Genomic DNA, 72,089 nt, shown 5'->3' with positions numbered 1-72,089 from the left:
ATATATAATATGTCCTTGTAGCTTTGATGTCCTCGTAGATTTGTCTTCAAAACTAATCATACATTTGTACTGCTTTGTATTAACATCAAAATTACATCAATACTAATCATAGATAGTGCACATTCAAACATTAAAATATTACATTATAATGTCACACTTTGCTAAACAAAAAGTTCTTCCCTTATATCAAAATATTTTATCATGTCAGCCTTGTTGTTTAATACTTTGCTAAATCTCTTGAATTATGTTTTTCCACATGCGGGTTAACATTTAGGATGTTGTCCCAACATTTTTAAGTCATTATTTTGGTAGACCAAAGTAATCCCTTAACCAATATGCCTTTACTCTACCTTTACCTCTGTTCAATCCTATACTTGATAAACTAGCTATAACTATGTATGTACACATCCTGTAATGCCCCGCCAAGGGATCCAAAGAATTAACCTAGAATTTCACTAAGTTTAGAAACAAAATTTTTTTTTATGCAAGTAAACACCACATATAACTTATGGACAATAACGGAAGCAATAGCATTATCCATCTAAAATTAAACATAACATAAATAACAGATTACATTCTTTAAGATCCCTTAACGTTGAATTACATACATGAATCCATCTAGTACAACATCCACATGAAATAATAATGTTAAGCCCAATGTTTATACATTACATTTCAAATACTTAATCATCCACTGTACATGTCACAGGGTATGACAAGCTCAAAAGAATATACATACATAGAATAAGGTACATCATCCTATTCTAATCCATGATACATCAAAGTAGAGATAATCACATGATACAACATCATAGAAAACATATACATCCATCATAAAGATCAAACATGATAAACTAAGTGCACGGTTCCTCCCAACCATCAATAGCATCATTAGACCATCGTGGATCGTAGCCATCCCTCCATGCGTAACATTCCAAATCACCGAAGAGATCATCGGTATTACATAGTAGGAATGTCACTCCTAATAAATACAACATCATATATAGAAGTAATCTAACATGCAAATAAAAACATAAGATAAAATCATCTAACATATGCCAATCATCAATGAAAAAGGATACATATCCACCATCATGAAGGACGCATCAGCCACGATGTCTCAATGAATCTCGAAATGATAAGAGTGGAAAATACACTACCACCCGACCGCGTGGTACCTAAGTGGTCCACTCCCACTGTGCTAAGGAGATAATCTCAAGTCCCAAACAGGCTATCAAAATCACATAGAACATATCTCCATAAGTCCAAGAATCCTAAAAGTATACTAACTCAAAGGTTCCAAACACAAAATCTGACATCTAATCCCAGAGGCACACAATGACATGTAGGAACCTACTATGCAAGCGGGAAAGTGTCATCGCAATTATCACGTACAAGTTACCCTGGTAGTTAGCTAACCTCCACGAGTCCATACTCATTTCATGCGGCCACTAGTATCCTCTCATACTAACGAGGCATACTACGGAATGCAAGGTTGCAACCATGTGTCTCGCTACTCCCGTCCTAGCCTGTACAAGCACTCAAGGCATGGGTGAGAACAAAACACTTATCTTTTTAGGTTCATTCAGTTAGTATTAGGTGTGAATGTTATCACTTATTAATCCAACTTACAATGAGTTACCCTGGCAGCCTCTTAGGGCCCTGGCCCCCATTGCAAGCCACTTCCCGTCACTACATGCAGATATCCTACCCTAATGCTCATGGACTCAAAAATCTCAAAATTACAAAAGATAATCCATAAAATCATCAAATATGCATAAAAGCATCAAATCTCCATGAGCTAACATCCATAGAAAATCATGAACACAACAGCTCTCTATTGGCAACTGAAGTATCACTGATAATCAAATATCCAATGGTTCTCAATAACCAAAATATATATATCTCAATCATACTGATCGAAGACTCCAAAAATGGTTGAGTCAAACATGTCACATCATGACATCATCAAAATAAATCCACATTACAGTCCCATCATGGCGACTAGAAAAATAACCAAGGATAACTGATCGATGACCAAAAATAATGGTTAAGTCAAGTGTCTCATACATAAGAATCTCAACTATAACAATCAGTAATCACAACCAATACATAGAGCATTCCATCACATAACCATGGTTGGGTTTATAAAGATCGAGATTAAAACATCATCATGTCACCACAATCACATAACCCCCAAGCCTCTGGTAGATGTCCTATACTGGTCAACACTAGTCAACCCAAAACCCAAAACAATAGCATAAAGAATACACAATGTACATAGACACATGTTTTGGTTTTACAACTTGAATGTAGAGATCTCAGTTTAAGTTTCTAAGTTTGAAGAATGAATCGAGGAACACATAAATTGTATGCAGTACTTGCGGTCGCAGGCATTGCGTCGACAACAGGTACGTAGTACCCCTGTCGCTGCAAACCTGCGACGGTAGGTCTCTGCCTTCCGCTGGCACGAGGAACGAAATGTGCCCACGACATATAATATGTAATATACTTTGTTCCATGCGATATGAATCGCGATGCGAATTAATAAAATTTCCACTGCGATTTTATTAATCGCTCAATTCGGTGCATTATATATATATTCAAATTTTATAATAGATCTATAGTAAATGTATACATATGCATATATATATGTATATGTATGCAGATCTGAATGTATAACCATGCATGTTTTTCACAAAGATTATATCTACAATTAAGAATAAGATATTTGCATTGTAGAATGCATATAAAGTTCTCCAATTAAATTAATCTACCCACATTGAGAATGCATATAAATATGAAACTTCTCAGAAGACATATGGAAGACACGAAGAAGACAGGGAATGCATGATGCAAAAATAGCTTAAGTAAAATCACAAGAATCTACCTAGATTTTGATGCTAAATCGCTCTTCCTCAGAAAATCCACAGAGCAAGCTTCTCCCTTCTTCAGAATTCTTGAGTCCTCCAATGCCCCAATTGCTCTCCAAAACGCTCTCCCTAAGCTTCTATGAATGCCTGAATATAAAGAGCTTTCAAGAAACATCTAGAATGCTTCTAGAAACAGCTGGAAGGTGTCACCAACTAAGCATGGGTCTTTTCCAACCTTCAAGATGAGCCTTAGGGTTGTAGAAACCATGTGCTTAATTGATGCACTAACCCCCGTGTTGTTGACACATGAGAAATAGAGAAGTGCGCTAACTCCCATGCAAGCTTATAACTCCAATTCCCTTTTTATATAATTTCTATTTAAATTTTTATAACTTTCATTTTAACTTTATAACTTTTATTATTATTATTTATTTATTACTTTATTATTATTTTATTGTTATTATTAATTTTAATTTCTAATTTTCTTTTATTTAATTAATTTTTCCTCAATAATTCACATTTAATTAATTACAATCAAAATATCAAATAACATGATATTTTATATTAATTTTCTCAAATAATTAATTTATTAATTAAATCTATTTATTAAGACTTAATTAATAGAAAATTCACCATAGACCTCCAAGATAAAATATGAAAACCCATCATAGAGCAAATCATTCAAAATCAGTCTAAAGGGTTAAAAATCACGAATTATATCATCCGACACATTCGATGGGTAAAATATCCAGATACTTGTCCTACCTCACTAGGACAATTGGCTTAAAGGTTTGGGATTTGGACTTGAGAATTTATCTCCCTTCTCTTATCATTGAGATAATATAATAGGGTACGCTCATCTTGGCAATTCAGGGAAGTCGATACCCAGTACCTGCAACCTGCAGAAAAACCATGCATGTACATACAATATATATAATGCTAAGCTAAACAGACAATGGCAGGAAGTGGTGCATCGTGTAGATCCCGACTAAGCAGGTGACTACGACTCCCTTCCTTAACCACATCAGAAATGCCATACAATAAGAAAACACGCACACCATACACATGCAAGTATGGGGTAAGTATCCATAATAAAACACATAAGATAATAAACCATCCATCTAATCATCAATAATAACTGAAAACAGTATAATAATCATCATGTATGCATGAAATGTAAAATCTAAATGATCTCATCATATAACCACTGAATCCATAACATAATGTCTGATAGTGTCAAAACAATACCACTAATCCATCAACATAAAACTAGTCTATCATAGTCTGAAGATAATAGCAATGTCCAGAAAAGATGTGAACGAGGGTAGGCACTACACATCCAAACCTTAAGAGTTGTTACCCATGTGTTCTGCAATATTTGTACTATCTTCACCTAAGAGTGCACACGCTTAAGTTCCTCTAGTGAATTGTGTCAAACAAAATAAGATGACTATGCATTGTTTTGTTGATTTGTACTTAAACAATTTTCTAAGTCTTAGTACACAAAACTTCATATTATCTTTTTTCCCTCTCAATACAAGCTATATGTTTTTGTAAATGACAACCCTAACAGACCTCCTTAGCCAAATTCCTAACAATCTCCTCTTTTGGCATTGATGGAAACATGTGGGAAATTTGGCTAAGTGTCAAAATCTTCAAAAATTTTGGCCTTGTGAAGATTTCAAAATTTTGGATTGTCTTTAAAATTTATGTCGTCCTATATATTATACTCCTCCATTGATAATACTTATAACTCCTATAAGATAGAGTATACATCCTTTTAAAATATATCGATATTTATTGGGAAAAATCTATGAAAATTACAATTTGAAACCCTTATTCGAAGATTTGAATTTAGAAAACAAAACCCAACTAGGGTTTGAAAATGAAAACTAGAATTGAAATGCAGAAATTTGATTGCTAAAAATTATTTTCCCCATCATGTTGTTATCAAGAATTTACAAAAAAGATACATATAAAAAAAATTTAAATACTTACTACAATAAATGATATTTACTGTGGTAAATATTTAAAATTTTAATTGGTTTGTATTCGCTGTTCGTTGTTTTTTCCTCAAAAAACAACAAACAACAAATACAACCCAATTTAAAAAAAATTAAAAATTAAAAATTAAAAATTTGAGGTTGAGGCCATGACCCCCCCACCACCCTACTTTGGTCACAACTTGGCTGCAAAGGCTACCGTGGGAAACTGAAGCTACTATGACAGTTGAGGCTGCCTAAGTAGCCAAGGGTTGCCGCAATGACTTCTGAAGGGTTGCACGCAGGCAACCAACCCTTTAAGGGCTTTTCAATTTATGTTTTGTTTTTATAAAGCTTTTTTTTAATACTTTTTTTTTAAAAACAATAATAATAAAAGGATTATTAATATTAAATTGTATGTTTTTTTATCGGTAAAACGGCCAAGACCATTATGATATATATATATATATATATATATATATATATATATATATATATATATATATATATATATATATATATATATATATATATATATATATATATATATATATATATATATATAAATTAAAATAGTTACAATAGCGTTCCTCCATTCAAATGGGCACTGGTAGAAAAGAACAGGGAAAGAAAACCTCCAGTCTAGCCCGGGACCTTAGTCCTATATTATTACATATACAATGGGGCATACCCCAGTCAGAATAACCTGATTATATTTCACATTTGATAATTATTTTACATTGAAAATACTGTAAAGTGCTTTGAGAAACCAACAACTCCTTTAGTGAAATTTTGGTAATCTAGATGGAGTGATCACAAACTTGCATCCATGTTTTAATAGCCTTGCCATTGAAGTGGTTAGTAGTAATGCTAATATCATCTTCAAGCATTTCTATCAAATAATTTCAAAAAAGGAGGCCCCTAACAAACAATAGGACTTTTGTTAGGGTATGAAATCTCTAAATAGAACTCACATATCAATAAGGATCCAAGGATGGAAAGCAAAAGAATAAAAAAAAAACTGAGGCCAAATAGGTCCAGAGATCGAACCTCAACCCAAATAAAATAACACATAAACTGAAGAAGGAAAACTACGAAAGAGGACAAACAAGAACCAGACCAAGGAAACTCGAAAAGGGACAAGACCACCAAATCTTGAAAGATCAAAGCAGAAAGGAAAAGAAACCACAAAGGAAAAAAGAAAGACATTGGAGACACACTAAACAAACAAAACCACCAAAAACCAAGAGCACACGAAAAAACACCAACATGGGAAAAGGGGAAAAGCAAGAAAAAGCCAGACCACGAACATATAAAGGCTAACAGGACTCAGAACAACCAGATGCAGCTACCCGACCACCTCAAGGGAAAACCTACTGAAGAGAATGAAACTACACCTAGCTCGAGGCAAAGCAAGAAGAGAACCTACATTAAGGCTAGCAAAACACAGGGATCAAAAGGGGAGAAGGAAAGCTAGAGGATAGAGGACAATCAAAACCAAGGAGAAGAAACCAAAGAAGCAAGAAGAGAGAATTCCCGGGGAGGGGATAAAGCGGATAGCTGGGAGGATCAAAACATGACTAAAAGTTCACTCCAAAGCCTTGCTACCATGAGGAACACAACCACACTGTGAGAGATCAGGCTAGAATTGAATGAGAACCAAGCTAAAGTGTCATACAGCAGCATAACGGAAGATCCTGAAAAGACAATATTCCTAACCCAGAATCTATCAGCTATTAAGAAGAAGAGAGAAGACCAAAGGACCAGACCAAGAATCCTTACTTAACAAAGAGCTATTATCGATAGGATGAGTTCAATTGGATAGCCCTCTCCTTAAATATAAAAACTTAATCTAATGAAGGAATCCATGCAATCTGAAAATTATGAGAAAAGAACCTTCTGAATTATATCTGTTAAGCTAAGGAAATTCTAACATCTAACACCATAATAGCACAGAAGAGAGTAAATATAAACTAACGAGCTAAAGACTACATAAATTATCAGCAAAAAAGAATACTTTCATACCAAATTATGGACCATGTATTAATTAATAAGAAATTATCTAAACAAAATGTAAACAGAGACCAATTAAGAGAACATATCTGTGGCAGGAAAACTAACTATTTAATCAAAGAGGGAAATCGTGATCAGAGGGTATGCCAAAGTCTTATCAACACAATTTCAAAGCAAGAAATTGATAAGCAACCCATATACAGAAAATGACCTAAATTAAGAGGCGTAAGTTAACCTGATCATGTCTCAAGCATAATAATTCAAACTACCCACATTTAGAGAATGCAAAGAACGGATTCTTAAATTAAACCAGGATCTCCACAGCCCTAAAATAAGATTATCCTAAATAGTAGCCATATATTATATAGAAACCGAGAGTTCTTATATACAAAGCTAAGAGAGTGAAGTTTTGGTATACCATCTATACATATGTATCATACTAAGATATTTAACTAGAGAGTCAAAAACATACTAACAAAATGGCTTTCTTTGTATAATAATCTTACTTATATGAACCTAATCTTAAGAGAAAATCATATTTCAACCGGACCTCTGCCTTCCTTCCACTGGACCGTGATTACATCCTCGATGTCGCTAAACTATTCCACTTGGTAGTTCAGCGAAATCTCAAGCTCAACTTTCCTTCTGCTCGTTCTTTCGGCATTTGGTTTGCTGAAGTCTAAATTGTTTAGATTCTCAAATGTCACCTCGAGTTGGATGTAGCCATTGAAGAGATGGAGATAATTAATTAGCCAATCCACATTATCTTTAGGAATGTTGTCCCTCCATCGAAGAAGAAAATTCAGACTAGCCTCCATTTTTGTCCACTCGCGATAAAATGTAAAGTTCTCTCTTATGAGCAGAGATTGGCGACGGGGAGCTGTGTCAAGGTCCGGATGGCCAAGTGGAAGATTCATATATTTCTTGGGAAAAGGAATTCAAAAATTATTGTCTATACTATATACTGCTTGTTCAAGCCCCTTTCTCCAAGAAGGGACGAATAGGTCGCGACAATGCCTAACTATGTTATCAGCTTGAGCTTTGGCTCTTACCAAACAGCCGATGAACGATCTAATGATATCGCTATTTGTTCTCCAGGTGAATTCATAATCAAAAATCCCTTCACCCAAGGCTTTGTTGATGGCAAATCGTGTCATGTCATCCACTGGTTGTAGAATTTGATTCCATCTTTCTAGTTTCACTGCTCCACAAAAAGCCATTGTGTGCTTCTTTGAAGTATGGAAGAGAGCTATATTGGATTCCATACTTAACAATGTTAGAGAGGAGCCGTGTCTGATTGATAACACTTGTGAGATGCGAAGGGAAAATTATGGAAGGCAAAAGTTAAAATACAAGGGCAAATGTGAAGAAAAAGAAATGCAATGATAAATAAATGTTAAGCCAGAGCTCGTGATCGGTCATGATGTGGAGGATATTTACACGATTCTCTTGACGATCACACATACGAAGCTGGCACCAAGATGATGTGAATGGTATCGCAACCATCCATCTCGACTAATGATTATTAATGCTAAGCCAAGGAATCAAATAAATAAAATAGATTAAAATGGAAAAAGTAAATATAGATAGAAGTACTCAATCTGCCAGGACAATGTTTAGAGGAGGATTTCAGAGATAGTTAAAAAGGGTCAAATAAAATAAAATGGGCTCAACAAAAAGACTACCTAAAATATGGATAAAATGGAAAAATAGAATGCTAAGGAGCCGGGGATAAACTGTCATTAATAAGCAAGGAGTTATTTCCATCTACTCCTAAGTTAGCAAGATGATCTGCAAGTTGATTACCTTCCCTATAGATATGACCAATCCTAAAGTCAACAAGCTTGTCTATAAGGGACAGAGCCACTTCTAGTTGAGAATTAAGTGCCCAATTGGGAGTAGACCATTTCCTAATAGCATTCACAATAATCTGAGAATCGCCTTCGATAAAAACTTTGGGTAACTTAAGCTGAAGACATAACTGGATTCCTTGGAGGAGGGCCTCAAGTTCAGCTATATTATTGGATGTTGGCAGAATCGACTGAGCTTTTTTGGCTAACCATAGCCCGTTCTCATTATGAATAATACATCCTATCCCGGCTGTGCCCGGATTTCCCCGAGATGCCCCATCAAAATTAAGTTTAACCCATCCAGGGCGAGGTGGCTCCCACTTACAATTCTTCCTGGCCTCTTTATTAGCCTTAGAGTAATACAGAGGGGGATTAGTCAGATTAAGCTAGGTTTTCTTCATGAGGGCATCCCAATTGGAGAATGATCCTTCTTCTAGGTTCACTTTTCTTAAGTATGCGTTAATAATTTCTACTATGCAAGCTTCTATTTTGGATATGAGAATCTCAGGTTTGAGTTCCAGATTGCGGAAGATGCGCCGATTCCTTTCGTTCCAGATTTCCCAAATCAAGATGGAAGGCGAAATGTTCCAAAGTTTACTATAGACACCTATGCCACTAAGAGAAGGTCATCCCTGAATCAAATCAGTAAATGATATAGGAAGGGGGGCTGACCACCCCAACATCTGCTTGAGCCATTCCCAACATTTTTGGGAATAGGGGCAAAGATATAGAAGATGATCCACATTCTCTGAACTTTGGAGGCAGAGAGCACATCTTGAAGGGCAATGAATACCTACAACATTTAATCTGTCCATGGTAAGGATCCTATTTTGGATTGCAAGCTAAAGAAAGAATCTGGCTTTCAGAAGGCAGGAGGAATCCCAACAAAGCTTAAGTGGGATGTCCACGGATACAGGTTTATAAGCTTCTAGAATGGCCTTGTATCCGTCTTTGACATTGTATTGCCCATTATTGGATGATGCCCATATAAGGGAGTCTCTTTTATTAGGCTGTATAGGTATCCTGCCTTCCACACACTTCTCAAAATGATAGATTGATTCTTCATCAAAATCTAGGCCTCTGAGAGATTTCCAATTCCACGATGGAAAGCCTTCAGAGTCCACTAGGCAACAATAGTTTCTCACTTTGTTGCCCCAAAGCTTAGTTAGCCTATTCTTAAGATTCAGTGGAATATTGTAGGAGGAGAGTGGAGGTTTACCTCCCCAAGAATCTTCCCAAAATAATGCTTCTTCCCCAGATCCAACATCCCAAGTTAGGCATTTATTGATCAAATGGTGACACTTTAACATGAAGTTCCAACATTCAAATCCTTTAGGAGGGGAGCTAATTCTAAAAATTGAGAGCGAGTCCTTAGCGATAAGATATTTATTATAAAGGAACTTAGCCCATTTACGGTTGTGTTCATGGTACAGCCTCCAAATGAGTTTTGCCCCCAAGGCTTCATTTTGCCACTGTAGGTTTTTGATCCCTAAACCCCTGAGGGTCTTGGGTTTGCAAATATTTTCCCATTTGATAAGAGCTAATTTATCATCATTGTCCTGATCATTCCAAAGAAAGTTCCTCATCTTGGAATTAAGTTTTTTAAGATTTTGATTTGAGAAAGGGAGGCAAGACATTGGGTAGGTCGGGATGGCTGAAAGCTCTGCCCAAATTTTAGTGCATTTTCCAGCTTTGGTGAGCCATCTATCTTTCCAAGAGCATAACTTTGAATCCAGTTTTACGAGAGTGTTATCCCAAACTTTTCTTGATTTTGAACCTTTTTCTAAAGTTATACCCAGATATTTACATGGGAAGGTTCCTTTCTTGAAACCCATAATCCTACAAATATGAGCTTCCATATCTGGAGAGGTATTTAAGAAAAATAATTCTGATTTTAGAGCATTGACCTTTTGTCCTGAGGCTTCCATTTATAAATCCAAGATACCTTTAAGGGAGCTATCTTCAGAGATCTTACTCTTGCCTGGGAGAATGGTGTCATCAACGAATTGCTGATGAGTAATATTAGGCATTTTTTTGTGACAGTGATACCCGATATTCTCTACTTATTATAAGCATCTATCACCGCTCTCCCAAAAGCTTCTTCCATAATGATGAAGAGAGAGGGGGAAAGAGGATCCCCTTGCCGGATGCCTCTCGAAATATCAAAAAAGCCTTCAGGTGTACCATTGATTAGGATCAAGATCTTAGGTGTCGATATGAATTTGAATATTAAGTTAACCCATTGACAAGAGAATCCAAATGCTTCTAACATCTTACATAGGAATCTCCAATCCACCATATCATAGGCTTTTTGGATATCCATTTTCATGAGCATACATGCTTCCTTATTGTAGCTTGTAGAGTGAATCGTCTCTTGAATGGTGATGATGCCATCAAGGATGGATCTGCCTGGCATGAAACCAGTTTGTTCCTCAGAGATAATCTTGGGGAGAATCTCTTTAAGCCTGTTCGCTATAATTTTAGAGAAGATTTTATAGACAGTATTGCACAAGGCTATTGGTCTGAAATCGCTTGGAGATTCAGGGCCACATTTCTTTGGAATCAGAGTAATGAAGGAATGATTGATTTTAGCAAGGATGGAGCCACCATTTCTAGAGGCTTCAATAGCTTTCCAGAGATCTTGGCCTATAATATCCCAACACTTTTGGAAGAAAAAGGCCTGAAACCCATCTAGGCCTCGTGATTTATCCAGTTTCATGTCAAAAACCACTCTCTTGACTTCTTCTAAAGTAATGGGTCTATTAAGGTTTTTATTGTCATCTTGGGTAACAATTTTAGGAATAACTTTTAAAAGGCTAGATTGCGCAGTATAATTTGAGCAGTGCTGATTATTTAGTAGATCTTGAAAGAAATCAACAAAGGTATCTGCAATTTCTAAAGGATTTTTAGAAAAGCTTCTCGACTTATTTTTAATGCGTGTGATTCTGCTCTTGGCTCTATTATATAAGGTGGAATTGTGAAAAAAATTTGTGTTTCGATCACCCTCAGCCAACCATTTTTCTCTTGATTTTTGTCTCCAAAAGGTTTCTTCTTTGGATAAGATTGACTCTTGCTTTGCTAACAATTCCTTTTCGAGGAGATAGTTGCTATTATCCATGCCCTTTCTGATGACCTCTGCATTTAAATTTTTGAGTTGATTTTCTATATCCAGATTTTCTTTAAAAATGTTATTAAATTGTTCTCTATTCCATTTAAGGATGCGCTCTTTTAGCATCTTTAATTTCTAGATAAAGATAAACATTTTTGATCCTACGCAGTTGTCTTGGTCCCACCATAATTTGACATTATGGAGGAAGTTTGGGTCTAGAAACCACATATTCTCGCATTTGAAGGGGTTTCTAGAAGGCTTGAGAATCTCAGTAAATTCAAGTCTAACAGGGAAGTGGTCTGATCCAGCAATGGGAAGAATTGAAGATTGAAAATTTAAGTTGTTAATGTCTAATTCACCTTTGAATAGAAATCTATCAAGCTTCTCTGCGATATAGGCAAAATCCTTCCTCCTATTGTTCCATGTATAGGTCCCATTACTGGTGGGGACGTCAATTAGATTGTGCAAAGTACACCATTCTTTAAAGTCTCTAGATGCTTGTGAAAGCGCTTGTGAACCTCCTATCTTTTCCTTAACATCTAGTATTGTATTAAAGTCACCCCCTAATATACAGAGTTTGTTATCTAGACTATCCAAGAGTTTACCAATCTCATTCCAAACTAGAAGTTTATTTATGTTGTTAACGGGACCATACACATTAATAATTGTAAAGTTTAAATTAGATTTTAAACTTTGTACTTTGCCACTGATCTAATTTCTATGTTTGATATGAATATCAATATTGACCTTCCTAGGATCCCAGAGGATGCCCAAACCTCCTGATGCCCCTACTGATTCTTCAAACATAGAACACCAGACTCTAAGCATTTTGCTAAATTTATCTATTTTTATTGAATTTAATTTAGATTCCTGAATGAGAATAATATCATAATTAAAGGATTTGAGGTTATGCTTAAGTAACCTCTTTTTGCTAGGGGCATTGAAGCCCCTAGCATTCCATGTGGTGAGTTTCATACCTGAGCGGGAAGGCACTTCCCCTTCCCATTGTGAAACAGTTGATCTATCTTCTGCTGATCCTTGTTGAGACTCTCTGATTCTCTGAGTTCCTTTAGTGACTTTCTCCCTCTTTTTCCTTTTGTTTTACCACAACAAGGAGACTTCAGCCCAATTTGTGTCATATGAATCTTGAGATGTCCAATGTTCATCTTTGTTGCCTGTACTGAATCAATCTTTCTAGCTAGCTGTTGTTCCTGTTGCTCTGTGTTAATATCTTCAACGATCTGGTTATCTCTTTTAGATTGTTTGGAAAATGCAGAGGCTAATTCTTTCCTTTGAAAGTTCAATATATCTCTTCTGAGATTTTCACCTGAATAATTTTCACCTCCCAACTTGAGGACCCTCCGAATGAGTTCCTCCTTCTATGCTACTGAAGACTTATCTAGATTTTCTGGACTGAAAACTTGGACCAGCTCCTCAGTAAGTTGATCGATCAATATAGCATCCTCCTTTTCCATATCTTCTTTATATAAAGAGTCTGAGCTACATTCCTCATTCAAAAATTCTTGAAACTCCAATATTGGTAGATCTTCTACTTGGATCTCTCCCTTATGTATCTGTTGATCCGAGCTGTTAGAAGTAAATGGTGAGTTGATGCTAGCGCGGGGAGTCTGCCAGAATTTACTAAGTGTTTCTGGTGGATTCACCATGTTGTCTGAAGCCAAGGGCCGAGCTGATAGAGAGGTGTTTGTGTCCTTTCGTGACTCTATATTGTTGCTAATTCTACCTGAGTTAACCATCAACATATTTACTCTTTCCTTTATAAGCCTTGCTTCATTATCCTCTAAGTGGTCTGTTTGATACAGAGTAGAGACTTCTTCCTTATGAGGATCATAATTTTCTGAACTATTTGATTCTATTCTTGCCCTCTCTTTGTCCCTTGTATTTGGTTGGTCCTTCTCTAGAGTGATAGGAGAAGATGGGAACTTATTAGGGGTCTGCCAAAGTTTGGATACTCCATTGATTCTCTTACTGTTGGGTTTCACTATCTTCGGTTCAACCTCTCCTTGTGCATGCGACCCCTCCTTGTCCTAATTCTCTACTATAATGGATTTGATGTTCGTTCCCATCTCCACTGCAGAGAATAGAAGGTTGTTTTCTTTTTCTACTATATTAAGATTTAAATTCTTATTTCTATCTCTGTCTGATTCAATTCCAAATACCTCTTTGCTATTGAATAGCTCCCCTTTTCTGCAAAAAAGCAATTTAGAGAGACCTTCTTCTTTATTATTTCCTAATATCTGTGTAGTTAGTACTCGGCCTTCCTTATCATTCTTATCTATACCTTTTGTACTTCCTTCTCAAAATGTCTTACAATTTTATCTAATTCTATATTAAGATGATCTGAGCCACACCAATCTTCCTTACTGGTACAGACATTTTGATTTTCCAAATCTGCTAGAGCTGAAGCTAAGCACTTTCCTTTCTCTTTATCATTGATAGTATCTTTGATATGTACATTAGCAAGTTCTTCATCGGTTACAACAATATTCTCCTTGTTATTTTGTTGCTGAGGTTTGGTAGATTCATATTTATCATGTGCTGCTTTTTTCTTATGTTTTTTTGATCCCTTTGAGGATCTCCCAACCGTCCCCTCTTTAGTTTTTTCCATGCAATATGATCTTAGGGCTTATGAGGATTCTATTACTTTTCCTGTAATGATGCTTTTAAAAGAAGTCCTCGACCTATTCTGATCATTCTGATTCTCTGAGTAAGAGATCTCCTTACTTTGTTCCTGATACCTACTGTCTATTACAAAGCTCACCCTGGGGAATTTACTTCTAAAATCTGAGGTGAGGGGAAGGATCTTGGGTTTATTTTGTGTAGCTCATCAGATCTCAAGATGTCAATGATTTCCCCTTTATACAATTGAAATTTAATGTCATAAGAAGCTAACCTGTTTCAACTTTCTTTTGGATTTCTAAAGGGTGTTTAATGTTAACATTAATGAGGATTTTAACATTATTACAATAGAAAAATGATGCATCAATAGCTATGACTTCACCAATTGCAGAACCTAGAGCATAAATAATGTCTATATCGCACAACTCCGGAGGGAGAGCAATCAGGGAAAACCATGTGGGGATCATGCAATCGACCATTTCCAAGTGAAAATTATGAAACCATTCTAAAGATTTGACACAATAGCCTCTAAAAAAAATTCAAAAATAGAAATGAGTTCTTTCTTAACAAATTCTTCCTCACATTTTAAGAATAATGTATTATCTAAATGGTAAAAAATACGTACCTGCTCCTGACAATTATCTTTTAGCCATTCTATCAAAAGCAGGATTTCTTCTAGCGGGCCATTCCAAATAGCAAAAACCCTCTTCTTAAGACAATCATACCAGGAGTCATCTGTCGCTTTAATGGATATCTTGATAGGATAATCCTGGGGTTTCTCAGGGGGAAATCTTGGAGATGTTTTAGGGTTAGATGACTGGTTGGTGTTGTTTAGTCTGTGATGAGGGGGAATGTAGGAAGAAGGGGAAAAATGCTTGGCTGGACTCTTAGTTGCTAGGGTCGTGGCCTCTTGTGATTTACTCCTTGGATGGGATAGAGGGTTTATAAGCTTGGGCTGCGCATATCTAGTCAAATTGAAAACTCGAATTTGATCATCTAATTGTTCGATGGTGAAAACTGGGAAATGTGCATGGGATTCAAATCTGTTTGAGGAGTCAAAAGAGACTTCTGCAATGTTTACTTGGAGCCCTCCTTCCCGGCATTAGTGTTGACTTTCTCCTATAAGTTCTTCCAAGGCCGAAAACCTATTGGCCGTCGAAACCTTAAATCTAGAATCCACTTTCCCAGGCTTGTAATGAATATTGTTGTGGTTAGCTATGGATCCGTCTCTCCTATGGGGGTCTCTGTAAAGTTTCTTTCTGTTTTGATGCCTCCACTTTTGGCCTGGATTTCCTGCAAGTTGTATGTATGAATTTGTCATTTTCGCAAAGCAGAGCCCTTATGTTAATTATAAATTGTATGATTATTAATAGATATGGTATTTAATATTATTTTAACTAATTTTAAATAAAGTTTATTATTGACATTTATCAAATAAAATGAATTTTTAAAAACTCTATAGTTAGACTTTTAAAATATTAAATTAAATGAGAATAGTAGGTAAAGTTTAGATGAAATAAATTTTCCTTGTGGATTCTCATTGGACTGTAATAAACACATAGTTTATTAGAGGACGTAGACACGTTAAATTATAAATATGAAACTTGTATCTTGATCAATCTGAACTTGAAAACCTTTATTCAACAGTGAAATGGTTATGAAATGAAAACTTGAATTTGATGCACATCTAATTTTATGGAATTATATCGAAATACCAAAATGACTAAATAACTACACTTCTTTTAAATGCCTGTTAAAATGTCATGTTTTATCATGTGATGGGTTTTGGGAAACCTATTTTTTTAACTAGATAAGCATGGTTACCAAAGGCTTGGGAAGTGATTGTTTTTATGATGCTCTTATGTGATGTTGTCTAGTCATGGCTATTTCATTCCCAATCATTTTGATGTATTAATGTGCTTATGTAGTGAGAACCAATTCTATTATATAAGCTCATGTGTTATGATTTTTGTGCTATAACCTTTGATGGTTGATTGGTTATCTATTGGTACTTTCCAGTTGCTTGTATAGGAATTGTGTGGTTATTGTGATTTTATGAGATATTATATTTATGAACTTAGGGTAGGTTATCTATATGTATACTAGGAAGTGACTTGCAATGGAGGCCAGAACCCTAAAGAGGTTGTCTGGGTAACCCATTGTAAGTTGTATTAATAAGTGATAACAGTTCTTTAATGGGGTTAATCTAAATTAATAAGAGTTTGTGTGTTACCTCTCCCATGCCTCGAGTACTAGCACATGTTAGGATGGGAATATAGAGGATGCTTGGTTGCAACCTTGCCTTGTTAGTATGCCTTGTTTGTAAGAAAGAATATTGATGCCACATCGAGTCATTAGGGGGCCAAAGTCAATATAGACTACCCGGTTAACCTTAGAGTTGACTCGTGTGATGACACTTGCCCACATGCATATTATGTTTCTTGCATGTCTTTGTTACCTCTAGGATTAGATGTTACTTGTGCACTTGGTATCTTTGAGGTAGATTGCTATCAGGATTCATGGACCTAAATTATTGTTATGACTTTTGGATTGTTATCTGTATGGGACTTGAGATTATCTCCTCAGCACAATGAGAGTGGGCCATTTAGGTTCCATGAGGTCGGGTTGTAGTGTTTCTTATACCATTGAGATCCAATAGCTGGATGTCGATGTTGGATATACCTCGTGTAGTTGTTCTATTATTCTTATCTTGTGATTATGTTCTATGGTCATATTATGGTATATTGTACGTCAACTATTTGAGATCCTACGAGTGTTGTATTTTATCATGATATATATTATTTTAGCATTTCATACCCTACGATGTGTGTAGAGGATGAGTATGCATTATGGTTATGTCATATGGCATCTTATGTACTTATATATTATTTCATGTGAGTATATTCTTTCGTGTGATTTTGTACCTATGGTTATTCTATGATATTGACTTTGTTTACTTATCAAATTTAATCTTATTAAAACGTATGTGTGTGATTCAATGTTATGGAACCATTGAGAGATGTAACTACTATTGTATTGCTTATGTATGTATGTGGGTTATTGCTTCTGCTATGTTATCTCTTGATTGTTTTAATCTTTCAACAACAAAAAAGTTTAGAAAACTTAGTGACATCATAGGTTAAATTTGTGTTGGGTTCCTTAGTTGGGCATTGCATGTCTCCTTAATCCCATTTTGATAAAACATTGATATGCAAATAATATTAATTTTAAGAGTGATTTTTACCATCTTTTTAGTTGGAAGAGTCATTTAATACCAAGATGCCATGGCAATTATAGAGCCCACATCAACACATATAAGAAGAAAAGAAGGCCATATATTTTCTTATTAGAAATATTATAAGGATATGTGATTAATCCTTATATAAAATGAAGCTAAATCATTGCTAACTTGCAGGATTGTACTAGGTCACTCTTCATTCCATGAAAGTACCAACTGAGCCATAAATGATAAAGTGCAATCTCCTACCAAAGTTTTATTTTATTTTTCCAAAGAGTTAAAGTATTTTAGTTACCAAAAGGAAGAAAAGTGTATTCTATAAGGATATAAAAGCCTAGATAATAAATCCTAACAACAACAATACACATCAATTATAAATGGAAATTCAATGAATGTTTGAAATGCATGATAACCCAAGAATAATCTTGCCTCTAAATCATAGATATTTATTCATAATTGAACTGTATGCTTTCTATTTTAAGAATAGATACAATAAGGATATATAGATATGTGTGAGCTAGAAGAAAATTACCTCCATTCTTTAACTTTTGACATTTAATTTGAACATATTGTCGATGATGATAAAGTTGTACTACTTAGTTAATAATTATTGCCTGCCTTTGAAATATTATTCAACCATGATAAATTATACTACCTTATTTCCAAATTAATTCATCATTTTGATTGATTTTTGGCCCATAAGAGAGTAACTTAGTAAATTTTAAGATAAAATCTATGGCCATACCCTACCTATAAAAGTTATATTTTGTCTTATTATTTTAATATTAGTTGAAATCTTGATGGTTTTGACAAAGTGAAGCAAACACTTCAATCTTTAAAACTTCTTAGAGAAGGTAGTGAGAGCTTAAAGTAGCTCAAACAATATAAGGCTCGACGATATTAACAAACATGCGAGCCACCACATTAAAAAAAGAGAGGATATCTAGACTAAAAAAATTAAATTCATGAGCCACTCCTTCTACTTCAAAGTAATTCTCTAGCTAGTCTACTTCAATATGGTCGATATTCTAAAAACAATCATGGGAAACTTCATATTTCTCTTAATGACATCATGATGAGCCGAAAACCCCTCCATGTCCTTAGAGGAAAAAATAGGATAAGTAAAATTGAGCAATTATAAACCATTGGAATACCATAATTTTTCTGGCCCATGGATAGTGAAATCATCTCTAGTGTTGATAAAGACCCTATCTAAATCTCCTAAAACATCCTCAATGAAAAGTCCCTTGAAAAACCTTGCAATGTGATTCCTATTATTAATAGTATGCATATAAATGACAAATAAAAATTTATGAAATGAATGATACCTGTAATTTAAAAATTGATTCCAAGACTCTTCAAAATGGCTCTCCAAATTACACTATTCTTTACCACCAATATCTGGTGAATTGTGTCTGTGGCGACTTCAGCGTCAAAGGCCATTTGTACTAAGGCAAGTCAATCCTCGGACATAAAAAGATAAAGAATGTATAAATAACCTTTCATCCAAGTATGAGGCAAGAATGAGAAGCCTATGGTGGATTATGAAACAAAATCTTGTAAATATAAAAATGAACTGTAAGTAGCAACAATAATATAGTCATGCACAAAACAAAACACCCTATATTGAGCAAGATTTATCATAGAATAATGCAACACCAAAGAGCAAAATAAAGGAAGAAACACCATAGGATATGCAAGTACAAACAACATGATAGAAAAGATATCACATATGAAGTAATATATAGATGATTATTAAATGACAAACATTAAAATCCAAGGCATGGAAAGACATTGTTTGGTAGCAACAAGAGTGTCTTGCATGAAATAAAGCAATACATAACCATAGATAATAATGTACTAGTGTTAGGGGAAATGTGAATCAAGGAGATTGATACTAAGTTCATCATATAATCTTACACACATCAAAATGTATGGAGTCCAAGGACAAAGATTCTTTCAAGCCAACCCCAAAGGTTTTGGACTTTAGCAAGTTAATGTGATCCAAGGGATAAAGGAGCATCAAAGCAAACTAAGATCCAACGGTTATGAAGAAGGGAAAGAATGTTACTTTCCCCTGAGATCAAAGTAAAATACTTCTAGATATAAGAAATGAAAGTGAAAAATAGATAAGTATTCAAATGTAAATGCTAAATTGATGATGGAGGGTAAAAGGTACATATCTTAGAACTTTGAACCTTGATTTTCGTGCGATGCGCTGCTCTTAGAGGTAAACAAATCTAGATACAATCTAAACATTACAAGAAGGACAAAAGACATAAATCTTTTGGCAATTTGTTAGGGGCAAAATTATTCATCATGGATGAAATACTAAATCAAGGGCAAATTTATGCATCAGGAGTGAAGTCTACCCCTGATTGAGGGTGCCCAAAATGTTGGGTGATGCGATGCGCTCCCCTGCCCACAGGTGGTTAATTATGTGGTGTTCCATGTTCACTAATAGTCATAGCTTTTGGTGCAATGGCAAATGGGCCCTACAATTGGTATCAGAGCCTGGTTTTGGCCTGGTCATGGGTTCAAATCTCTCTGGTGCCTTCCCAACCCGTGTAAGCACCTGGTATGCACATTGAGGGGGAGATTGTTGGGTGATGCAACGCGCTCCCCTGTCCACAGGTGGTTAATTATGTGGTGTTCCATATTCACTAACAGTCATGGCTTTTGGTGCAATGGCAAATGGGCCCTACACAAAAATGGTTCTAATTTCACAATTATGCTAAATGACAAAGTAGGTACTCCAATTTGTAACCACTTTTATGTTAAAACTTGTGTTCATATCTAAATTATGGGGTGTTGGGTAGATATGTAGGGTTTTGCCTTAGTCAGCCCCCATATTGGTGGTTTCCACCTCCATGGATAGTTGGATTGAAATTTATTGTATGTGATGCTCATGTGTGAGCCTTGAATGTATAAACGCAAGGATCCAAATCCTTAGATCGAAAAACCCTAACATGAAATATTGTGCTTGCATCTAGATAAAATAGTAATGCATGGACCTAAGGATGGCATATAAAGCATACCAAGCCTCAAAGGATAAAGTACTCTAGGTCATACTCATGATCTATATTCATTACTCCATGATTGAATCTTGAATGCTTGAATTGAATATGAAGAGGAAGATAAATAACTCTCTAGCTTCAAAGGATATTTCTAAGCATCCTTGCAATTGGGATGTCCACAATGGATTGTTCACATGAGAAATGCTTGATTGATCTTGCTTGAAAGCAAGTATGCTTTCTTATTGATAGTCCACACATATATGATTCATGCCAAATGGAGAAATTGAGGGTGTTTATATAGAAATTGGATTGATTTCCTCCCATAGGCTGACTAGGCACAAAGACATAGTTCTTGACCAAACCCTAAGAGATTTCCAATAGTCGAGACCCAAAATGAGACCTAATCAAGGGTAAAATTCACTCTTGAAGGGCCCATTAGGGGCAAAATTTCCCCTTGATAAATAGGTGCAAAAATCTTTGGAACAATCTTGGAATCCCAAAGCAGGTCCTGAGATCTAGAAATCGAGTCTAAATTCTGAGGAAGTCTTGTTTTGGTGCAAAAAAGAGTTAGTTTGATTGAAGAGAAAGGAAAAGGGGATGAGCTAATTAAATAGATCCTACCTCAAGTTTTTTGTTGTAGAAAAGGAATACCAAGGAGGACTTATTAGGTCCTACCTATACCCCATTTAAGGAGAGGAGAGGTGAGAGACTTAAATGTAATTTACCATTAAATTATATTAAATAGGTGCTAAATGGTCATAAATTGAAGTCCTTCCAATTTAGGATGGTAAATTTAGCCCCCACTTTAGCTGGATATAACACTACATGAGTGTGCAAGCTAAAGTAAAGAAAATCTTTTTAGAGAAAAAGGATAAAACAAAGTCCAAAAACACTTGTCCTATAAGAAAATGTTAGTACCTATATCCTTTAAAACACATGTTAGTGAAAAACCAAAATCACCTAGATCTTACTAGTGATATTTCTGTGAGGATCATAGGTGCCCATATGCCCCCTATTTCAACTTTCTTTTATAGGGAAGGTGAAACAGGGTGATATAGCTAATCCTCAAAACTAGAAGTGTAGATTGATGAAGAATTCCTTCAAAACTAGGGAGAACATTATCAAAACACCTCTCAACCAACTTCAAAGAGAAAACAATTGAATCATAATTTCAATGCTTCTCACGGTGAGAAAATCAGAGTTATCTAGCTCAAGATACGATAGAAAGAGTAAATGCCTATTCTAAATAAATAGAAAGGAAACCCTAATTTTATGTTGAAAAAAACCATAAATAGGAATATTACCATTCATTTGTTTCCTTTTATTATTTGGAAAAGTGAAGCGTCTTGAAGATGAAGGAGCTTGAGCCCACACAGATGGAGGTCTTGAGAGTAGTCCTTGTAGCTGAGGATCCACTTCCTTAGGCAAGTCTTAGTGTAGAGCAATTTCTAAGTGTTTTGACGTGGATTTTGAGCTTTTTAGGTGAGTTTGACATACATTTTGGGTAGAAAAGTCAACTCTAATGAGAAAACTCGACCCTTATTCAAGGAATGTCAACCCTGATGAAGTAGGTTGACCCTAATTAAGGAATTTTGACCCTGATTTAGGAAAAGTTGACCTCGATAAGGAGAAATTCAACTATGACTAGAAGGGTCAAACTGATTCCTAGAATAATACTGATGCTAAACTTGATGTGCTATGCAAAATCTAGTGTCTCTACAAGAACATCATTTGTCACATGTGATGCATTCTATAAAGGATAGTATGCAGAATATGAGCATGAAGGACATACAATTGCTAAGGGAGGTGGGCCTCTGCTAGGTAGGCTAGATCCCTTACCTGAGATTCTATCGAGGTATGTTGCTAACATTGATAGAGTGGTGGGATGAGGATACTTGTTCCTTCCATATTCTGACGGGGGAGACTACTATTACACTTAAGGATGTCTACCACATATTTCACCTTCCTATCAAAGGACTTTTAGTGAGGCCACATTTTGGGATGAGCGTAGAGTATATTTTTGAGGGTGAGGAGTATTTGATAGGTTAGAGACCACTAATGAGATCAATAACAGATAAGGTAGAGATGTTGACATCATACTAGGCGGTACTCCTCTAGTGAGGTGATGGATATGTCGTGTACTGAGCTACATCATTTCATGTAATGGCAAGGGGATAGTTTTCCTATTACCCTTTACACATATAGTATGAGTATTAGAGAGAGATCAAACAGTCTTTGCATGGGGTAGGAGTATGTTGGTGACTCTATATGTAGAGATGAGAAGACTTACCAAGTACCAAAGAGATAGTGTGACAGTATATACACTCTTACAAGTATGGTTGTTTGAGCATTTTACATGCTCTAGGCTAGTAGGAGTTCCTATGGCACTAGATCGTAGTCCACTGAGAGTGTATGCATATTCCCTAGTTAGTTTATGACAGTTTAGAGATGCATTGTACTGGAGAGTGAGATTCAATTGTATGCATGGTGATGAGATAGTGTGGAGACCATATGTTTGGATGAAAGAGTGGCTTGAGATTGCACAAAAGATGAAATTTTCACAGAAGAGGAAATTCCTAGAGGAACAACAAAGTCATACGATCGTGTCGTACTGCTATGGAAAAGTGTTGAGATAGTTTGGCTTACAATAAGGTGTATTAAGAGTAGTGCCATGATATGCCTACCCTCAGAGATATATTCAGAGAGTTGGAGCCATGTGATGACCTGTAATAGTGGACATCACCTCTAGTGATTCAGAGGACAAAGATGATGTACCTACCGCAACAGACCTATATGCAAGATGCATAGAGGAGTACATTGACTACTAGGTTAGAGATGAAGTAAGTCCCATCTTCTCACTAGACCATCCCATAGGACATACAAGTCTCAATTACATGGCTCAACAAGGAGTTGCCAAGGATGAGTACAATGATATAGGAAAGGGTGAGGAGATAGATGATGAGGATCGTCGGACACCAAAGATGAGAGATGATGGGATCCCTGAGCTAGATGCTAGAGTAGATGAGAGAGGAGCCACTAGTAGAGGAGGCTACTACAGAGAAGAGAGAAACGGAGAGAGTAGAGGATATGTCCCCACCATCTCATGTAATGGATGAGAAACCTTCTTTCATGGTGCATGACCTTCCATTGAAATCATGAGTTCCAAGATCCTAGAGTGATACTCCACTCCCATGACATAGTCAACGAGATCATGGAGAGAGTAGTTGGTCCATGCCCCCAGCTTCAACACCAGTGAGAGAGACATAACACTCTAAGGGGATGCCAGGTAGGGTTTGATTTATAAAATTAGAATTTGAATAGAAAGAAAAAATCAAATGCTGACATGATTATATGATTGCATAGAGAGAGAGAGAGAGAGATAGAGAGAGGGGCGCTTTGTAGGTAAATAGCTTTAATATTACCTTCCACTCATTGTTATGAGGTTAGAGGACAAAGAGATATAGGGAGACATACTGATATCTTTGCATCTAGTGCTCTAGAGTTGTGACTAAGATAGGAGAATGAGGAGAGGCTTCAATGTCAGATAGCAGAGTTAGAGACTAAGGTAGGAGTGATACAAGAGTGCATAATGGAACATAGCTTTTCCAAGATCCATATTTAGAGAACTACATCCCAAAGACCATCCTCCTCACACTATGGATGAGAGAGATCAGAGAGCCATCACCTGATGGAGCAATGAGATAGATTGATAGATAAACAAAATATATAAAAGCATATTTTGTATAATGCCTTCCATGTATACCAATGGTGATATATATAAGGAACTATTATTTCTATGATCAATGTTTGTAATTAATTGCATAGAAATAATAATGATTGAGAAAATAAAAATGTTTCTAAATTAATATTATGTGATTCTAAATATTACACGCCAATAAAATATAATGATCATTATATTAGGAGAAAGATAAATATAGATTGGAAGATAATTTAGACACAATAATGACAAATATGTACAATATTAATAGGTTCCTTAAGAGAAACACCATCCATATCCATAATCTTACAAGCACCAAATCCATATACTTCAGTAACCACAAAAGGACCTAACCAATCAGGACCAAAATTTCCCTTTTTTATTCTAGGAATAGCATTAACATTCCATTGATTTTTATAAAGAACCAGATCACCCACATTGAATGAGCGTTCAAGTAATTTATTATTATAGTATTATAGCTCTTATATGTTCCACTGCATTCATTTGTTGTTCATCCAACATTTCTAATTCCTGTAAATGTTGTTATTTAAAAGTGTCATTATCAATAAATATTCCATAGAAAGAAACTCAAAGGTGTCCCATAATTAGAAATAGTAGTAGAAGGGACACCAAATCATGAAATAATTTTTTGAAGAATGAAATCACAAATAGCTTTTGTTGTAGTATATCAAAGTGGAACAGCTTCAACCCACTTGGAGGAGTAACCCATAATAGTTAGAATATAAGTACGTCCTTGTGAAGGAGGAGATATAATGCCAATAAGATCGAGACCCAAACACTAAAAGGCCAATATGCTAATTGAGTTCAAAGAGAAGTAGCAAGAGAATGAATAAGATTACCACGTTCTTGACACTATGGGCATTTATTGACAAAGGCAAAAAAATATCAGTCCATTGTATGCCAATAATATCCCATTCATAATAACTTATTAACCAATGACCTTCCACCAAAATATCTAGCATAAGATCCAACATGAGCTTCTTGCAAAGTGATTTGTATTTCAGCATGTCCTAGACATCTTAACAAATTCCCATTATAAGATCTTTTGTATAAAGTATCAACCAAGATAATATATCAAATGTTCAATTTCCTAATATGATCATGAGAGTTTCGAGTAGCAGATTTTGGAAAAGTTCCATCCTTAAAAATCTGGAAGATGTTAGAAAACCATTCATTGGAAATTAAGGTGTAACAATGATTTATCACAATCTTAGAACTAGAAATAGAAGGTTCTAAGAGAGTATGAATACTGAATTGGAAATCTTTGTTATCATCAAGACATAAGAGAGATGTCACGCTAGCCATAGCATCTTAATGCCTATTATCTTTGCGAGGGACTAACTAGATATCATAGAATTTATTTAGTAAATTCAGGGCTAGTTCTGTATATTTTGTCATGTTGTCATTCTTAGCTTGATATAAACCATTTATTTATTCCACAATCAATTGAAAGTCAACAAAGATGTTCAATTTTATAATGTGAAGCGATAAAGCCACTCAAAATCTAGCACTAAGGACTTCATATTTCAAAGTATTATTTGTACATGAAAATGTCAATTTATATAAAAAAGGAATCAATTTTTTAGAAGGCAAAACAAGTATCACACCTACACGAACACCAATTTTACATCTCAAACCATCAAAATACATTTCCCAAGCTTCATCCTTATCCATAAATAATATTTATACTTTAGGAAACTCAATCAGAGTGCTAACTATTTACGAAGAAGGAACCTTAGCTAAATAATTAGAAGGATCCTTTAATAGATTTGTGAGATATAAACTTTAATTCAAATTTTGTCAAAAGCATAACCCATTTTTCCAATCTTTTAGATAAATTTGTCTTCGCAAATAGATGCTTTAAAGGATCAAATTTCACCATCACATTGACTTTTGCATTAAGGAGATAATGTTGAAGTTTTTGACATACAATTTTAAAACCAAACATTGTTTCTAAATTTCTATATATCATGTTTCATAATCAATCAAATATGACTTTACTGTTATCATCGGATTGAACAAGAAGTGCACTTAAAACATTTAAAGAAGCTGATGTATAAAGATAAAAAGGTCTATTGGGCTGCACAAGTTTTAAAATAAGAGGATTTGTGAGATAATCCTTAAATTGTTGAAATGCTTGTTGCAATTCATAATTCCAAGAGAAAATAGAATCTTTCTTAAGTAAGGATGTGAATAAAATAGTTTTATCAGCCAATTTTGAAATAAATATTTGAATTGCCTGTATCTTCCCTAGTAAACTGCAAAGTTGTGAGATGTTTCTTGGTGGAGGCATATTAACAATAGTCTCTACTTTTTCATTATCAACTTCAATACTGCAGTTAAAAGTTATAAATCCCAATATTTTTCTTGTGTCAACCTTGAAAGCACACTTAGAAGGGTTCAATATCATGTTATAACTTTGTATTTTTTCAAAAATCTTTCATAAGATAACCACATGTTTGTCATGCATTATTGATTTAGCAAGAATGTCATCAACATAGCCTTCGGGGATCTTATGTATGTAATCATGAAATATTAGAGTCATAACACATTGATAAGTTGCACTTACATTCTTTATTCCAAAAAGGCATCATAACCCAACAAAAGGTTCCCTTAGGTGTTATAAATAAGGTCTTATATTGGTCTTCGAGAGGAATAAATATTCGATTATAACTAGAGAATCTATGCATAAAATATAGTAAAGCATTTTCGACAATTGAATTTACTATCATTTCAATGTTAGGTAAGGGGGATTCATCTTTCAAAGAGGCTTTATTCAGATCCAAAAACTCAGTGTACACACTAATCTTATTTCCTCCCTTAGAGACGATAACAATGTTGGATACCCAAGGAGAATAGTCAATAGAATGAATGAAACCAACATCTAGTAATTTTTCAATTTCACCTTTAACTAGAAGAGCAATACTTGGATTCATCTTCCAATTTTTTTGTTTAATAGGAATAACATTAGGTTCAAGAACAATGTTATGCATCACAATCTTAGGATCAATGCTAGGCATATTAGCATAAGACCATGCAAAAATATCTTTAAACTCTACTAGTAACTCACTCAATTCTTTTTGTTAATCAAAAGTCAAGCAGTGTCCAATTTTTTTTACCTTTTTGGAATCCACAATGTCCATCTAAACATCAATAGTTTCTATTATTAGCAAAATAATTGTTATAAGGTCTCTAAGAGGAATGTTATCATTATATGTATTTTTTGTAATTTTTATCTTCTCCAAAGTAACCATTAGTGTTTAAACATTATGGTCTTTGCTTTCTATGATGAAAAGGAGGAAGATTATCATAAACTCCTAGAAAATTCATTAGAGCTTCATCATTAGGAAAGAGGTCCATTTTTGTCTTTTTCTCAAAATCCAATAGATTAGGGTTAATCAACTTAAGAGATCCATTGCAAATATGATTAACGTGTAAAGGGAATAACAAAGGTTGATTATAAGGATTGAATCCCAACTCATATTTATGTTCAGAAAAGTCACTATCCATAGGGACTCATATTCTTTGCCCAGATTTTTCATAGCCTTCTCCATTAAATCTAGATTTCTTGAACAAAGTATATCCAATACCACAACAGTCAACCATTTTTTTAGGAGTTAACGGTGCTTCATAAGTCTATATGTCATAACATTCATGCTTAATAGTTTCCACAGTCGAAGTAGGTATAAATGTATTTTTCAATTCACCCATAAGCAAAGATGGAGGAATGAAAGTTGGAAATCAATTAACCACGAAGGTTCACATAATGCAACATTTATTATAATTTCTTAGAAGGAAATGAATCCTTTAAAAAATGAAGATGAACCCTTATTAAGGACATGTTGTAAATCTTGTTGTTATTTATTAAATTATTAGGGCCTTGGCCTTTTACCAATCCAAAAAATAAAATAAAATATCTCAAATGACACAGTTGTATCTTATAGATGCAAATAGACATCAATAATAGTATATGTAGGCAAGAGCCTACAACACAACGATAACTTGTGAGCCTCACATGTGGGAGGTCTTGGGTTTGAATTCCCTTAACACATAAAAATAATTAATTACAATAAATAACAATAATTAATCTAGGCTTCGATTGTTTACCAATCAAAATAAAATAAAATAATACTATATGCTTTTAATTTTAATTTAAAGATGTAATATAATATTATATATAAATATATAGACATATATAACAATAACCATATAGTCCAAGGCAAGAGCTTATAACACAATGGTAAATTGTAAGTGTCTCATCAGGGAGGTCTTGGGTTTCATTCTATTCAAGATTACACATAATAATAATTAATCTTAACGACAATAATAAACGAGTAATAAACAATCCAGGCTTCAATTGATTGTCAATGCAAAAATAATAATTGGAAATACAATCTTTTTCCTGCACTAATTATAATTTAAAGTTTTTTTTTTTTTCAAAATGTAAACTACTAAGACATTTGATATCATTACCATCACAACCTATATCAAATTTAATGGCAACAATGAAGGAAAATAGGATTAAGTTATTAAAATTATGTTAATTCCATTCATCAAAAGATAATATATAATTTAAAAAACAAGTAACCTAAGAATTAGTAAACACTACAGACATGGATATTTCGATTTTAATGTAATATGCACCCATGTGATGGTGGGCGTTTATGTCATTTGGTACACATTGACAATTCATTTAATGAATTGATTTATATATTTTTTTAAAGTATAGTCTAGGAATTAGTAAAACACAAAATACAAGGATATATGTCATGTCAAATGGTACAAAGTGACAATTCATTTAATGAATTAAAAGTATGAAAATCAATTTTTTTTTAATGTATAAATTATTTATTTTTCTTACCTTTTTCCCTTACATCCAATAAGATTTCAAATAATAACATTTAGTAGAATTGAAAAATATGTAAAAATGTAAAACTATATAACATGTTTGACAAATTCATTTTTTTTTAAAAATTCTATTGGTTAGCAAAAATATTATAATATATTTTAAATTTACTAAACCATTGCATAAGTATTTCTGCCACAGAAGGAGCTAATGAACTCGTAACACCTTCATTATGATTTCAAATCATTTATAATGCATTTAAACTTAATTTTAATGCATAAACTATCTTTATAATAATATTAATACTAATAATAAAACATCCAAGTCAAGCCATTGCTTTCACCATTTATAGAAGTGTAATGTGAAAAGGTGAATACATGGTTTAGTGGGGACAACCTTGGTTATTGTATCTTTCAGATTCAAATGCTCTACGCTTAACATGTCCAACTCTAGACCCCACATATATTAATAATAATAATAAAATCTCTCTCTCTCACACAACTTTTTTGTTTTGTTTTAGATATTTATTGGTAGAATTCAATAGTTTATAAGGAGTTCATTTATAATATAGTCTATACAAAGATTTGATATTGTTGATTAATTTAAGAGTATATTTTCTATGAATTTTGATCTTATGTTTAAGTATGAAGGATGATGTTTGACATTTCTTTTAATGAATTTAAGATTATATTTTCAATGAATTTTGATCTTATTTTTAAGTAAATAAAAATTGATGTTTGGCATTGCTTTTAAATGATGGAGTTAATATTGAACACAAATAGATGTATTTGGTGTAAAGATACGAGGATGAATGTTTCTAAGAATTGAGGTTATAATAGAGTCTTTATTAAATATGATGGAACAAACCCCTTGTCAAAAGCTAAGCATCTCTTAAAACTTAACAAATAAGTCTTACACTTTTTATTCTATACAATTAAATTATTTCAAACAAGTCTTATAATCAATATTCTATATTTCTTAGCTAAAATTGTTTCAAATCATCCAATAAAAATCAAGAGCCTTTGATATTTGTAAAGTTGGATTATTTTTGAAGGTTAATGCACCATACAAGGGTGCTAGCCCTATCATTTATGACACTAGGGAAAAGGAACACAAAAAAGCACACACGCACAACCAAGTAACAATTTCAATAGGTTGACAATCTCTATAAGTTACTAGCAACATACAATCCTTATAGAAGGACCAAAACATAACCTTCAAAAATAAAATAACTAAATTGTCAACTAAACTATCACTTGTAGAGAGAATATAAACCACAAGAGTAGTTAAAAACTTATAATGAACCATCCAAAAAACATGAACATTTATTACAATATCCATTACAATAAAAATAAAAGCACGTAAGATATCAATACTAAGCTTAGTCCTATTAGAGATTAACCCTAAAACCAAAGTATAAGTCCAGTAGTAACTACTAAATAAAATCACTATGATAGGGCTATGAGATCCTAGAAGACCCTAAAAGAGGCTAAAACACTATTTCTTCTTTTCCTTCCATTGAGTATTGAGCATAAGAGTAACTCAATCTTCCACAAGGAATTTAAACAACTCCCGGCCTCCTCCAAATCCTTCTTCTCTTCTTTTTTGCAACCTGTATTAAACAAGGAGAGGTAGCCAAACTATGCATACATTTAATGGTGAATTGTTAAACATTGTACAATTTGGTGCGAAGGTCCTCCAACTTACTATCCACCTTGGTAAATTTTGTAATGTTTCAAAGGCGATTTATGTCCGAAGGTGATCTCTGTCTAGGGGTGATGTTTGTCCAAAGGTAATCTCAGTGCGGAGGTGATATTGGTCTGGAGGTGATCTCGGTTTGGAGGTGACCTTGGTCTCAAGGCAATCTCAATTCAAAGGTGATCTAGGGATGAAGGGGACCTTGGTCAGAAGGGAACCTTAGTAACTATCAGTTGAGGGAGGTCTTGTGTGTTGTACAGTGTTCAAGATGGTTAGAAAGTATTGGGTCGATGTAAAATATGGATTCAGAGGGACTTGTTGAAGCCATAAACATGACTTATTGTGAGGCCCACAATACTAGATAGATGTGAATCAACTCAATGCCAAATACTTACTTGAGAAACTTACCAAATATTAATTTGTAAACCAAGTAGAGGGATGTATGCAATTTTGTCTCCAAAACATAGAAATATATTCTTAACAAAGATGGTGCTCCAGATGTGCCAAGTCCAAAGCAAAGTAATATAAAGAATCATAATAGGGTGAGGGTTGAATTTTACCGAAACTGAACCAACCAAGTAGGGAAGATCTTCCACTTTCAAAATGACAAACAATATATAACTCCAACAAGAATTCACAATACAAACAAATAGTCGAAATTGCATGCTAACAACTTCCTACATGTTGTACATAAATACCCCTTTAGAGAATACTCCTGAGGGTTTACAAAGAATGTCGACATGACAAACACCTACGAATAATTAATAAAATATGGGCCCCTTTATCAATTAAATCAATTAATTAAATAAGTCCTTGTGATATTATTTATTTTTTAGGACCATTTAATTTACTATCCTAATTAAAATGTTTTTTATAAAAATTGGTTGGAGGTGGTCTCGGTCCAAAGGTGATCTTGGTCTAGAGATGACTATCCAAAGATCTCTATCCAAAGGTGATTTCAGTCTGAAGGTGATCTTAGGTTGAAGGGGACCTTAGTTTGAAGGGAACCTTAGTAACTATCAGTTAAGGGAGGGGTTGTGTGTCGTAAGGTGTTGGAGATGGATGGGAAGTATTATGTCGAGGGAAAATATGGATTCATAGGGACTTGTCAAAGCCATAAATGGGAGTTTGCGTGAGGCCCAAAATAATGGTTTGATATGAGTTAACTCAACAATGAACACTTGTAGGAAACTTGCCATATCATAATTTGTAAACCAAGCAGAAAGATGTATGCAATTTTATAACCAAAAGATAGAAATATATTCTTAATAAATACGGTGCCCCATACGTGTTAAGTTCAAAGCAAAGTAATACAAAGAATCGAAATAGGGTGAGAGTTGAATCCCACTGAAATTGAACTAGCCAAGTAGGGAAGATCTTTCACTTCTGAAATGGCGAACAATACAAACTCCAATAGGAATTTCTAGTACAAATAAATAATCCAAATCACATACTAATAACTTCCTACATGCCACACATAAATACCCATTTGAAGAAAACTCCTAAGAGGGTTTACAACAAATGCCAACATAACAAACACCTATAGATAATTAATAAAAATTGGGCTACTTTATTAATTAAATAAGTCCTTGTGATATTATTTAATTTTTAGAACCTTTTCCAAATAATTTTTTTAATTAAAAATTAGGACATTACAATTTTAGTCTCCACCTCTGCTAGACGATTCTTCAAGGGTGTTGATGCCATCTATAGGGGGGAATATTTTGTTCCTCAAATAAGGGGGCCTTACCAAGTTGGAGTCAGTGTTGCTGGCCCCATTTGTGGTCATCATAATGTGACTGTGCTCACCATGGTCATAATTAGTATTGGTAGAAACAATTGTTCTAAATGATCTCTATAGAAAAAAAAAAAAAATTTCAAACAAACCCACAAAAACTCAAATCTTAGCAAAAAAGAAAAACCCATATAAAAAAACTAAATTCATACCTAACTTTAAAAAAATGAACACCTCACATTATTTTTACAATGCTTGAAAATATATGGTTTGACTAGCATGGGAAAAATATAAAATAACTAGCACATGCTTAGAATATAAAATACCATATAATTCCACCTTTAAGATGACTAATATGAGGTAAAATACATGGCTTAACTCTTCTAGAAAGAAAAAAATGAAGAAAACTCTTTGAATGATGTCCTCATTTAATGCCTCTTATAAAATCATTGCTAAAGCTTTAGCTATAGCAATGAAAGAGATAGTCAAACCTAAATACACATGTTTACTTGGTAGAAGATTTACCCTTGAAAACTTGAACTTGATATGAGAAACTAGTGAATGAATTCAACAAGAAAATCCAAATACATTCCTATTCAAGTTAAACTTTAATAAAGCCTATTAGAATGCAATAATACTGTACCCAAATTGAGTTTTCCACAAAATGTGTAAGCTTCTTCAAATATATCCATCCCAACAATAAAATTGTATTCAATTTGCATTTTGTTTTTCAATTATCAACTCATAATAAAAAAGAGAAATATCTACAAATTAAGTTTATATCAAACAAATTTACATCTTAAACAAGTACAAATCATATTAACTAGTTAAGTGCCCAAATACATATCAAATGAATTTTGAATTGTGTGTGTGTGTGTGTGTGTGTGTGTGTGTGTGTGTGTGTGTGTGTGTGTGTGTGTGTGTGTGTGTGTGTGTGCACGCACGCGTGCCTCTTCTACAGTACAAAGTATCTACATTTTATTTTAAATTAAATTTCAACTTATAATAAAATGAAATGAAGTTCTGCTGTAAAGATGTTGCAAGGATTACATTTTATTAAAAAAATGTAAAAATATTTTCAATTAACAATTATGTATATAAATTCCTTCTTCAACACACTAAGGAAAAAGATTGTTGATCCATCTCGACAATAAGATTGCATTAAATTGACATCTTGCTTCTCAACTACTAACCATTAATTCAACCCTTACAACATCTTGACAATAAAACAAATGCTTAAATTTGAATTGAATATAGTTGTCTTTACTTTACCAACTAATTGAATGTAAACCAAAGAAGTGATTTGAGTGATTGAATGTAAACTAAAGAAGAGGTTTTCACAACTATTAGAACATTTTTTTAAATACGAAGGTAGAAACTCTTATAGTGAAAAGTCCAAGTATCTAGAGTGGAAGGAATTAATGCATTCGATGGAGTGAGAGAATGAAATAGTTACCAACAATAGAGAAGATCAAATGTTCCAGTTGTATGTCTAAGTCAACCATAATTTACTAGTGTTTCATGACTATTGTTGTTATCACATTGATTTCTTCTCTATTCCCATCATAAGCAATGCGTTATTTGTGAAAGAATTGCCTAATTCTTTGTTGTGTTAAGCTTGTACATTAAATTTATTTAAAATTTCTTTTATTTTATTTGAGCATTTTACACTGATATATGCTACTTCCAGAGGCAAGAAGACAAGATCAAGGGAATATATTTTGCTTGGCCAAATGAGATAGTCAATTTAATAGCTCCTCTTATTCAATTCAAATTATTGAAGAATAGGGAACTATTTGAGGAAAAATCAAAGAGTATTCTAAAATAACTTAGTAATTTAACATGCATGTATTATTAGTTTTTGTAGTCAACTAAATGAGATGATTAAGAAAATAATCAAGAATCAAACTTATAATAAAAAGTCCATCTAATAATTTCTAAACTGTACAGTATTTTTTTATGACAAATCCCCATATGGGTTCTCACAACCAATAAAATCTATAGAGATAGTTGAGTTGTTTGCAAGTTACCTCATCTCTTATTTCATCATCGTATAGTAAAATCACAGCAGAAAGATGCAAACCAAATCAGATTTTTCATTTTAAAAAAAAAGTAGTTTCACTCTACATGTTAAATAGTACATAGTCTAAATCCAACTAAAACAAAGCTTGGGATTAAAAATAAAACTTCTAAATCTAGAACCAAACTACTGTAGATGTTACAACTTATTATTTTATACAAGCAAATTTTATTTTTTATGAATATTTCTAGTCCAGACAAACTTGATCGGTCATAATTTTTTTTGGAAAGATTGGAATTTCTCGCAAGAACCCATTTAAATAATTATCTATTTTTCATATTGTTTTTCTACATTTAAAATCACTACAACAAAATGAAATTTAATATAAAGAACAATCGACACAAGTATTACAACACCATTTTCATGTCTCATGTGCTTAGTCCTTGATACAAAGCATTCCAATACAATTTTGAATGGAAACATAGGAACTACCTTTTCCACACCCAACTTGTTTTATACCTAAATCACTTCTCAAAATTAAAGCATATGAAATTGTTTGCTGGTATAATAAAAACCTCACACATGATATATGAGGGAAATTTGATTTACACTGAAAGTTGGTTTTGATTGCCTACTATTCTTTCTAAGGCGCCTCTAGTAGTTTCTATTGCCCTATTTCTGTACAAATATTATATATAAACTACAAGTGGAGAATAGATATAGTGAATCTGGAACATTTAGAGTACCTTATTTCAGTAAAAATTTAGAGTACCTTATTTCAGTAAAAAGGTTGTGGGCACTATAATTATTTCTTTTCAAATACATCTAAACGTGTATGATAGAATGACCACAATGAAACTTAAATATATTTTTTTAATGAAACCTATTTATATAAATAACTTAACAAAAACTAATAAAAGACATAAATATTAACAAAAAGAATAACCAAATATTTAATCAATTTGGAGCACCAAAAAATCCAATACCTAAGCATATGAATTGGCTCTTAAGTCAGCCATACACATAACCAAATTTAACCTAGCAAAACATTACTAAAAACCCTTATCGCTGAATGTATTCCAACACAGAGATTATATAAATTTGGAATTAGATGCTCAAACCAAAAAGCTCAGAACAAAAAAGTATAATATAAACAAAGGAGGGGCTATTATTCCATGTCATCAGCTCAGATGAAAACCATCTCACCAACACTTGGCTATCAATAAAGAATGGACGAAACCTTGCAACGAATACAGTCAGCCATTTCATCCCCCATTGCCAAGAAATCGCTATTGCGATCATAGTTTGTAGAGAAGAGAATTGTCGAGTCTTCAATGTAGTCTTACTTTTACTTATTAAAATTGTAGGAGGAAAATTTTCAGCTATCGAATGTATAATACAAATCAAATTTGAATCCAAAGATATGATACTAATTAATTTATAGAAATAGTGGTAAGCTTAGAAATTTAAACTGAACAAAGAAAACTAGATAATATTCTAATTTTTGCTTTTTTTTTAACATCATGAAAAATAGAAGTTTTTTTGTTTGTTTGCGTTTCATCGAAAAATCATAAATCCGACAAGACTTACCAAATTTCTCATATAAAAATAGAATCTTGGAGTGAAGCTCCCACAATAAGCCCATCTTCTTAATTAAAAAGGGCAACCAATCTCTCTCCGCTTAAGACACATAAAATTTGTTTGATGCAATATTAATATTTTATTAATGCATCCCTATAATATACTAGAAAAAAAAGCCTTATCAGATCCCCCATAAGATTGCATTCAATTTATATTTTGCTTCTGAATTATCAACACTATCTTGAAAATTTGACTAACTGATTCTATACTTGGCTAAGACGTGTATAGATTCCCTCTACAAAGGACTAAGGAAATTAGATTCTCCATACAAAAGTATATTCACGCCGACTTAAAGTTAAAAAATTCGACAGACCAACACCCTACCTCACATTCCTTTTTCTAACTCTCTAGTCAAAACAATCATGCAAAAGTATCTAACACGCTTAGGCTTCACTCCATCCATAATTATTGTGTTGGCGCCAAACAACACATTCAAAAGCACGTGAAAGAGATTTGGCCAACGGAACATGCATCCACGTCAAGTGCCTGAAAAGGGAGTCGCCCAAAATATTCCTCAAGCAAAGGTTAAAATAGTGCAAAGCCAATAATTATTCCTTGTCCACATAGGCAGAAAATGACGTGACACCGGGTAAACGGAACAATACAAAAGACAGAACATGCGTCAAATTTTCCCGTCTAAGAACAGACGGAACTGTCCGTTAGCGTGAAGCGGCAGTTAGGAATCGGAGGCGAATATTCACTGCGACTTTAGACGCCGTTACAACATAACGTTTCCGTACACGAAACTGTAGTCCGATTTAAAGAAGAGCCTTTAACGTCTGAGGATCGTCTCTTTTTTGAGGAGGAGCTCGCAGGAAATAAAACTGCGGCTCTAGGTAGATATTTTTGGAAGAAAAAAGGTTTGTTTTGCAAAATGCAGGTGGAGAGTTCCAGTTCGTCTTATATTTCTTCGACCGTTGTAATGGCGGCAGCCGAGGCGCCCAGGAGTTCTGCAGATATTGGGAGATCTGAAAGCAGAAAGAGCGGGCTTCGATTTCCTGTGATGAATTTTGAGCTAGCTGCGGCTGTCAGTATTTTCTCTGTATTTTCGTTAGGGTTGTTGTGTATATATTTGACGATGCCTGCTTCGGATTACCAGTTGCTTAAATTGCCTCACAGCATCGAAGATCTCCAAATTCTCAAGTAAGTCGCTTTTTTCTTGCCATAAATTTGTTTATTTCTGGTTAAAATTTTCGGTCAATTGTTGTTTCCTTTATAAGAAAGAATTATGCTCGTCATTATAAATTCTTTAATGCGCATCCTGTAAAATTTGCTTTTAGTCTCTCACAATACTTTTTCCCATAGATTTAAGTTTTGATAAGTCGTTCCATTTAATTAATCGTTCTTGTTCATGCTTTTAATACAAAAATTTGCCAATTATTTACCGGTCGTTTGGTAGGAAGTAGCAATTTGGAGAATTTTTCCCGTCAGGATTTAGAAATTTGTTTATTTTGGCACAGCATTTGGCTTAGCTAACTATGGGATCGTTGTAATGGGCTAAATTTGACGGTGTACCTCATCCGTCGGATTTTAAGTTTCGATAATTATCGATCTTGTATTGCACTTCATATTCTAGGCCGTTGCCCCGTAAAGAAATTAAATTGGGCACTTGCATACATCTCACATTCTGTAGATGACGGCAAATTTTTCGGAAGCGCAGTGTATGTAATAAACGTGTTTCATGCAGTAAGAAATTCGGCCTTCCCTGGGAAAGCTCATTTGATTTGTTTCTCTAGCATATCCGTTTGGCTTTGGCAACTTCCATGTTATTAAATTTTGGTGGTCTTTTTCCTAGCTAGAAAATAATGTTTATTGAAGATTTTAAGAGATGAGAAACTTATAGGATGTAACGTATGGTGATGTTAGTACCATTTTTGTTCGCAATTTATAAGTCAGAGATCTTAAATTTCCGCAATTCACAATCCTCAAGAGAAAAATTGATTAATTAGATGTTGCTTTAAACAATGTAGGAAAAATCATCTGTAGCTTAAAGTATAGAATAGCGCCAGACAAGGGATTTCTTAAATAGCTTTCAGTAGACGAGATCTTTGCTTTACCAAATTTAAAAGAAATTATGCGTGGAAGGCGGGGAAGGAGAGTGGGGAGTGGGGAGCGGGGCGGGCTGGGGTTGGGATTGGGAGAATTCTAGGCAGTATTTATGAAGATCAATTTCCTTCCCACTTTGTTAGTAATTATATATCAATTTTCAAAATTCACAGCAGGGTCCTACAAAGGGTACTTCTATTATCATGGAGCAGGAGATCGCATTAAATATGAAGGTGTTTAGAGCTACAAGTCTTGGAATCTCCACCTAATTATTTCAAGGGTGTGGAAATCATCCCAAAAACTACTGTGATTAGTTGATAAGTAGGAGATAATTTCCACAGCAAGTCAAATTGTGATATTGCTATCAGGATTTAACTGTGTAATTTTGAGTCAAACTCATTGACCCCTGTGAGCATCACCTAGATCCAACGAGTGCTAAGTGTTTCATTTATTCTCATGAGAGATGGATTCGTGTTGAATCACTACTCATGAAACATGGGTCAATGAGTTTGACTCAAAATTACACAGTTAAATCCTGATAGCAATATCACAATACTGTGATTAGGCTTGCTTTATTATTATTCTCCTAATTAGGCAATGGTCCTGTGGAATTTCAAAGTGGCTGTGGGTGAGAAAAATGGGGGGCTTCTTGCGGCTAATGCTTTAATGGAATGCAAGCTTTTTTACTCATGATTATTTGAAGCTAAATACTTCCCTGAAAACTCACCATACAATACTTGCTATTTGGCAATAAATCTTATAGCGAGTGCTGTAAACTTCTTGCTCCCCTTTGAGACTCTGCTGAAAGTTTACTGCTATGGCTGCTCCTCATTTTGGGGAGAAGATTTTATTTGTTTCTGTTCTACATTATAGAAGTTGGACATCTGCTCCCCTTTGAGAATCTGCTGAAAGTTTACTGCTATGGCTGCTCCTCATTGTGGGGAAAAGATTTTATTTGCTTTGGTTCTACATTATAGAAGTTGGACATCATCGTCTGAGCATATTTATGAGCTGTAACCTAGCCAATGGGACCACATGCTCGGTAAAATTTCTCTTCAGGAAATGTTGAACTGGAGAGCCCTTGCCCATTATAAATCTAATTTGTCAGTTATTACATGGATAGGATTCGTTCCTTATAATTAGGTCTTTGTACACTTTTTCGTTTCTTGTTGGAGTTGGTTATAAGTGCCATACTGGTATTTGGAATTCAACAAAATGATCCCCTTTTGGGCATCTCTAGGGTTTTATTTATACCTTTAAAAAAAATGTGTCTGGTTTAATGCAGCGGTCTTGTTGGAAGTAGTAATTTGCTTCGTAAGTAGGAACTATTTAGTATTTATTGAAAATATTGTTTACGTGTTCTTAATGCTTTCATCTTATTGTTTTATAATTAGTCTTGTTTATGGTATCCTTAAATGCATTAGTCTGACTCTGGATAGCATTTGGTTTCAAAAGAAACTTAAGCAATTGATGTTGGAATTTTGTTGGAATCAGCAACCGGGGAACTGTATATCAGAAAAATAATCATCTATTTTTTGTTATTGACCTTTTCATATTGTTTACCTTTTTGAATAATTAAAGCTTATTTCATTGTTTTCTTAAAGGCATTATGAGTCTGGATAGCTTTTGATTTTGAACAAAATTTTAGCAACTATGGCAATTTTTGTTTTTACGATTTTTGCATTATCCTATGTTCACTAGAGACCTTTTGCATTGTTTATCTGTTTTTCCTGTCAATAGAGTCGACTTTTTCTGTTTTTTAATAAGACATTTCTCCTTTAAAATCTTGGTTTATGCTTGATTATTTAACATGAATTTTCTTTAGAACACTAATACTTCAGTTGAATCCTCATTTTAGTGTTTGGCTTGAAAAATATTGAGATTGTAGAGGCTATCAACACTTCAAAGGTGACGCATGAAGATCTTCAGAATTATTAGTTCCAAAATTTAATTGTCTTTTAAATGATTTTTCTTGGAGGCATTTGTAGAAATTCTTCTACATAGAGTTTGAGTTCTGCAAGAGTAGACTTTTATGATAAGAAAAACATTGTTAGTCTTTTGTGTTCGAATTGAAGAAAAATTAAAATTTCTGTATGTATAATATTTTGGAATATGATCTTAGGTAAACAATCATAAGTACCCGGTGATGACTAAGATGCATATGATTTTGTGTACATACATTGTGATTATAGCATAGTTACCAAACTCTGCTTGACTCAGCAAGGCTGACTCGACTTGTGACTCGGCTATTACTCGCTAATGACGGCAAAATGAAAAAATCCTTGAAATTTATAGAATTTAATGATTTAAAACTTGTTTCATGCACCCTTTATTGAATATGACTTAAATACACTATAACATCATCAAATAAAAGCTAATTTGTCATCACATACATAAACAAGGAACGGAAATGCTAAATCCATCATATCTGTAAAATGTAAATTGTAGCCAAGGCTGTCAGGAATATGGAATTGAAACTGAAGGGATTTTGGATGAAATGAGTTAAAAACTCAAAATGTTTAGACAATCCTTGTTCTAGCACCAGTTTGACCTTAGAAAGCTATAGGATACCTTATGGGGGGTTAGAGTGCTGAATCTTGGAATTTTGTTGAGTCTGGAATTTTTTGGAAAACCCCAAAATCTAGATTTTGAATCTGAACTCCTATGAAGCTGAAACCTATCTCAAACATCTTGACAGTATTTATACAAATATAACTTAAAGTATAAATTTATACTTAAATGCTATATTTGTATAAATCCTCTCCTCCCTTGAGCCAAGTGTTGAATTGTAGAGTAAACTTGGAATCTTATTCTTGGACCTGGGTGAGATATGGATGCTTAAGACTCCTTTTGTCAACTCGCTGAGTTAGGCCAGTTCTAAGCCATTACTCGGCGAGCCGAGCTGCTGAGTCAGCATTACTTGGTAGAGTTGACTCTGGAGTCTGCTTGCCAACTCGCTTGACTCACCTAACTTGCAGCGAGTTTGGGATCAATGGATTATAGAGATGCATCTGATTTTGTGTACATACAATGTAATCACAGAGCTGCATCTGATTTTGTGTACAAAGCACTCACCAATCACTGAAATCTACAATTTAATTAGAAGATGGCCTAGTTTGGTGGTACCTTGATATCTATCAATGTTAATAATTTCCTATTTTGGTAAGATGAGTCACCTGGCTGTATAGGCTAGGGGGAGTCAACTTACAATTACTGAATAATTTTGCAGCAGGTTTTCCCTTAGAACATTTCAGTTGAATCCCTTTTGCAGCAGGTCCAATCTGAGTTGGCCTAGTGATGGAGAACTTGTATTCTTGAAAGAGCAGTCACGAGTTCAAATCCCACTGGGGGTACGGTACGTATGCCTCGTTTGTATCACAGTTAGGTGCCTCTCCCAAAGAGTAAGAGGTAGTCCCATAACGCTGTCACCATATGTAGGTGCAAAAACAAATGGTTGGTACCGTCGACTATAAAATGACCTTATCTTTTTTCCTTTTAACGTTTAGGTTGAAAAATTATTGACTTCTAGAGGATTTTGATACGTGCAAAAGGTTAAACATGAAGACCTTTTGAATTATCAGATCCATATATCAATTTTTAAAATAATTTTTGGTTAAAGAATCCAGTGAAATTCTCTACACATGATTTGCCTGGGAAAAATGGAAGCTTAAGATAAGGCATACACCATTATTTTTTCGCTGATGGAATTGAAGAAATTAATATATGTATAATATTTGAAGTGTTATCTTAATAAGCAATCTGAAGTACAAGGTGTCGAGTTGGGGGCAATTTTACGAACATGCTATCTGAGCTTATTTTTCAAAGCACTCATTGATTGCAGAAGTCTACAATCTTTTTTGAATCATTGCATCGTTTGTTGCTAGCTTGATTTCTATTAATGATAACAGTTTCTTGTTTTGATTTAACGAGTCAGGATAGGGGTTGACCACTTACAATTATTGTCATGCCCAAAATTTACAAGGCAAAACACAACCAACAAATTTTTTTTTTTTTTGAAAGGTGAACTAAAGAAAATATGTATGGTCCTATATGTCGTTATGAATGTTCTATTGAACTAAGGGGAGAGTTTCAGATTATAATAGTTTTGGAATATAACAACTCATGTTTCTTGAGGATGTTAGAGTGTTGTTTTATTTGATCATTGAGTGGAGATAATTAATCCTAATTGACGTGGTAGAATCTTTTTCATTTAAAAATTCTGGACTTCAATTTTCCAAGGTAGACCAATAAGTTTTCTAAAATTCGTTGGAAATCTAAGTTATAATATAGGAGCTAGATGATGATATCAGTGTGAATCCACATCCTATTCGTGAAATAAGACATTTCGTATGTGAATGTGAAGTACAAATTTTGCATCAATAGGGTTATAATAATTCAATAGTTTCCGAATGTGAATATGTTTATAACTATCCTAGATGTTCCGAGTACGAGTCATATAACCTTAACTCGCTTCGTTCTATGTCCAATTATATTCTATTTTATCATTATATAGGTATAACTATTTAGGTGAATTGCTTACATTTATCCTTTAGTGATCTCAACTTTATTGATGTCTTTACGAACAAGGTACTACTAACCAGATATTTTTAAAAATTGATTACCAATTATTTATTCTCCAAATTACTATAATATGTTACTTTCTAATAACCCTATTTCCAATAATTAACTGTTTAATCCTTATTAATTCTAACACTAAAACTGACTAGGTGTACATGTGTCTAATAATTTTTGTCTACTAACAAGAAATCTCCTCTAGCTTCTTTTATATCTATTCAACATATAAAGCTTGATTGCAACCAACTTCCTCCTACGTATCTTAATTCTTGAAGATTACCTATGATCATTTAGGGGATTATACTTACGTGTTCCATATATATATGTACGTATGTTTTCCAATCACATTAAAATGATATATGTACATATATAAAATCCCAAATAACATATTGATACTTTACTCACATTAAATCTATCAAATACTCCTAAAATCTACTATATATATATATATAAAAAAAATCCCAAATAACATATTGATACTTTACTCACATTAAATCTATCAAATACTCCTAAAATCTACCACTCAAATGTAAGCCTACTCTCTAAGACCCCTACTAACACGTAATTTTATATAGTATTCTACCCCAAAATATTCCTTACCAACTATATATTAATGTTACCTTAATCCTACCTAACCATTATTAATCTAATACTTTATCCAAAACCTATTTATTTAGCTAGCAACTAAACCCTATTTTGTTTGCTATTGTTCTTATTTACTAATCCCTCCCTTTTACATATAAAGCACATGTCAAATTCCGACCTTGGCCTATCCCATTAATTCCTACAAACTACACCTTTCCCCTAAATCATCTATGCTACCTCCCAATGATGGAGGCACCTAGGGAGAGGGATTCATTAAGGTTTACATCATCCCATCCTCCCATGCGCTCAAATAAAGGTCTTTAGAGAGGTAGGCGCCCAGGGATATGATGTTCCTGACATGGCAAGGAGGTAAGACATTACATAAGGCGTCCAAGTACCTTCAAAAGTGTTAATGCGCCTTTCTTTTAACTAGGTTGAATTTTTGATTGACTTTGATTTGCTTGAAAACATAGTGCCTAGGTATCTTTTCCTTGTATAGGTGCTTAAGCCTTCTTTTTCTTGGATCCTTCACCATTCTAAAACATGGCGCCTATAACATTTAGGTTTGTTAGTTATATATATATTTTTGTTTAGTTTTATTTTTTTATATAGAAATGATTATATGGTACCCCTCCTTTTAACCTAGGTCTAAGGGGTGGGTGTCTAGGTCTTTGACTTAACATAAAAAAATTCTTTTTTTTTTTTGATATTGTGACACAAGGGTCACGTGACTCTAATGAGTCTTCACACACAAATATTTATGAGATAGGTGTCTATAATTGTTTGAGTCTTATCTCTTAACACATGTATTATTTTATTAACATTTTATGCACAAGATTCCAAGTATACTCTGACTGAAAAAAATATTAGTGTGTAATAGGCATCCACTGTATTTTCTCATCCCCATACAAATTCCAGAGAAGTAAAATGTACACCTACATCATACTTTCTCTCATTGATTTTAGACTATGTATTATGCTAAAGCTAACTTTCTCCTATTTCTACTATGGAATTTAGGGAATAGGGGTCGGTGATACATTGATCTTAACTAATCTAGAATTTATTGGGTCAAGTTAACTCAAGTTTTAACACACTAATACGCATGACTATTTATGAATGTTATCTACTATGGCTTAGATTTCCTATGGAATTGCTTGTTTATTGAAGCAAATTGATTCATTCCATATGATCTATTTGAAAAGCAAAATTCTTATTTCCGTCATAGCAATTGCATAACAGAGAAGCTTAAAAAGACATCACTCAAATTTACACTAAATATGCATTACAACATTTCTCTCACATAAGAATTCCATAGGGTTTATTGATGGAATACAAAATCTAAGCAAGAACAATGAGCTAATTTACATACTTCAATAGGTTCATCACAAAATTTGATAATTTTTTTTTTCTTACATGGAATGTTACTTTTCCTTACTCCACAACTATGATAGTGCCACAACCTTTCTCTTGCAAGGGCAATCATATACAAATCTTCAACTTCACTTAACACATTTACTACAATATACTTTAGGAAGTAAACGCTTTACACGTTACAATGAAGCAATCAATGGAAAACGTAATATCACAACACATTATAAGATGACATGGAAGCTTAGTCTCTCCACCACACTTGATTTCTCAACATTATCAAGGATGCGCCCTAATCTCTTCATAATATCTACTTTCTCAAAACTTGCCAAACAATACAAAACTTGGAACCATGGAGGCTCACCTTCCATCCTAGGCTTATATGAAGCCACCCACTGAGCAGGGGAAACAAGACTCAAACGGTGTACACTCAAACATGTTACAATGCATGCAAAAATCAATCTCACAATACATTTACAAAACCCTCCAAGGTTTAACACAATGGTTCACCATTGGAATCATGAAACAATGGGTGAAGGTGGGCTCTCCAAGGAGGAGAATGCCATATCCATAAACACATACATTTGCAATTGCATAATGCCTCTTCAAGGCTATCAAATACATCCTCCTCATCACATCAATGCACTTATACCTCCCATAATACAAATGCCTCTTCAAGGCTATCAAGCAAGGCATATGGCTTCAATGGAGCCCATACTCCATGAACAACAAAATCCTCTGCAAGAAGAAAATCTCTCAACTTCAATGTTGAGGCCAACTAACCCCTTCACCCAAGGCTTCTCTTCCCTCCCAAGGGTGAGTGAAGCCTTCACACCCATGAACAAATTCAACAGCCAAAACAAAACAAAGAGATCAAGGAAGAAAACCAAGCAAATGCATGAAACTCATTGCACAATCACAACACAACACAAAGATTACAATAATAATCCATGATTCCAGAACAACATTCCATACTTGTAGATTCATTAGGCAATGCTAAAACAAAATGGTCATGGTTTGAGCACCTACCTTGGTCCAAGCTAATGGTAATGATAGTTGATGAAGAGCTCTCTTAGCCTCCCTCCAAACCCTAATTGTCTCTAAACTTAGAGAGTGGGTGAACGACCCACTAGTTTGTCCAAGACCCTCTAAAAAGGCCTTCCCACTAACTATTTTAGCAAAAACACCAAGTCACTTCCTCTTACAAACTTGTCTCCCCCTAAGTTTGCTATTTTTGACTTAGTGGAAACATGGGAAAGAGCTCATGTGACAACTCCATTTTCGAATTGGTGGAAGAATGCATTGGTAAAAGGGCCCCCTAGGCTATCTAGGCATTAATATGGTCAAAATTAGGCCTATAATGTGTTATACTATTATATGGGTAGCTTATTTTCACACAAAGGGCACTTTGGGATCACCTAGTGACCCTTCAAACCCTTGGTCAAGTCTAAATTCAAATTTCCTTGTGATAGCGACCCATCCTACCCCTTGTGAAGTGGGTTTATTTAATCATTAACAAGGTAATTAGTCTTAGGTAAAATGCCACCATGACCAAATCCCTAGATGACATGTCATTAACACACAAGATCCACAAGTGTCAAGTGACACATAAAAGCACATTCCACATCATCATGACATGTCCCTAACGCATCTTTGTGAAAAAATTTCACACACAAGTAAGCTTACATTTACGAAATAAAATACATCACAACGAGGCTTTTGAATCTTTTGAAGATTCACCTTGGCTAGCCATGTTCACATAAGTTTGGAACTTGTTCCCCCAAAGATTTCCATGGTTCCACTTCCTGCACACTAAACTCAAGCATCAGTAGTCCAAGGAGGTCATATAAAATATATATCATAAATGCATACGTTATGTAATCCATATTAACTTAATTCAATGGAATTCCTTTACTTAGTCATTTCAAATAAGATATTCAAAATGTTAAAATATCAAAATCTGCACATCACATTTAATCATAAATCATCATAATCAATTTAACATTTCACATCACATCATAATCCATTTCCTATCATAATAACGAAATGTTGGATCTATATTGCTAAATCAGCGAACATGAAAATTAGTCCCGATTACATACCTTAGATCAAAACCACCAACATGTAATCATCACAACTAGTGTACTTGATTCAATTAAATATAGTTTGATTGCTAACACTATCTCATTATTATTATGAGATATTACATGATAAGGCAGATGTTTGTAAAATCACTAATGTCAGGAAATTAGGATGTTTTCAAAATCATGTCTGCATAGGTTCAAAATCAATCATTAGGTGAACCCATTATATCTGTTAGTCAATATATTATATTTTCATCTTAATCATTATTCACTGTAGCCTATCCACCTAATATTGCTTGTACAACAATTGACTTATAATATTTACATCATGCCGAGCTCTACCGAGTAGGCCTTTATCTAAATTGATAACAATTTCTATCTATAATTATTATTAGTAGTCACAAGGGCGGGTGTTAATTCATCTTTTCACAATGGCCTCCTAAAACAACTATCCTAATAGATCATATTATACTATGAACCCATCGGCATAGTTTTCTAAGTTATAACATCTCGAGTCTTTATTCCATAGGGTCTTAGCTCACCAACCTGATAAAATTTTGAATACGATACTTATGACATAATGACTACAATGTAAATCAGTCTCAATTAAGATCTTAGGTCCAATATCAATAAAAATGATGCCAATCATGACATACCTAAATCCTGGAACTTACTTATCATCATTCTATCATAAAGTGTATGGTAATAGTCTGTAATTCACATACCATGCATGAGAGACAAAGACATGACATCTCACCTCCTTACACTTCCTAGTTTTGACCATATTCGTGTTATTTAGTGTAGTGCCTACCCCTAGGTTGTAATTTTGCTGCCATTGTCAAACTCTTTTAGGGTTAGTTTCATGTTGATGGATAGCAGCATTGTTTTGAGACTATCAGATATTGTGCTATGGATTCAGTTGATATGTGATGAGATTACTTAGACTTTACATTTCATGTATGCATGATGATTATTTTCAGTGTTTGCAATTATTAATGATGATTAGTAAAATGATTTACTATCACATGTGTTTTATTATGGATACTTACCCCATACTTGCATGTGTATGGTGTGCGTGTTTGTTCTTTTGTATGGCGTGTCTAATGTGGTTAAGGAAGGGAGTCGTAGTCACCTGTTAGTCAAGATCTACACGATACACCACTTCCTGCCATTGCCTGTTTAGTTTAGTATATATTGTGCTTGTACATGCATGGTTTTTATGTAGGTTGCAGGTATCGAGTATCGACTTCCCTGAATTGTCAGGGTGAGCGTACCCTATCACATCATCTCAATGATAAGAGAGGGGAGATAAATTCTCAAGTCCAAATCCCAACCATTTAAGCCATTTGTCCTAATTGGAAAATTAGGACAAGTATCCGAGTTGAATACCTTTCGAATGCGTCAGATGACGTAATTCGTGATTTAAACCCTTGGTTTGATTTTGTATGTATTTTGGCTACGATGGGTTTTCATATTTTTACCTTATGAGTCTTTGATGTATTTTCTATTAATTAAGCCTAATTAAAAGATTTAATTAATGGTTTAATTAAATAGAAAATTAATATGGTATTTTAATATTTATTTTATTTAATTAATTGGAAAATTAATTAAATAAAATAATTAAATTTGAAAATAAAAGTTAAAAGTTTAAATTTGGAATGTGACAATAGTTATTTTAATAATAATATATTTGGAGTTCATTTTTAAATAAATGACTAAATAATATTATTATTAAAGCTAATAAATATTTTAGCAATTAAGTTTTGGAAAATGAAATTTAAAAGTGGAAAATATATTAAAATTATTAAAAGATTCTAGATTTCATATGACTAAAATATAAATATATTAAGATTGAAAAGTGGAATTATTAGAGTTAGTGCATGAGATTTAATAAATAAATAAATTAAATTGAAAAGAGTAAAGTAAATATTATATTAATTATTGTGCATTATTTGTTCACATAGGAGTTTGCAAATTCTCGGGAGTTGTCATGTAGACAACACTGGAGTTTGCACTCTAAGAATGCACAAGTTGTCTACACTTAGGAGTTAGCATATTATTTTGAACACATGGTGTCTACAACCTTAATACTTATCTAGAAGGTTGGAGAAGACCCATGCTTGGTTGTCATGCTTATCTTCTAGTTGTTTCTAGAGACACTGTAGATGCATCTTAGAGGCCTTTAAATAGAGGCTCTCTTAGTGTGTTTGGACAAGCTTAATGGAAGCTACAAGCTACAAGCTTAAATGGAAGCTTCAAAGCTTACATGCATTTGAGAAGCTCATATGCTTCTACATGCTCATATGTTTCTACATGCTTCTATGCTTCTTCAAGCACTTCTAGTCACGTGGGAATTTCGGTTGGCTTAGATTTTGGAGGAATTGTGTATGAGAAGAAGGAAGAGACTTTCTATGGACTTCTGAGGCATGGCAAATTAGCATTAGTGTCCAGGTGCACTCGTGATAATCACATATTCTATTTGCACTCTTTCTCTTCTTGTCTTCATCGTGTCTGTTATGTATGTTATGTTACACTCAGTTGGATGTTACTATTGCTTTTGCGAATGTTATGAATGGTTATCTTTATGATGATGATGTATCATTTATGATATGTGGTTTCATTTACTTTAATTGCATCATGGATTTATATTGGATGTTAATGTACTTTATTTACATGGATGTTTATTCTTTTAAGCCTTTCATACTTGTGACATGTACAGTGGATGATTGAGTTAAACTAAAATATAATTACAAAAAGGACATTTGTATATTGTTTAAGAACATTGGATGTATCATTGTTATTTCATAAGGATGTGATGTTAGATGAATAGTTGATTTAGATGTAATTCAACGTTAAGGGATCTTTAAAGAATGTAACCTGTTATCTTATGTTATGTTTACTTTCATTTGAATTGTTGCTATTGCTTCCGTTACTATGTATAAGTTGTGAATGGTTTATATTTCATGTTTTTAAAAAAAAAATTGCTTGGTAAACTTAGTGAAATTCTTTGGATCCCTTGGCGGGGCATTACATTTAGGGTTTATAATATGGTACTGGGGAAGGGGCCTTATAGTTATTGAATAATTTTGCAGCATGCAGGGATCATCTTATGCAACCATATCTAGGCAATGAATGCTTATAGTTAAGAATTCTATTATATGTCTAGGATGTTGAAATTATGAGATAATGCAAATTCATTATGTTTGATTGGTTGAAACTTGAGGGTTTATTTCATTATTTGTTAGCTGTGATGATGTTAAGTACTAATTGCAGATGCATAGAAAATCCTTAGAAGACTTAGAGTTGTCATAGTCGGCAGCAACCAACTCATGAGGGCCTAATTGGGACTACTTTAATAAATATTGGGGTTAATGTTATGATGACCATCTGAATAGCTGAGGTTGTGGTGTAAAAAATTGTTCTTATCGAGGAGTTTACTTGCAGATTCATAATTTCTGATTCATGACACTCTATTTTTTGCTTGTATTTGGGTAGTATAGGAGATTATTGCAATTTATCTTGGTTGATGAGACTTTCAGACTATCATATAGTTTTTAGTTTTTGACTTTGTATCTACAGTCCTTTATGCATATGGGATCATGGGTGATATGTAAATCTATTGTCAATGATCGAAGGGTGTGACTTAGTGGATTAATTTCTCACATCTTTGAAGTGGATGTTGCTATCCCTTATTTTAAATGTGAAGGATGTATTAATTTTGATTGAGGGTTGAGGTAATTACCTGCTTTAACAGACCAAGCTTGGAATTATTGCAAGATTGGAATCCAGAGAGAGAGAAATTTGAGAAGCAACCCCCTTATGATTTTGGGGTCCGAGGCACCAAATTGGTGCAAACTATAATGCGTGGTGGTTATGTAAAAACTAAAATGCTTCCTTTACCTTTTTTGCACCTGTACTTGTTTTGGTCTTTTTTATATTGAAAATCATGAACAGAATACATGATCAGATCATATGAGAGTCATTTTAAGCTGTATCATATGAAAGGAAGACCACACAGGGTTGTCAGTTTTATATCAATACTACCCTGCAGACCATGCAGGGTCTTAGTTGTCTTAGTTAAAAGAGACAAAAAATAATTATCAATCAGCACTTTTCTGTTTGCTGTAAACACTATACATCTTTTCTAAAACGTCCTATACATATCTAATAATCCAAAAAACCAAACTTCCTATTCTTGGAATTATTGCCAGCTTGGTCAAAGGACTGAAATCCAGACAGTTAGAAATTTGAAAAGCAGTTATCTTATGACTGTGTGATCTGAGGTACCATATTTGTGTAAACTACAATGCTTGGCAATTATGTAAATACTAAAAAGCTACCTTTCCCTAATTGCACTTGTACTTGTTGTGGTATTTTTTAATATCGAAAATCATGAAGAGAATACATGATCAGATCATATGAGTGTCAGTTCAGGCTGTATCAACTGAAAGGCAGACCACACAGGGTTGTCATTCTGTATCAATACTACCCTCCAGACTGCAGGGTCTCAGTTTAAACAACGAAATAAATATTGTCAATCAGTACTTTTCTGTTTGCTATAAACATCTATACATCTTTTCTAAAACATCCTGTACATATCTGATAATCCAAAAAATTAATCTTCCTATTCATATTTATAAAATAACCTGTATATATTATATACTTGATTTTATCATTATCTTTACTTAACAGTCTGCTGTCTTCTATTAAATTCCCTGTCGAGAATGTTAGAAGCTCCCACTTTCACTGTATTGGTCATTGTTGTTCCATGGAGGGTCTATGCCTGATAGATCCTCATGAGATCTCACAATCTCAACTGTGAAATCTCTCTATGGTTAAGATGAAATCTTGGACCTGTCTGAAAATTTAGGTCTCTTTCCAAAGTTTCTGAGGGATTTTCTTTTTTAATTTATTTGATTTGTCATTCAAAATAATCCTTCATGTATGAAACTGTTAAAAAGTAAAGAACACCAAGATAATTGAGAGCGGGGGAGGGGGGGAGGGTGTGGGTGTGGAAGAGGTGAATCAGTTATGCAATTAAAACAACTCTCAATATCTTTATTAATTGTGAAACATATAGACAGTAGATGCAACAACCATAGAAAGATAATCTTACACAATAACACCAGATTTGTTAACTAGGGAAACACTTGATCAGAGGGAAAACCCCGGTAGGGATGGTACCCACAAGACGATGTACTAATATAAAAGTTCCTTGAGAAAGGATGAACTTTGTTAGGAGTTAATGAAATACAATCAGTACATACGAGTCCCTGTTAGGAGACTTTGAATCCCTGTTAGGAGATTCCAACCCTGTTGGAATTAGGTATAGAGTTCATGTTGTAACATTTACATCTAAGTACAGATGTAAAAACCCCAATAGGTTATAACTTCTTCAAACACCAAAAATTTTTATACTTCAGTTGTTTGACATTTCGTCAAACACTTTGCAAGCAAGCTCTAATACCACTGTAATAACCCTCCTCAAATCTACCCTTAAAAATGCTGATGAAAGCTCAAGGAATTTCATCAAACAATTCACATGCAAGGGACGTATGACTGATATAGTATTTCAGCTAGCTTCAAATGACTTTTTTTTTTCAATTTGCATCAATGTGAATCTTGTGCTAGAAGATTACAATGGACTACACAATGACTTAACATGAGTGTGCTACTAATTTTGACAATATTCAGTGCATATATACGATCTAAGCATGAGAAATGAACACCTACAGCCAACAGGCATTTTTACAAACAGTTGGTATGCAAACTAACTAGCTAATAAATAATGATATTAAATTGCTTAAATGACACCAGCAACTATTATCTTCTTAATTGCAATGAAAATTACAATGCTCATGAAATATGGCCAAGACTTTGGCATTTACATGGATTACAAAATGATAATGCTGGTATAATGCACACTTACAGCTGAAAGCTCATAACACCCTAAAAAACAATACTAACAAAGAACCTGGTTGTAGATGGCTGTAATAATTTTCTTCTATGCTGCCCCTTCTACTTTGCTTTTTTCGAACTGCTTTTTCGGCTTGCTTTTTCGTACCCGCTTTTTCAGCCTGCTTTTTCAGTTCTGCTTTTTTCGGACAGCTTTTTCGTACTCGCTTTTTTCAGCTTGCTTTTTCGGTTCCGCTTTTTCGAATTGCTACTATGTTGAATCTCAAGCCATATCTTTCAATGGCGTCAAGATTTCCAGCTTGAAGGGATTTCGTTCTCCAAACTATTGAGACATAATCTCCAGCAAATTTCCCAATTTTTTTGATATTTCCAAGCATGCTAAAAAGAAGCTCTTCCATTTCTTTTATAGTTTTCTCACAAGAGCTCCATCTTTCGTTTTCTCAATGTGGGATAAAAGATAACTCCCTTTATGTAACTTATGTCTCCAATGTGTTATAAAATAAAGGGGACTCTTTTAATTTAAATATTTTCCACAAACTATAGTCTATGCATTAATAAAGTTAAATATTTAAATTTAACTTTATAAAATAGCTTTATCAATGCATAACAAATCATATCAATGATAAACAAGTCTTCTTGTCGATTTTAAACAATTACCATCGACATACCGCTGCCACTGGATGTTCGACCATATCCAAGATGACTTACTATAAATAGTAAGTATGCCCAAAGTTGCCTCAAAACCCCTTAGAAAGACCTGCAACTGAAACTATCTAGGCCAAATGGCCTCTAAGTCCCTTTAATGTCCTGGTTAGCCTACGGGACCATGGGGAAATAGGCTAACGACAACATCATGCTATGAATGCTAAAAAAGGGGACATTACAACAGAATGCAAAACCACCAGCCGCTTTCTCTTATCTTGAACTCTTGTATCTATATTATAATTTTAATTTTTCTCATATTATAGATGTGTTCATTGGACAGTGATATGCATTATCGCATTGCCAAGCACATAGAAACTACCTAAGAGGCTTCTTGGTTTTTTAGACACTCCTTTCAGTTTAACCGTTCTTTATCAGGAATCCTTTAGGGTTGGATATAGACTTAATGCTGTCAAGTTTCATATATTTTCCACTGTCATCTTCAATCATCTTGCTTCTCATGCTTATAGATGTCTATTGGGGACAGTAATATTTTTATTGCATATTGGTGAGTGCTGTAGCATGTGAACAGATTGGAACTGGGACTTCTTGGTTTTATTGGCAGTCCTTTCAGGCTAACCGCTACTTATGTGTAATATGTTAAGATGCAGCACAGTACGTCACCATTATCTTTCTTCTTGTAATTTGTATATGGCTGAATGGGACAGGAATGTCAACCTTTCAGTGTTGTTAGATTCTGGTCAACTCTGCTTACTGCAGGTTTCCAATTTTTCTGTTAACCCGACCTTGACTATTCCAACAATGTCTTATACCTAGAAATTGTCATATGATGACTTATTAGATCATTGTTAATAGTGAACAAGGCATAAAGTTCTCAACTGTGATCATTTTCTTCATGTACCTAGAGATGGCCATAGGATGACTAGCTAGTGCGTGGTTAATGGTCAGTAGGCTTAAAGCACTCGACTGCGATCATATGGTAACTCAAAAACATGCAGCTTGCTCAGGCTTTTCCTCTGAAGTTGCTGTTTTTGATATGTTGGTCTAGTTTTATGATTTAGACTAGAGTAGTGTTGTCATTTTTCGGTACCTTTAGTAGCCAGTGCTTATGACACTTTTGGTTTTAATGACTTTCTGGTGAAGTCTCCTGCTCAAGATCCCTCTTTTGTTTGATATATTTTCAAAGTTTATATCAATAGTATCTTCTGCACTTATCTTGTAGTTTTCACCTGTAACTTGCTCCCATGGCCTTAAGGATTTTTTCTAAGACTAGTTTAGTTATGCAGTTTTCATGTTTCATAATTTGTATGGAGCATTTTAGGTTAATATTTTGAAGTTTTGAAAATCATAATGTCTTTGTAATGTGGATCAGGATGTAACGTGTTTGTTTTATCAGTATCCTTGCCTAAATCCAGAAAAAGGGCGATAGGACCTGATATTGTTATAATCCTGAAAACTTAAGAAATAAATTATTCCTCTGTTTCACCTGTCTTGATTACAGAATATTGAGATGTTCTCATGTTTGTCTGCATTTCCTACATAAGATTGTACTGCTTTTGTTTTTTTGTTACTTTTTAAACTTACTAATAACTGCAGGGTAATTTATCATGATTTTTAATAGCTGACATTATGTTTAGGAGACAAAACAGGCAATTGATTGTTATAATTTTGACTATACAGAAATCACCTGGCAAACTATACTAAAGATTACACAGCTCAGGTTATCCTAGGATACTGTGCAACATACATTTTCATGCAGACATTTATGATCCCTGGAACGATATTTATGTCCTTGCTGGCTGGAGCTCTTTTTGGAACAGCAAAAGGTCTTGCTCTAGTTCTTTTCACTGCGACTGCTGGTGCCTCATCCTGTTATTTTCTGTCAAAGCTGATTGGTAGGCCTATTGCATTGTCTTTGTGGCCAGAAAAGTTGAGGTTCTTTCGAGCTGAGGTATATCAACACCCCCTTTCTTACAAAATTCATAGAGGAGTTTATTATGTGTGCTCCTTTTGATACAGTACATGCTAATACAGATATTAAGTGTACTTAGTTTATTGTTAAGAGGGTCACATTATTGCTGTCTTGAGTTTTGGTTTCAGATTAAATATTTTTATTGTTATTTTGATACCAAAGATATATAGGCAGTTGGATCTTTTGGAATTATGTACTGTATGCACATTGTAATTTTTGGGATTTGTGTTTCATACTCAGGTTTGATACTGAGCTATATCTGTTGCAGGTGGCCAAACGTAGGGAGAATTTATTGAATTACATGCTTTTCCTCAGAATAACACCAACTTTGCCAAACACATTTATCAATGTTGCATCACCGATTGTGGATATACCGTATCATATATTCTTTCTAGCAACATTTTTTGGACTCATTCCAGCAGCTTACATTACAGTGAGGGTAAGTTTTCAGCTCTTTTTTTGATTGCATAATGCATTACACTTTTATTAATTCATATCATCACTTGAGTTTCTTTTGTGAAGCAGCTTGCCTACCATGTAATGCTAGTGCCAAGTTCTTTACACTTGGAAATGAAAGTCAATAAACTAAATGCTATGGATTAAAATCTGCCGTTTATCTAAATTGTAAACTGAAAGCGAGCAGCACGTATAAGGAGATGTTGGCATTAAAATAATCTACATTGTGCACTTGGTCTGCTGATAATGTAGGATAGGAATGAGTGAATAACATCCATATAAACATTTTATGCATTAAGATTGCTCTATTATATTGCACATTTTTCTTGAGGAAACACAGATGATGCCCCCTACAAATCCCTTTACAGCTATGGAGTACCCTATACAACTGCAAAGAGGACCGTTAAAGTTATGCCCAGAAGTAAAGATAAACAACAATAAACAAAATGAAGAACAATAAGACACATTAAGGTGCAACAATTTATCCTGGGAAAGCCCTCCAAGCCCTCCAACTTGAGAGGAAAAACTCAGCCACACTAAAAATATATCTCTTTTATTAAATAATAGAGGACCGAGTACTATGCTTTCAACTGTACACACAGTCAACACACAAAGCAATCATATATATCTTGAATCGAGAGACTCTTCATATCATAACCGAAAGTCTTCATTTTCCAAATGTGTGTCTCATCATATTTCTAAACACATGTCTCTTCGCATGTCAGGGGTCTCTTAATATAATGAAATGTCAAATATTTAGGGGGAGACACCTAGCACACCTTGGATGCCATGTCGTGCTCACTTGATTATAAGAAAGATATAAATGAATATGATGGAAATGTCACCATAAATCTCTTCTCTAGCTGCTGATGGGATACAAAGGCATAATCTCAATTTCAACAGAACCTAAGATGAAGACATATTGAATTAAATCATATGTCAATATCAGTGGTAAAGATCTCTATCACAGCTATATTCTTCAACACTCCCTCTTAGCAAGAGATAGATCTTTAGTGTGCTAGGCACACACAACTGCAACAAAAAATGTCAATAACAAACTCTCATCATCGATTTTCTCAATAAAATATTTTTACTGCAGCATAACACAATTCACCATAGCTACTTCTAGAGGGTGAACGATAAAATCATAAGATTAAAGTTATGTGTCCACCATGCTTACTTGTAGAGTGTGGATCCACCATACCTACTTGCAGAGGGTGAAACGAGGGCTTTCACCCCAAATATCTCCCAGAGAAGAATACATTTCCTCCATGCCTACTTGCAGTGCTGGATCCACTCGTAGAGGGTGGATCCACTATGCCTACTCGCAGAGGGTGGAACGAGGGCATTCACCTCAAATTTCTCCTAGAGAAGAATGCATCTCCACCATGCCTACTTGTAGAGGGTGGAACAAGGGATCTCACCTCAAATTTCTCATGTAGAGAAGAACTCATAACAAGGGATTTCACCTTGAACTTCTCTCTTACAGAGAACTCATTAGCAACATTTATAATGACTGAGATTCTTTCTCAACAAAGATTCCCTCTCAGTAGGGGCAGCATTCTTACTACTTTGATTATCACAATAAGAGTGCTGATTTCAAGTTGACCAAACAGTGAGCTTTAGCAATCACAGTACTACAAAAGCTTGCAAATAATTAGGCATTCTCCCACTGTTACTTAAGCTCCCTCTAAATCTGATTCCCACAGCTGAATAGTCTCCCTCTGAATGTCATTTCTATTTCTAAAGATAATCTGAATAGGTTCTTTCTTTGTAATGAAGTTGGGTAACCAATTCAGTCCCATGGCTGCAAGCAGTGTTGTCATGTTCATTCTACAATGGGCATGACTTTGCTTGTAATCTCTCACCAATCTATTGCTTCCTGATCTCTCCTACAACCAAGAGAGAATAATAATAATTCATAGAATCAGCCTATATCATGAAGTGAAATATAGAGATCAATGCTAAAAACGTACACTATTCCCTGTGATATAACAAAAATTTATGATCAACATTCAAAGGTATAATTGTAGAATAGTCATCTCTTTGTAGTCTAGTCTTCCTTGAGAAGGATCTCAACATGCACACAAAAATGGATCAATACACAATAATCTCTTTTAAAAATATTGAACAAATAACATAGATCAACATTCATATGATCATAGCACTTGCTAAACTGAATGCATCTATAACATAGAGATTCATGAAATAAAGGCGAGTCAGAGAAGTTATTTCAATCCGAAATCCCATATTCACCATCGCCGTGGTTCAAGACACAGACATACCCTTGATAAAGCAACTGGTTACAAAACGATAAATTAATAGAGAATGTCTCAATGATGCTAAATTGATTGTATATGCACTAAGTTGCTGGTTCGGATTCCAGTTTGGATGCAGGTTTGAGATTTGGATTCAACATTGCCCAATTTTTAATATTTTTATATATATGTAAAGATATGATGCAGCAAATAAGTTCATACACCACTATGCTAATGTTAAAGCAATTTAGCAAAATACACCACCACATATATTAACAATTTAGTTTGAATGAGATAACAAAATGTGAAAATGCACCACCAAACCAATGTTTCAGTTCAAAAACAGTAATATCAACATTACTGATCAGTCATATGTGATCAAATATCATCACGAATCATCAAACAAATCATCATCATTATGCAGTTGCAGATTAGAAGCACAATTAGTGCCACTAGCATCAATAGTCTTAGGCACAGCCTCAGGATCAGCTTCATCATCACTAGGTATCTCACGGTCACCATCATTAATTGCAAGTGCATCATAGAGGGCTTTCAATCCCCCATACTCTGGTTTAACATCTTAATATTTTGCCTCCCCTTTTTGTAAGTATTCTCTTTGTGAATTGTAAGGCTCAAATTTGAATGCACGAAGACCAAGTTATTTGCCGTCTTGGAGTTTAGTTGGTTGCATTTTATTGAGTGGATGGATTATGTGCTCCAATTCTGGTCAGATGATGATGAACTAGCAACCTATCAAGATTTACAAATTTGAAATCACAGAATGAAGAGTTTTGAATTTTATCAATAAGAAATTAGAAATTTACCACCGTTTATGGGCATCAACATTGTTCTTGTCTTCAAGAGCTTCAAGACTAGAATCATCAGTGCTCGCAAAACTCATAAATTCCAACCTCACTGTAGGTTGTAGGTGCTCGGGACAAAGTTATTGAAGGGCTGCTTTGTACCCTTTAATAACTTCAGGATCTTTGTATGGGGCAATTCTAGTGGTACTCATCTTGAGGATCGATTGGGTATAGAATCTGGGGCTCAGTGCAAAGGCAAGTTGATGCAAACTGGTAGTCATTTTGTTCCATCTCTCTACCATGATTAAGTGTAGCTCCTTGAGGAGCTTTTCATCAGGATCATCCTCTCTCTCATTTATGATATTTCTAATATCCTCAATAATGGAGTTAATGCCATCATATGCCTCACACAAGCCAGGCCTATCCATGTCAATGTATTGGATCATGCTCAATATAGGCTCGAGGAACTTTAGAAGGTAGTCAACAGGATCCCACAAAGAGTCATCTAGTATCAATGCCTTAATGGCAGCTGCCTTGGCACTATTAGATTGCTTCTATATGCTCTAATTAGCATTTATTTCCATTCTAGACAATGCCTTTTTAACCTTGACAAGGTGTCTCAAACAATAGTGTTGGAGGCAAAGTAGGTCTCAACAACCTATTTTAAGATCAAAAAAATAATAAATTAAAAATTAAAAATCAAGATTAAAATTAAAATTTAAAAACATAGAAAGTTTGCTAAACCAAAGTGACTAGATTTTTAAAACATGTTTAAATTTTAAACAATTGCTCTTGCCTTCAAGAATTGTCTAAATATGGCTTGTGTCATATGGTGGTTTGTGACAAACATTTGGATATCTTATGCGTCTTAATACATTTTTTTAATTTACTAAACTTTAGTGCCAATATTTTGCAGCATTAGGTTGAGTGAGTTCATAGCACAAGGTGTTCAAGAAATGTGTTCGTACCGATCTTCAACCAATAATTCAGCAACGTTACGGTTGTTGGCATTATCGGTTACTACTTGAACGACATTCTTAGGGTTGACTTGCTCAAGGACTTGGATGAAAATGTTTGCAATGAAAGGACTATCCTTCACCTCTCCTCTACAGTCCATAGCATTAAAAAACATTGCACCTTTTGTGGACACTAAAATAACATCCACCAAAGGATGATTTCTCACATCTGTCTTGTTAAGATTGTGTGTTGCTTATTATATTGTATTATTATATTTTATTGTGTAATGTTCCACCTAGAAGAGCACCTAAATGTGGGTCAATGGGGTAAGTAGCACATGGTAAATGTGTACCACTTGGTGGTTTTGTGGGAGCTTGCTACTATATAAGCAATCACAAGGGTAGTTGTTGATGTAAGAAAGAGCAAGACAAGGTGAGACAGGTTAGTCAAGGGCATTTGTGGAGGTTGGAAGCATGGCATGGGATGTTTGAATTCATGTTGTTCACTGGATTGTTTGGTTGTGGCTATGGCTTTGAAGGCTTCCATGGTTGTATTGCAATGATATTTTGTTGAATAATACATGGTGATGGATGCTTTTGATGGTTGGTTTTTTTTTTCCCTCTATGAGGGTTTTCCTAGGATATATCTTGTGTTACATTTTTGTGGTTATGTTCTCTATTCTCTTGCATATGGATTTTAAGTGCTTATTTGTTTAAGATCTATTATGTGTTATGTGGAAACGGTGATATTTTTGGTTTCAAGTTTCCTTACATTTCCATCCATCTAATACCTATTTTCACACTTGTTTCGATCCATGAATCCCTGATGCGTAGAATAGCAACCCCTACATGGGCCACCTCATCATCCAATAAAGTGGTGCACATCTTCTCATAACCAGGGCCCTTGAACCCCTCTGGAGCCTCATTAACTGCTTTCACTATGTATTGCATTTGTGTAGATGCATCTTGTTATGGCTTGATGAGAAATGTTTTTAGCTTTATTTTGAAATGATGTTTCCAAGGGACCCATTGCTCTCTTACTTGCAACCTAACGTTGAGTAGAACGCAAGAATGGATGACCCTCTGTAGGTGATTCATTGGGACTGGTAGTTGAAGACAGATGATATTTTTCCTTTCTTTGAAGGCCTACCACTTTGCAATGAATGAGAAGAATTTGCTCTCCCAACAGCTTCATCGGCTTGCTTTTGTTCTTGAATGTATTTGTTGACAGTGCGGTTTGGAAGGAGGGTTTTATGTAGCAATGATATTTTGTTGTATTGCAATGATATTTTGTTGAATAATACATGGTGATGGATGCTTTTGATGGTTGGTTTTTTTCCCTCTGTGAGGGTTTTCCTAGGATATATCTTGTGTTACATTTTTGTGGTTATGTTTTCTATTCTCTTGCATATGGATTTTAAGTGCTTATTTGTTTCAGATCTATTATGTGTTATGCGGAAACGTTGATATTTTTTGTTTCAAGTTTCTTTACATTTCCATCCATCTGATACCTATTGTCACACCTGTTTCGATCCATGAATCCCTGATGAGTAGAATAGCAACCTCTACATGGGCCACCTCATCATCCAATAAAGTGGTGCACATCTTCTCATAACCAGGGCCCTTGAACCCCGTTGGAGCCTCATTAACTGCTTTCACTATTTGCATTTGTGTAGATGCATCTCACTATGGCTTGATTAGAAATGTCTTTAGCTTTATTTTGAAATGATGTTTCCTAGGGTCCCATTGCTCTCTTACTTGTAACCTGTTGTTGAGTAGAATGCAAGAATGGATGACCCTCTGTAGGTGGTTCATTGGGACTGGTAGTTGAAGACATAGATGATATTTTTCCTTTCTTTGAAGGCCTACCACTTTGCAATGAATGAGAAGAATTTTCTCTCCCAACAGCTTCATCGGCTTGCTTTTGTTCTTGAATATATTTGTTGACAATGTGGTTTGGAAGGAGGGTTTTAGGTAGCAATGATATTTTGTTGTATTACAATGATATTTTGTTGAATAATCCATGGTGATAGATGCTTTTGATGGCTGGTTTTTTTTCCCTATATGAGGGTTTTCCTAGGATATATCTTGTGTTACATTTTTGTGGTTATGTTTTCTATTCTCTTGCATATGGATTTTAAGTGCCTATTTGCTTCAGATCTATTATGTGTTATGTGGAAACAGTGATATTTTTGGTTTCAAGTTTCCTTACATTTCCATCCATCTGATACCTATTGTCACACTTGTTTCAATCCATGAATCCTTGATGGGTAGAATAACAACCTCTACATGGGCCACCTCATCATCCAATAAAGTGGTGCACACTTCTCATAACCAGGGCCCTTGAATCCCTTTGGAGCCTCATTAACTGCTTTCACTATGTATTGCATTTGTGTAGATGCATCTCGCTATGGCTTGATCAGAAATGTCTTTAGCGTTATTTTGAAATGATGTTTCCAAGGGTCCCATTGCTCACTTACTTGCACCCTGTTGTTGAGTAGAACGCAAGAATGGATGACCCTCTGTAGGTGGTTCATTGGGACTGGTAGTTGAAGACATAGATGATCTTTTTCCTTTCTTTGAAGGTCTACCACTTTGCAATGAATGGGAAGAATTTGCTCTCCCAACAGCTTCATCAGCTTGCTTTTGTTCTTGAATGTATTTGTTGACAATGTGGTTTGGAAGGAGGGTTTTAGGTAGCAGTCCGTAACTCCTGGCTTCCTTGTACAAAATTTTATGACTTTTTGAGGAATGAAGCACAAATGTGCTTTCACTCTACTATAAGAGCTACTAGATTCCTCCATGCATTAGTTGCAATTCCACACATAACTTCCTCTACGTGGCATTGATTGAACCATTTCTAGATACTTCCATGATGGGGAGCATCTGTCTATTTTGAAGTGGGGGTTTTCAGCATTAGAACCACTTGCCGCCATTTGCCGCCATTTCTTGAATCTACAATGAACAAAAAAGAAAGATAAACAAAAATGATTCCTGATATATACCAATACTGATACATGATATTTGATGTATATACGTATGAAGGCTAAATCTTAGTATAGGCTAATCATGTATTGGTAGTAATTAGAATGGAGCTTGTATTTGTTATTAGTTTGTATAAATTATTATATAAAAATGGTTTAACGTTAAAAAATATTTAAAAATGCTACCCTGTAGAGAGGAAGATGACACTGCCACTCATAATCCATGGGCTTGAAGATGCTGCTGATGCAAGACAAAAATCTGCTGTGAGGAAGACAAAAACCCCCAAGATGAGGCAAGGAAAAAATCCATGCTGATTTACTAATGCCAAGCAATAACAAGAAGACAAACATCAAGCAATAACGCTGAGAGATAAATGCCAAGCAACTGTGGAAAACAAACACTGAGAGATAAAATTAAAAAATGCCGTGGAACTATGGAACACAAATGTTGTGGAAGACAAAATTGTGGTGGATGTGTTTGGGGACAACTTTACAAAATGAGAAATGCTGTGTTTTTACTTTTTAGGTTTACATTAGAATATCAATAAAATAAACTAATAGTACTACCGTTGAAAGTCAACCAATTTCAAAATTTGCCCAATTTTACTGAAATTTGTTGAAACTAATCCAAATTCCTCACCGGTTTGCGTGTTTATTTTGGCATTTTCTTAAAATGGCTGGAAAGTCGACCAAGGTCCGTTTGAATGACTTTGCAATGAATTGCACAGAGAAAAATTGATTTGGAATCGAATTTGAACCGACTTTTCTTGTCCAACAAACCGTCTTCTGATTTTGCAGTTGCTAGGGCGAATATAGTAACTTAGCTTTTTGATATAAAACAGCAATAGAATAAGGTTGCTGCACCTTACACAACCATAGCTCCATAGGTGTTAATAAAGATCGACAACACACTAAAGGTGCTAGCTATTACAAGGATAGGTCATAAATGACACACTAGCAGAAAAGCTAGTGGCTCACCTTAAGAGTGGGAAACCACTAATCCATAGTGTGGGGAGGAATACGAGAATTTAAAGAACAATCATTCCTGTGCCGTTGGACAACTGAACAAGTGATATTGCCAGGATCCCCACCACAAGGGAGTGCAAGTGGTGAAACCCTTTCTAAAAAACTGTCAGTACAAGGGGCACATTGGTGAAGGCTGCACATCATCAACCAAAGATTGGAGCAGAGCAGGAGCAGTAGACGGAGAAGGGTCTACATGACCAGAGGGAGCTGCACCAGCAGTAGGAGGATTAGTCGGATTCAGAGGGACTGGAGAATCCAAATTTGCAGCAGGAGCATCATCCAGATCTACAGAAGGAGCATCATCGAGGGAGGAGTCATCATCAGCTTGTGATCCATCCTCAGATGAAGCGTGAGAAGCCTGCACAATCAAATGTTCATCATTGGGGTCTTACTTAGTGACAGAGCCTCTACGAAGCAAGAGAGAACAATTTGTTCCCAGGTAACTAGTAGAGAAGCACCAATAACTTCGAAGTGGGAGGCCCTCATAATCCATCAATTGACTCCATGCTTTATCCCCCACCATGAGAATCACATCTCTGGGAAGAGTTGTGGAGATTTTAATGTCAACCAGAATGCTTGCAAAGTTAGAGAGGCCTATGGAGGCCATTGTATCATCCACCTTTAGAGAGCGATCAGTAGTTGCCAATGGCCTGAAAACAAGAATTATCCTTGAAATGAAGGGGAAGACTGGGAAGACAAACCCACACTGTATGCAGACTGAGTGGTTTAGTGAAAGGGTAACTTGAAGGAGACCACCCAGGGTTTCCTTTAATAAATAATGATCTTCAGATTAGTGAACACATAAAACTAAATTTGCTTTACCATTAAACTATATCAATATATTTGTTGTGTTCATTAGATAAGAAGTTAACAATAATCAAGTAAATAAGTAAATTAAGGGTTAATCTCAAGTAGTCATCATTACAGCCTTCTTTAGTTTAGTTTGTCAATTTTAATCTTATAAAAGGAAATCAATTAATAATGATGACATTTAAATTCAAAAGACCAAATTATGCAACAATAACTCACATTTACATTATAGTCAGGCCATAGTCTTGTCAGACTCTCAACATTGTATTCTATTGATAGAACTTGACATTTAAAACAAGTTATATTTTCTTTTTAAACCCTATAATTTATCAGAAAGGTTGCATTTATGGACAGTACATCTGCAAGGAAGAGTGTCAATATTGAACATAAGACCAACATCAAACAATGAACGGCGTTGAGAGTAGCCAGCTGATTTTGTGACTGTATATTCACCATTTAAACCTATTTATGATTTCAATTGCTATAAGTAAAATGAATCTCATTGATATGCCAGTGTTGCAACTCGCCTTTCAGGATTATCACCAACATCAGACTTCATTTTTCAAGGTTGGGATTGATTTGTTATATCTTAAACATCTTTCAAAGCTATAACTTAAATAAAAAGAATCAGTGAACACACAGTCAATTTAGGATGGACAACATTTTAATCCAAACCTGTTCCACTTTCAGTACTCAAGAAAAGTCCTGTTAACACTGTTAGTCTGTTTAACATAATGTTTCAGTATTGTTATTTATGACTAGTTCAAACCTTTGAATCATTAATAAAGATGAGTATCAAGATACACCTTGACCAAACACCATGCCACACTTACATTAACAAATAACGCCATGCGAACAACTTGACAGGCAGCCTTTGAACAAAGATATTTCACATTTATCGCCTCAGGGTCAGCAACAAAGCTCCAAGACAGAACCAAAGCTTGACCTGATGTCAAATCTCAAGCCTTCGCCCAATTCATGTGCAGGATTTCTGTTAATAATGGAGACACCAGAAATACTTGCTAATGAAATGCATTGATCCAAATACCCAGTCAATGGTCATATGCATGCAAGACTGAAGGATTCGTTTGATTATTTGGAGAACATATGACCCAGCATACAGGTAGGTAGTAAACTATACATTTGGCGAACACTGAAAATCGAAGTTTCCTTTATTGGGCATTCACAGTAAGCACAGAATAATTCCCCCTCACAATATATACATGTTTCTTCATGAAGCACAAGATAAAATCGTTTAAAAGAAAACATAAGATAATATTACCAGTCACCATAGTATAGAGCCTGGATTCAGAACTTCCCTCTGTGCACAGAGTTCTTGAATGGTTTGGAGTAGTTTCTCGAACCAAATGTTCCCAACCCACTTAAAAAAACTGGTGAATATAAGCAAATTTATTCTCCCACACCATAATACCAGAGACAGCTATGTTAATAACACATTGAACAAGAAAGCCACCATGGCTTTTTATTGATCTACTGTCAGTTAACAAAATTAAAAGCTCCTAGTTTGCAAGAATCTCAGTCGCAGAGCTATGGCAGTGATGGTGGCAGCTGGCAGGAACAACCTTAAGAATGAAGACCAATAGAAAAATGAATTGTAACAGTTCTGATTTAGGGAAGTTTTTTGAGTCAAGAGTCTTAGAGTTAATGAGAATGCCTGGGAAAATGATCAAAGACAGATGATCTTGAACTAATAACAATACACTAGCATTATTCTCAAGTGTATCTACTTCTTTGTGACCATATGTTACACTCTTCGCTGTGGGGTAACTAACTGAAGCTTGAGCTGTTAGATTTTGGGCTGAGTCTTCATTTATGCTTGTCAATTCACAAGCTTTAGAAATTTAACTATGATTATTCCAACATCTCGACCTATTGATTTGAAATATTAATAGACAATAGTGACCACAATAGCACTTGGTGCTTATTTATATCAATATGATATTTGTTGCACATATTTATAGTTGTAACCTTACTTTTATGTTAACATGGTTTATTAAGACACAAATATAAACATACTCATTTACTAAATCATTAATGTTTAATATGTGTAGTTGTATCAGATGTTCTTTGTATAAATATTTGATATGATTATACACACATACATGTATTATTTGTCAAAAGATGTATACAGAATACATTGAATGCTTAACATTTTAAGTGTGCGTACCTGCACAATTGTATCCTTTACCAACATCTACAGGGATATATGAGTACTTCAACAGATCGTGCTATCCTTCCACATATATGTCAACAGCCTGTGCAAGAGTAGTACAAGACTTGACTGTCAGAGTATACTGTTACAGCCAATAATATGTTACGTGTCTGCACGTGCTGGTAGATGGTCTATAATGCCTCCAGATTCATCTTTCTTACCTCTGACCGTGCAAAGATCCTCGTTATTATCAGATGATAGGATGTAATGGAAAATTTGAACAACAAACATGCCCAGGTCCACAGCTGAATTATCAGATCACTGAAAGAATAAGCCACAGCAATTCAAATAATTTAAAATTGATTCTCATAACAAGTAATGTAAATGAATTCAGTAAATCATTGGGTAAGATCATGACAGGATCATAAGTTTTAAATCAATTCGTGCGAGTATCTAAATATAATATCATATTGAGGTGCACATAGAAAAATAAGACCAGAAGAAGCTTTTGCTTGATAGAATATGTCATTTGGCTGTTGACTGTAATATCACTGAAGATGAAATGTTGGTCTCATAAGTTTCTAATGTTCATGAAAATAATTTCTGGTTTTCTTTCATCACTGTGTCAAAGTAACTACAAATCTGAGTATGCTTGCTTATGTGACCATCCCTGTCCTGACCATAGGTCTCCTTGATGATTACACTTGTCCAAGGGACTTCTGCTCAGGGTAATGTTTCTTTTCATTTCAAAAGGAAAAATGAGATGAACTTTGTTCTCACCTTTGTGCGCTATTTGAGCACTGATGTAATTCTTCCAAGAGCTTTGTTTCTGCTCAAATATAATCCCACCAAGTATACATGAAGGTTTGACCATCAAAGAATAGAAATGTATTTTAATCGTCAAGCAGTTTAATAATACTTCTTAGTTTGGGAATGTAAATGTGTGTTTACAGCTTCATATTTTCATGGACAAGTCTGCCTTTTGTTGTGTCTTCAAGTAGACCAAAGAAAAATTTCTTTGTGATTCCTTAGACAGTCTCTTATGGAAGTGACCTACTGGAATTTTCTTAGCGCATCCCAGGATATTTGGTGGGATTTGTGGCAAAACGGTCCCATTCAACATGAAATTTCCAATTGCTCATATCTCGAAAGAATCAGAAATAACTATTTTGAAAGGCATCTCTTTTCATCAAGGTTCCCATAGGGCCAAAATCTCATGTAAAGATATTTACCCAGTGAGCTCTTTGTTTCAGTATTTTTTCTGACTCCTTCAATTTAGGGAGGGTTGTTTTTCCCTGTATGGCAATTAGAATGTTCCATAAACTCCCTTGCATGAATATAGGACTTGGTGGATCTTGCTTGGAACATCCTTAGTATTTCTGGCAGGTGAATGGCATTCTGAGTATTGCTTGGAGGCTTTAGGATCTGGTGAATCTGTAAATGTTATTTTATAATACGTTCACATTAACAATGAGGTGTTTATGGAACGGACTGTTAGATTAAGGTTGTTATGAACGTGATATCAGTGTTGTTACTTGTATGGATGCAGGCTGGCCTCGCTCTTGGAGATTTGAAATCCCTGAGCGATTTGTATGATTTCAGAACAATCGGTACATTATTTTTCATTGGTATCATGTCCATCATTCCCACTCTTCTTAGCAGGAAGAGGAAAAACATGCAAAGCTAACCTTTCTTTGCCACTCTTCTTAGTAGAAACAGTAAAACATGTAAAGCTAACCTTTCTTATTAGTGTTATGAGAATTTGTAACATTCTTGCAGCCAATGCATTATATATGTGGGACTGCTTGTCTCCATTTTATCACGAAGTTCAGAATGCGTTTTGTGCTGTTAAATTAAGTGGAATGAAATAATTATTGGATTTCATTTTCTGGGATCATATTTGTATATATTATTGATTCCAAAATGAAGCATTCGTTGTACATAAAAGAAATCCTATGGAGAGCACCATTTTAAAACTTTATCATTTGCAATGCGTTATGTAATGGAGTACATGTTGGATATGCTTTTTCCTTTCCTTGTGAAAAAGGAAGTTTAATTCACAGCGTGCATGCATATAGGTTTTCTTTATTGCCTAATTTTGTTTAAATAAAAAAATACCAATTAGATGAAGTGTTTCTACAACATCTAATTGGTTTAATTATCAATAAGGAATCACAATAATATAACTAGCAATCACACTTTGGTGTGCACTGGGTATGCCGAAGATATTTTGAAGATAAATTAAAAATAGATTTGATCTATTTATGTATACATTTGTATAGTATGTGATAGTTTCTAATCAAATTATACGTCCACTTAAAATGATCCAAACATGTCTTAAACCAAATCTCTATGAAGAGAAAATAATAAGACTCCTTACTCCATTAGAAATAGTTAATGATTGATATCTCCCTCTTCTTCTCTCCTTCCATCTCTCACACCTATATTTTCTAAGTCACATTTGTCTACATCTCTCCTTCCCTCTCTCCCTCCCATCTCTAATTAAATGTGCCCCTCTCTCTCTCTATTAATTGGTACATGTTTCTCTCTTTATTTCTCTTTCCCCCTCTCCCAAATTTAAAAGTTTAAAATAGCACCAAAAATATTATTAGAAGTTATAAATATTTCACTTATCATAAATCCCAACTGATTAGTCTTTTCAGTATTTTCACATTATCTTACATTAGGCTTCTCAAGTCCAGTTGCAGCATTTGACAAATTCCTTTTTGATTATCCATTGATCGATTTCCAATGGTCCTATTTTAGGACACATGGGATGACTTGTGGCAAAGTTACGGAGACATGCTTTATACCACCTCATTGGATTTTCTTACAGTTTTCCATGGCCTTTTCAACAATTATTTTTGTGTCTCCTATTATGGTTGCAATCCAAGTGATTACACCTCTCTCAACATTTTTATAAATAGTTTATATATGTCGTGAATGCTTCAGCATTCTGCATACAAATCTACAAGGGCAAGGCAACTCTATAGATAAGCGTGCTTTAGTTGGATTTGTGTTTCATCTTTATGAACATCACCTAGATCCAATGAATATTAATTATTTCATTCGTTCTCATGAGAGATAAATTCATGTGAAATCATCAAACATACTACCAATGAGTTTGACTCTAAAACAAATGAGTTAATTTGTAATAGAAATCTACAATTTGACTTATGGAGGAAAATGCCTCCTACTTATATGTTTAATATTTAAAAAATTCTCTTTATCTTATTAATTATTATATAATAGTATATTTAGAATAAAATTAATTTATTTTGTGCATATGTATTTATATGAGACGAGGGGGATTATCCTAGGTGACATTTGGAAAGGACTACCATTATCTAGATATAATTAGTGCTAAGTGTTCTATATCACAATAATTAATATAGATATTTATTAAAGTTATATTTAATTTCAAGACTAAATAATTCAATATTTATTAAATCTGAAATAAAATTATTTATATTTTAAATTATTTTTTATTATTTAAATTTGAATATTATAAACATTTATTTCATTATATATAAATTTAATATTTTAATGTCATTTTTTAACTATATATATAATAATTAAAAAAATGAAATATCACTTCTAATTTTTTTATATAACTTATTTATTAATATTATTATTATTATATAACATATACTAAAAATATATATTTTTAAACATATAATTGTTATTAGAAAATTTAAAACTACTAATATATGAAGCTCTTTTTACTAATATGAATGCAAAAATTCTACCTAATATTCTTCCATTCCTTGGAGGTTCATATGATCTCATGATAAAAAAAAATTGGTATAAATAAAAATTATTCTTTTCAATCTCTTTTACAGGTATAGTAGAGCATCATTGCTATGTAGACTAATAATATACATTATTCATTTACATTTGTACATATATTTTGGTTAGAGTTCACTAATAACCACCAAGATAAAATTAGTAAGAGTGGGGAAACCATGAGTTGTAGCCTAGATGGAAGAGATGTATGGTTTAAATTAATTTTGTAGGGTAATAATGAGCATAATGTAATGCTAATGTGGTAATTGGTATGCAATGGTCGTTCACTCTATCCCTTGCAGTATAGACCATTGATGGATAATATTAGTTTTTCAATCTCATATAAGGGAATGCCATCTGCATATAAGTGAAAAGAGAGTTTAAAATGGATGAAAATCGGTTTGAAAGTACCTATTAAAAAAATAAATTACAAAATTTAAAGTGTAGTAAATAAGCATGAGTGTAAAATTGACTAATAATAAATAATTAAGAAAAGACTTAGATATTTTAATTTTATTTATTTTTTTAAAAAAGAGGGGTAAACGCTTTGACGTGGAGCTATGAACCAGTAAGGCCACAAATGGCGGACCTCATCCCCGTGAGATTTGAACCTTGATGGCAAGGATAACAACTCAACAACTTAAACATCACAACATGCCACTATTGGCACTTAGACATTTAAAAATTATACGAACCAAAAAAGCACATTTGTTCAATCATTTCAAAAAGAAAGTTAACATTACCAAACATTTTAATATTTGAATATTGGACAAAAACATGCTTCGATTTGTAAATTTGTGGGTATTTGAATACTTGTGTCTTCTCTTGAGGTTGGATCCGACAGTCGTGGCAGGTGGAGGGTGATATGGACATCATGCTAACTAGGAACAATTATTCCTTGGTGGTGTTTTCTTGCATGTCTGATCGTGAGAGTTTGTGAGGGTGGACCATATTTTTATAATAGTGTGGGGTTGTTTATGAAACCTGGGCATACAGGGTTCAATTCCTTGGAAGATCTCCCATCGAGGGTTCTTGTTTGGGTTCGCCTATTGCGACTTCGTCTTGAGTTTTGGCGAGAAGACATCGTGTGCTAGATAACTACTTTGCTTCAGAAGTTGATTGCGATTGCACATCAATCATTGGACAAAAGGTTATTTCTTAGGGCTGCATTTGTGTTGACATTGATTTGCATAATCCTTTGCCAGATTCTTTGGAAATTTGTCTTGG

At 34.3% G+C, this 72,089-nt stretch overlaps 1 protein-coding gene across 2 annotated transcripts; it reads left to right on the top strand.

Annotated features, from left to right (window-relative positions):
• Window positions 1–37,189: 37,189 nt before the first annotated feature.
• LOC149534555 (putative membrane protein At4g09580) lies at window positions 37,190–69,097 on the top strand. Of its 2 annotated transcripts, none has more exons than XM_089807871.1 (4): window positions 37,190–37,544; window positions 55,319–55,589; window positions 55,879–56,049; window positions 68,626–69,097. In XM_089807871.1, exons 1-4 carry the CDS (start codon window positions 37,276–37,278, stop codon window positions 68,761–68,763), a joined length of 849 nt encoding a protein of 282 aa, XP_089663997.1. In that variant the 5' UTR covers window positions 37,190–37,275; the 3' UTR covers window positions 68,764–69,097. The 2 variants fall into 2 exon arrangements, with proteins under 2 accessions (XP_089663997.1, XP_089663998.1); XM_089807872.1 differs by lacking the exon at window positions 68,626–69,097 and adding an exon at window positions 67,125–67,894.
• The last annotated feature ends 2,992 nt before the right edge of the window (window positions 69,098–72,089 follow it).

The sequence above is a fragment of the Cupressus sempervirens genome, chromosome 10, assembly GCF_028749045.1.
Source record: "Cupressus sempervirens isolate cs-2001-9-10 chromosome 10, ASM2874904v1, whole genome shotgun sequence".
Lineage (NCBI taxonomy): Eukaryota > Viridiplantae > Streptophyta > Pinopsida > Cupressales > Cupressaceae > Cupressus > Cupressus sempervirens.
This window is presented reverse-complemented; position numbering and strand designations above follow the sequence as displayed.

Excerpts from the sequence above, each read along its gene's own strand:
- LOC149534555 (XM_089807871.1), top strand. The coding sequence starts at position 37,276 with ATGCAGGTGGAGAGTTCCAGTTCGTCTTATATTTCTTCGACCGTTGTA. Across the intron at positions 55,590-55,878 it reads TGAGGTTCTTTCGAGCTGAG|GTGGCCAAACGTAGGGAGAA; the intron begins GTATATCAACAC and ends TATCTGTTGCAG. Across the intron at positions 56,050-68,625 it reads CAGCTTACATTACAGTGAGG|GCTGGCCTCGCTCTTGGAGA; the intron begins GTAAGTTTTCAG and ends GTATGGATGCAG.